The following is a 72089-nucleotide window of genomic DNA, read 5'->3' on the forward strand; positions in this document are numbered from 1 at the left end:
ACCACCATCACCACCACCACCACCGCTACTACTGCAGTTACTACTTCTGCTACTTTATTTGTAACACACTTCAAAAACAATGTTGACAAAAGTGCCCCTACTACTACTTCTGCTACTGCTTCTACTACTGCTTCCACTACTACTACCACCACTACTTCTACTATTGCTACTAATACTACTACAGCAGTTACTTCTGTCACTTTATTTGTAAGACACTTTAAAAACAAGGTTGACCGAAGTGCTACTATTACTTCTGCTGCTACTTCTACTTCTACTACTACTACTACTACCAGAACTACTACTGCTATTGCTACTGCTACTACTTTCTAATGAGAGCTGAAAAATATTACAACATAACAGCAGTACTATACTCAAATTCTATGTTTCCTTTTATTTTGCACAATGAAAGTGCAAATTTTCTTCCGTTAAACCCGTATAACTCAAACTAACGGACTTGCTAATGATTTTACGCTGACCTATAATAAACCTGAGCCCCGCCCTTCTGCCGTGGTCCTCTGTTGTGTAAACACAGAGCGCTTATGCTTCAAAGTGCCATGCCATAAAGACATGATACAGGATTACACGCCTAATGTGGGCAAACAAACCACACCTTCACCCGCATCTGTCGCTCACAAAACCGGGTTACAGGGCCCGTGTCAAGTTAGACTACTCATTTTACTACTTACTTAAAACACAGCTAAGATCTTTATATTTAAGATTTTTGTAAATACTGTGGAGCTGGAGGAAGTGTCCGGGGTGAATAAAGTCTGGGAGTCCCTGCTTACACTGTTGCCCCCGCGACCCGGCAGTGGATGCGCAGAAGAAAATGGATGGATTTTTGCAAAAAACATTCACACTTGTTTTCCTAATTTGGCCATAAATTTTTACTTCCTGGTTTAAAATTGTACACGGAAATTATTATCGGACAAATACAAATACAAGAAAGCTTTCAGAAATATTTGTGTGCCTAGGATAGAAATCCGTGCATACTTGGGAAATCCATACATATTTGGCTGTAGTTGAGCATAAAATAAATAGTCGTAAAGTGTGGAATAAGTCCAGTCGTACATAAAATGTGTTGTGTGTATGTTATCCATCAGAATATGAACTGAAAAGTTACGACATCAAGAATTACAATCACCAAATGAAAATTTATGATTAGACTTTCAGACTTCAGTACGAATACAAATTCACAGATGCAACACGACTGTCAAAAATACATCATCACTTCACAGGCAGAAAAAACATCGATTGAGATGATGGACTTTTGCTCCACATACGGACTGAACCAGGACTAAAGCAAGGACTGATCTCAGGATTGAACCAGGACTAAACCAGGACCAAACCAGGACTAAACCAGAACTGAACCAGGACTAAACCAGGACTAAACCAGGACTAAACTAGAACTAAACCAGGACTGAACCAGGGCTAAACCAGGTCTCAACCAAGTTTAAACCAGGACTAAACCGGGTCTAAACCAGGTCTAAACCAGAGCTAAACCAGGACTAAACCAGGACTAAACTTAACATAACCAGGACAAATCTTGGTCTACATGGGTGCATCTCCTAACTCGTCCTGATACTCAGTGTTGGTTTAGGTCTGGTTTAGTTCTAGTTTAGTCCTGGTTCAGTTGATGTTTTTCTGCCTGTAAAGTGAAGATGTATTTTTGACAGTCGAGTCGTGTCTGTGAATTTGTATTCGAATGAGACATTTTATGTACAACTGGACTTATTCCAGAGATGACGACTATTTATTTTATACTCACTACAGCCAAATATGTACGGATTTCCTAAATATGCACGCATTTCTATCCTATGCACATGAATATTTCTGAAAGCTTTCCTACTCCATAAAAACAGCTTTATTTTACTGAAATCATGTTTAAAGTATCAGAAAAAAAATGTGTTTCTTACTTGTAAAATTTTCTAAACGGGATAAAATTCTCCCTACCGTGATGTCATCAGTGTGTTTGGAACCCTCTCTTTCTCTACTTTCTGTTATTTTCAACATATTTTTCAACTTTTCTTTCTAAATTGCTTCTTAATTTAAAACTATAATGTATATTTACAATATTTATAATCCCACCAAGTTAAGTCAAAATCAGAAAATCACAAAAATCTACCATATTTGTATGACAGTACATTCAGCTCTTGAGATCAAAGTATGTCCTGTGTTAGAATACTAGCTGCTGTTAGCTTTACAGTCGCAGCAAAACTCTGAAAGTTGTGAGAAGCGCTTATAAACTCATCGTGGTGATTTATTATCATATAACTAACATCTAAACCAATGCGGTGTCCGTGGGTTCGATTTCCTGTTTACTACAACTTCTCAGATCTCCAAATAGTTTTCATAGATACACTGTACGAGCCCACGAGCAGATATCTCAAACTGTTGGCAAACGTGTGTGTCATGTCAGCGGCCGGAGAGCATTAGCGTGTGGGTTTGTGTGTAGATGTTATTTTTGTGGTAAAATTAGCGCTCTCCTGTTTGTGCGTTTGGGGTTGCTAGATCTGAACCACATCCTCAAAGGAAACAGGATGCAACTTCATATATTGATTTTATGCGCTCATTGCCAATGTAAAAAAAGTCAAATCTACTAACAACTTTGTTGGTTGAGTCAAAGTGTATCATTATGTAAAGATCTTGTACCCATTTTCCCCTATGTATTTAAACAATATACACAAATATATTGTGCGATAATCAGGATGTGTGTGTTAGCATGCTAGTTCTTGTTAGCTTCACCCCCACTGCAAAAACACTGCAAAAAAGTTGTGAAAAGTGCTAATAAACTTTGGGCCACTGCAAACTGTTTGAAAGGAACTACTTCTGTTTTTCACGTTTTTTCATCCATCCATTTTCTTCCGCTTATCCGGGGCCGGGTCACAGGGGCAGCAGTCTCAGCAGGGACTCCCAGACTTCCTTCACCCTGGACATTTCCTCCAGCTCCTCCAGAGGGACCCCAAAGCATTCCCAGGCCAGTCGAGAGACATAGTATCCTGGGTCTTCCTCGGGACCTCTTCCCGGTGGGACATGCCCTCCCAAGGGAGGTGCCCAAGAGGCATCTGGTACAGATGCCACTTCAGCTGGCTCCTCTCGATGTGGAGGAACAACGGCTCTACTCCGAGCTCCTCCTGTGTGACTGAGCTCCTCAGGGAGCACCCAGCCACCCTCCGGAGGAAACTAATTTCAACCGCTTGTGTCCGCGATCTTGTCCTCATGAGCATAGGTTTTTGTAGGTACACGTACGGTATGTAGGTACAACACCTTTAATAATACCGGGTTTCTCCAAAGTACATTCTTGGAAATGTGGTTCTTTTCTTCTTCTTCTTTTTTTTTTTTTTTTCTCTTTTCTGGCTTCAGAATGGTATATTCCTACCCTATAAAAGTAATAAGAACTGATTGCATTTCTGTATTGCGTTTCACAATTCTCATAGGGTCATACATCAGTGGGTGAAGTGTTTTGCCCAAAGACACAACAGTACACACTGGGCCAGAGTGGGATCGAACCTCTGACCTACAGGTTGGCTGACCGCTAACACAGAAAAGTAGGGCTGTATTGCACTGAAAGTCACAGCAGTAGTATGTTATCCATAGTAGTATTATTAATAGTACAGTAGTATATCATATTGTAGGCTATTATACATGTTAGATTAGCAGAAGACTAGTATTTGGACTAGTACTACTATTAGAAGTACTAGTCCAAAATGTCACTTCTCCCATGTAAAAATATGGAACAGTGATTCTCTTCATAAGATACAGAAATGTCAAGGCTGTTTTCAATCAAGCTTCACTGTTTCAACTCTTCTTCTCTTGTATAAGGCCTAAAACAAACCAGACGTTTATCCCAAGGAACAAAGCTACAAAACAACGATCCCAAAAGTGTGGTTTCAATTTACGACCATGATTTCACAACACTGAACACATCTTCTGTCGTCTGCTCCTGCCCCTGAGGTGTTTTCTGTTGCCTCATTATAAACCATGACTCATGTAATGTAAGGCAAATCGGAGACAGTCTGCATTATGGAAAACACGACAAGAAGCAATAAAATTATACCGGCTTATGAGTTGTTATTGAATTCATTAAGTCCTTATTTTTGACCTGGTTTAATCCTGTTTTGAGAGCTGTACAGTAGTTTTAGGGTGTGTTTAGGGCCTGGTTCAGGTATTATATAGTCTTGTTTTGATCATTAAACGTCCTATATTATGCAAAACTGACTCTTGTGAGTTTTTAGCCATGTTAAAATGCTGTTCCTTCAAAAAAAACAAAAAACAAACAAAACAAAAAAACAGACCTGGAGTTGTGTTTTGTTTCATTCACACATGTTTGAATGTTGTGTTCAACTTTGTGATGTCATGTAGTGGTAGATTTCGGAGGTGTTAACTGCTCCTTTTACCTGTAGTTCAAGAGAGATGTGCAATTCCAGGGCTGAAATTATCCAAATGATTCTAGTGAAGGTGTGTGAATCCGTGTATCAGTCTTTTTTCAAAATAAAACCAAAAATAAGAAAACGAAAAAACTACTATTTTCTTCTTTATTTGTCTCCAAAACCAAAATGAAAAAACAGATAATGATTCGTTTTTTCAGTTTTCGATTTTGTGTTTAAATGAAAAGTGGAATAAAATGGATGAAGGCCCGTTTCCTGTGTACGTGCCTAAACTGCAGTGCCGGACTGAACCAAGACTGAACCAGGACTGAGCCAGGATTTAAACCAGGTCTAAACCAGGACTGAGACTGGGACCAGACCAGGACTAAGACCAGGACTGAGACTAAGATCAGACCAGGACTGAGACCAGGAACAGGACCAGGACTGAGACAGGGACCGAGACCAGGTCTGAGTCCAGTTTAGTCCAGGTTTAGTCCTGGTTCAGTCTTGGTTTAGTCTAGCATCACAGTTTAAGTCACAAAAACGGGAAATGGCCGTTATAAATTTTTTCCATTATTCATTTAAACACAAAATCAAAAACTGAAAAAAACTATCAATATCCATTTTGTCATTTTGATTTTGGAGACAAATAATGAAGAAAATAATTGTTTTTTCATTTTCTTATTTTTGATTTTATATTGAAAAATTAATGATTTGTGTGGAGTTTAAAAACACAGTGGAGCACTTCTTGTATTACGACATAACATCACAAGGTGGAACAGTACGCTTTCAGTTTGAGAGAAGAACTCCGCCTAAATATGCAGAGTTTGTGTGTTAAACATGTGTGAATGAAACAAAACACAACTCCAGGTCTGTTTGTGATGAGCAAACAAGATTATAACATAGATCAAAAATAGTGTCATAAAGGACCTTTAACTGTAGCCTACTTTAAAAATCAGCTTAAAAATATATTTTATACTTATACTTTGATAATTGGGACACACCCTTTAGTCTTTATTCTACTTTTTTGTCATGTAAACAGCACATTATTGGAGCATATAAAGAGGCAGCACTGGGGAATACAGTCATAAAATTCTACTTGTGATCTAATTCGAGGGACTCCCGGTTTCATAGATCTGGCTTAGTCCTGGTCCAGTCCTGGTTCCTATTTGAGTCAACCCTGATCGTGTTTTCTCCTTTTATGACTTTAAACCTTAGACGCCTCTTGTTTATTCCTAATGTGAAGAAATTGCCTTGTGACTTAGTCCTGTTGGTGCTTGGTTTGCTCTAGTTCAGTTCAAGGACGACATGAATCTAGAGAAAAACGTGTTTTGTTTTTGTTAAATATCTGAAGATCTGAGTCTTTCCAGGCCCTGGCTTAGTCCCGTTTTGGTCCTGTTCTTTGTTTAGTAAGGATTTAGGGTGCGCTCACACTTACACACACAGCACAACAAAACTGAGGACTAAACCGGGACTAAATCTGATGTTACACCAGAAGTAGACCAAGACTAAACCTGGACTAAAACAGGACCTAATGAATCTGATCAGACAATACAGGACCAAAACAAGTCTACATTAGGACTAAACATGGGTTATAATGTTGTAATGTTGTTTCCTCATCAAAGAGTTCCTCTCTCAAATGGAAAACGTTCTGTTCCACCTTGTGATGTCATGTGGTAATACTCCATTGTGATTTTAAACTCCACACAGCCTTGATTTCAGTCCTGATTACAGCCCTGGAACTGCCAATCTCAACTGAACTAGGTAAAGGTAAAAGGAGCTGTTAACTTGAAAACTATCACTTCATGACATCGCAAGGTGAAGCAGAGCATTTGACGGACTCATAATAAAGGGTTAGTCAGGCTTACAAGAGTTGCGTAATATAGGACCTTTAAACCAGGAGTGAGAATACACCCTTATCCATACGATTAAAAGCCAAATATTTTCAGCTGTCTCACAATAACTGCTCTTTATTCGATTCTTTGTTAAAACCTGCCCTTTTTATCGCTGGTATTTTCTGGTTCCTCTCCCCGGTCCCACCCTTTGCTCTGCACTCAGCTCACGGCTCCTCTGGGCTGCAGTAAAGTTTGTAGATACTGGGGTCTTTTGGTTTTCGACGGGGGGCAGAGCAGATGTGGTGAGAGGAAGTTTCTAACATGCTCCAGATGTGAGAGGCCGAACCCAACCCCCGCCTCCACCGGGGCTCCTGCAGCACGTGGACTCAGAGCATGGAGCCCTCTGCACAGAAACAATTACATGGAGAAGAGAGATATGTTTTAGAACAGTGTTTTAGGTTTGACAGGTTTATTGTGTCTTATGTAATAGACAACAGTTTTTAGTTTTAGTCAATAAACTGATAGTGCTTTTAAGGGTCCTTTAGTACAAGTATAAAACTGACTCTTTTGAGCTTTAAACCGAGTTGGAACGTGGTTGCCTCATCAAAAACCTACCCAGAATTGTATTTGTTTCATTCACACATGATTGAGTATTTGTTTATTATTAGTTTGTCTACGTCTCCAAAGCTCAAAATGCTCTGTTCCACCATGTGATGTCATGTACACAGCAAAAAGCGGAGTGTTAAAACTGACGCTCACAGAATCATTTTTAAAATTTTCTCAGGGTTTATATCAATCAAATCTGTTCTAGAGTTAATTTAACATTTTTAAAAATGTTGGACCAAAGTTCCTGTTTAACCCCAAAATTAAGAGTTATATGTGTATGTTTTGAGAGTAAATGGATAACACTTTGCAGGGTTATCCTAATTTAGCTAAACCACAGACAGAGGAGTTTTATTTTTACACTTTATTTTAGTTAATTTAAGATTAAATGATGTACAAAACTGGCTCAAACTGGTCTTCTCTCGCGGGAGTTTGAAGGGGTGGGAGGAGTCAAATTAACACTAGGGAAGTTGAATTAACACTAGAGGAAGTTGAATTAACTTCAACCATATCAACTCTGGTAAATAACCCAAACTCGAACCCCTGTTTAAATTTCAAAGAGTTAAAATAAGACTTTTTTCTGTTAAAAACAAGTTGTAATAACTACATTCTGCCTTTTTAGGTCAGACGTTAGGTTTTGTTGTGTTGTAATTTAATCAATAACATCCCTGGACCTTAGTTTACTATGACTGTTTATGCCAGAAATCAAACTGATCACTTTTTCCACAGTTCTTTATATTTAGCTGCTCTAAAACAGCTCAAAATACTTGCTCGCTCTGGTATATCAGTAAGCTATATTCCATGAAGTTCCTCTGTGTAAGTGTAGAAGCTTGTAGGGAAAATAGGATTAAAAAGAAAAAACAAAACAAAAAAGCTAAAACTAAATAAACATCCACTAGGATCTGACTTTTGATAGTTAAATTACAAAAAAATACTGCTTTCTTACCAACCACTAAGACAACTCGGAATAATATTTTAGTTCCTCTTTGTAGTAGAAATACGCTGTTAACTTCAAGGCAGTTCTTCTTTTGAGCAAACGCGAATGAAGCTTTAGTTCACTTGAGCAGCCTCTAGTGGTTAAAAAGATGAACTACAACACAAATCACAATGAAGTGCATTTATTTAGAGTAAGAAACATTTTTACAGTGAAATTCAAAAACATGACAAATATAAAGACTGTGATTATTTAAAAAAAAAATAGAAAAACTAATCATAAAGAAGAGCGGTTTTGTTTTATTGTCTTTTTAAACTAACTTCACAATAAAACATTTATTTATTAACTCACAATTAAAAGTACTGAGGAGATTGTGGCAGGATCACATTGTTTTAAATAAATGTTGAAAAATTTTAGGGTGAATACAAATTTCAAACCACAGCGACAGAGACAATGGAATAAGGCAAGGTACAGAATGTAAGTTTTAGGGTGGTGGGTCCTTAATGTTTTTATGTCCTTTTGTATTTACAATGTTAAATTAAATTGGGGGTATTACACGTGTTAATTACCAACACATAACATGTTACCTTTTATTATTTTGAATATGCTATATTCCCCAAAAACATGCATTAACATGTTTAATATGTAAAATTTTCAGCACTCCGAGTCCCCCCTCCCTTTGCTCCTCATGCCAAGTCACTCACTCTTCAGAGCGCTATCACAACACAGTCAGCGTGCATCCCACTAATGAAACTACAGCACATCACATCAAGTAACCACTCGATTTAACCATACTTCAATGCAACTAGGGTCAGGGGTCAAGAGCAGGGACTCGAGTTTGGTTTGGTCAGGGTTTCCTAGATGGATTTTTAGCCTATTATTGCGTATTTTTGTTCAGATCAGTCTATACACACAAGTGGCAGTTTGTTGTGAAGGTCCACTTGTCTTCACTGTACCTTCTTAGCGACTATTGTTCAGTTTGTAGTTTGCCCACTGTTGCCTGCAGCTGTTTCCAGAACCTGATCCACAAACGTTTCCTTTTAAAAGAGGCTCTATTCATCATCGTCGTCATCATCAATCACCAGCTTCCTCCTGCGTTTGAGTGGAGCAGACAGGTCCTCTCCATCCGAGTCCACGTCTCCGTTGGTTTCCATAGTCATGGGGGCAGAGCTGTCATCCTCTGTGGAAAATCATACAATGTGAAGTACACCATGAGTTTGTGTGCCGTCTAAACTGGTCATTGTGAATTTCAGAATGTATCACAACATTTATAGAGCAGTAATATTTAATAGAGACGTAAGGCAGATAAAATGAATACTGTTAAAATGCAGATTTTTGTTGCAGTACAGTGAGTTATAGAAGTCTAGTCACCAGTCATCCTAAAAATGATTTGGTTCAGCATTTGCCAATTTTCCTTTTAGAGATTTCATGGCAAAGTACCAGGTATTTAAAAGGAAAAAATGCCTCTTGTCTCTCATCTGAGAGTATGACATCATCACATCCTAGAATCTGGAAACCACATAATGCAGGGGTCTTCAACGTTTTTCAGGCCAGGACTCTCAAACTGATGGAGAGCCGGAGCAGGGACCCCCTAGTATATATATGGTATACAATTGTGTTTTATATTAAATTGAGCCTAGTGTCGTGTATAAACAGCTACTCTGTTATTGTAATAATGTAATATTGGCTGTACAATATTACATCGAAATCGCTTAACAAGTCCATGCTTATCTTGAATTTCTGTGCTGAAACTAGCCCCAGTTTAAGCCTTAACTTGTTCCATGACAAAAATAAGCCTGAGTCTAACCAAAGCTAATTCAGGCCTGAAGTTTTGTGGCTCTGGGAAGGCCAGATCAATGGAGCAATGACATCACGGAGAATGGGCTCAAAGTGTGACTTTCTTTAAACCATCTGATTAAACGAGCAAGGAGCCACAGCGCGCACAGACAAGAGTTTGATATGTGACACTGAATGTTTCATTCTGATGTGAGGAGTGAGAAGAAAAACACGACTCCCCCTCCTCTCCTGTTTGCTCCGTCTCCTCTCCCAGTCTCTCTGCAGGTAGAGAGGAGAGGTCTGCATGGGACAGAATTTTCAGTCCCGCTCCCGCGCACCCGCACCTGTATTGTACAGTCCCGTTCCCGCCTGCAAAGAATTGTAATTTTCATTCCCGCTCCCTCCTGCATCTGCGATATTTTGTCCCGGTCCCATCCGCAAGTCCTGCAAAATGGGGACGTTCGCTTTTAAGTTCTATCAAACAAGGAGAAGCGGAAAGGAATTGTCTAAAATGTACGCAAGATTAGACCAAGTCCGTAAGTTTAGGCTGCTTAAAATGTTTTTATTAATGCCAAATAAAATATCCAACACAAATGATGTATGATAGGCAAACATGAATCATTTGTATATTTTACGTTGCACTTATATTTAGTTTGTGGGACTGCAGTTTATCATCCCACCCTCCCACTCCCGCACTGTGCAGTCCCGTTCCCGCAATGAGGTTTCAAAATGTGTCCCACACAGCACTGTTTTGCGTCAGGTTCTGGTACAGGGCTCTAGTAGAGAGGAGACTAGCTGTGTAGCGCTGAGCCTGGTTAATACGGGCCAGGGAATGAAGTTGCCTGACCCCTTCCCGATGCACGGTTGGTTGTGTGTAAAAATTAAGCTGTAATGGAACTCTTCACATGTAGCCTAGAAGAAACAATCAAATCCACACCGACGTGTTTCCAGTTTGACAGAGCAAGAGACGAGGCAACAGAAAGAGACAGACGTGATGAAGGAGTGCACTTGCCTGAACCCGCTGAAAACAGTTCATCCTCATCCTTCAGAAATAAAAAAAATATATTCAAAAAAAAATCTGCCAAAGATTTTGTGACCCCCCTGCAATACCTCCGTGACCCCTGTTGAAGACCTCTGACATAATGGATTTGGATGAAAAATACTCCCTTTGAAAATATATTCTCTTTGTACTAAGTATTTGGCTTCTCACCTAATTAAAAACAAAACTAGGCAAAAATTTGAATAGTCATTTGTTTTTACAATAATAAATGCAGCTACTTTACCAATTCAACATAACCTTTTAGACTGAGGTGAAACTTTTAAAATCCAGATCACTTCCAATGAATTATTTACAAATTCAACTCCCATGATGCCATTGTGAGCAGACAAAAGAATTAAGTTATATCCTAATTAAACATTTGTTAAACCGGGTGTCGACTGCATATTTTTGGCTGTCTGTGATGAAATGTTTCTGGTCATGGGAAAAATCTTGAGTCATGGCTCAGAATCGTGGGTTGTGGGTCAGACTGAGCCCTCCTCTCACTGTGTCTGTGATCTTTGTGTCCCACAGTAAACACAAGCATCAAAGTAACAGCAAAAGAGCTCCAGCGTGAATGGGGTCGCCTTCCTGATTCCCTTTCATTTACCCACTTTTACAAACACAAAAACACTGCTAGCATGTAGTTCTAACCTGTACAATTATGGAGATATTACCGCATGGAACCTGGAACCTGATATTCACTCCGACAAACTTTGGGTGTAGCCATGATTGATCGTGTGCACCATCCCAGTGTGCACATGTGATATCATACTATTTAAACTCCCAACATTGTGTACCGTGACATACAACAATCTTATAAAACTAATAAAGAAATCGTGCAGTGGACACCAGGCTTTAAATATGCCCCATTGAATCTTTTTTTTTTTTTTTTTTACACAGTATATAGAATTTTATTTTTATACTATATTAGAAGATGGACCATAATGTTTCTTTAAAATTTTTTACCATTTTCTTTGTCCTCGTCATCATCATCATCATCACCATCATCGTCTAAAACTCTTCTCCTTTTGGTTGAAGTCTTTACTGGAGGCCTGGTGTAAGTAAAAAAAAAAAAGTATGAAAATAGTTCATATGAATTCCCACAACTTAACTATGATTAAAATAAATATAATAAATAATAATGCTTAAAATAAATGAACTTACTTTTCAGGCGTACCATTCTGCTCCAGAGGACTTGGGCTGGACATGGGAGCTAAACGGGAACAGACACACAGTATAGGATAAAACTGCAAAATTAATTGCAATTATTGATTTTGTGACATTGGATAACACAGGGGTCGGCAACCCGCGGCTCCGGAGCCGCATGCGGCTCTTTAGCACTCCCCTAGTGGCTCCCTGGAGCTTTTTCAAAAATGAGTGAAAATGAAAAAGGAATGATTTTTTTGTTGTTGTTTTAATATGGTTTCTTTAGGGGTAAAACCCTCGTTCATCTCTGGTCATGGATCTGATCCATCAGCTGTGTGTGCAAACGCAAACATAGGAAAAGTGTTTCAGCAGAACAAACAGATGAGCTGAAGCGGGGGGTGGTGTCCGGTGCCTCCACCTGAGAAACGTTTTCCCCGAAAAAAACAAAAACAAAAACAAAAAAAACACGTGCGCAGACGGACGCTCAGAACAACATATAATGAAACAAACTGGATTCATGATTCTGTCCAGATGCTTTGCACCACCTCGGAACCAGGCCGCGGTCGAGCGTGGAGGACCGGAGCAGCCCGCCCGGACCTGTAGTCCACAGCGCATTCTCGCTTTTCCCGCACAGAACCAGCGCACAGAGGACGACGCGGAACCGCTCGGACCCAGTCCTTTGCACGCTGGTCTTGCTCGCCCCCATCTGGAACCAGGACACGGAGGACGAAGCCTCCGGACAATCTGACCAACACTGGACCCCCAGCCCCGTCTTGAGGAGCTGCGCGCTGACTGCTCCCGTGTATTTTGCGCTGCTGCCCGAGCTCAGAGCTTCTGCTCTGGGCTGATGTTGCGTAGAAAGTTCTACATGCTGCTGTATTATGAGTGCTCCTATGCACGATCAGAAGAAATGCGACTGCTGCTCTGTATACTTCCATCATCGTCGTCAAAGCAACAGGTAAACGTAGGTCTACAGATGGCGCAGTATGTATGAGAGGGTCGCAAAAGGGGTTTGTGTAATCATGAATGCTCATTTTGTATTTGTAGCCTACTTAGTCATTTTAATAGTAGGCTTATATAGCTAATACACTGACAGCTTATATTGCCTTCATATTAGGCTTTTAATTTTTTGCGGCTCCAGGCAGGTATGTTTTTTGTTTTTTTAGGCCAATATGGCTCTTTGAACATTTTGGGTTGCCGACCCCTGGGATAACACAATAAGGTACTGTATGCAGGAATTTAAAATGATAATTCATAAACACTGCCCGTTACATTTACATTTCTGCATTGGTTAATGACAATAAAAACATGATGAGTTTATCGCGAACAAAGTCAAATGCAATAGAGTGGTTTGGAGGTTATTAATGAAAACAAAATGAATTTATAAAGACTTGAGTAAAAGGGCTTCTTGATTAGTTAGTGCTGCCTGGAGAGAGAGAGGATATGAACAGTAGGAAAAGAACAGTTTTTTCAGCTCATGACAAGACATCAGAATATAAAACGATTTAACAGTGCATTCTTCTGCTACAAGGTCTCTCTCCATGGAAATTTTATTCTTTGCTTAGAATGTTCCACAGTATGGCATTTAACTTATATATCTAGCTTTCATTTGATCATTGGTGTTTTATTACTCAAAAATCACTCAAGCACTCTTGCTTTAAGTGCAGTCGCTTCTCCACAGACCTGATCCATTTCTGTTTTGTTTGTCTCCATGGAGAAAGACAAGTTTAATGCCATCCTGTGGGACATTTAAGCAATGCAGTACAGTCTACATGAAGACAACAGTTAAACGGTGCACCTTTAAAGCAACACCACAACTTTTTGGTGGTGGCACTTCACCTGCATGACTTCAAGAAAATAGTCAAAACAGTCAATACTTCAAAACATGTTTTATGTCTTATGTTGGAACATGTTATGAAAAGCAAAAAAAGTCTCCAGGGTGACAAGCAAGTCCTCCTACCAGCCACGTCTAAGTCAGGTTCAACTCCACATATTCCCTCTCACCTATGTGGTCAGTGCTGTGCTGCTTCCTCTTCCTCTCCAGCAGCAGAGCTCGGAGGGCCTGGGTTCTCTGCTCACTAGACGTCCCTTGGTCTGAATCCCGGTTTGGATCCTGGTCCGGTTCCTGGTCTCTGGACTCTGTAGACCCACTCGGACCCTCTTCTCCTCCAGTGGGAGGGTCTTCTGATGGACTGAGGGACGCTGCTGCCACACGGAGCTGTGAGGGTGTGATCTTAGCTGGAATCCTCCAAAAGGACTCCTGTAAAACAAACAGTAGCATATTTAGTGCTACAGAAATCACCTTTCATATTCATTCACATTCATATTTTGTAATTTCTATTTTAAATCTTTTAACCCTTTATTTCGCAACGTTTTGTCATAAAGTCTGCATTTCACAGTTATCACAAAGTCGATTCTTTTCAGTTCAGTTTATGTAACCTGGATTTTCTTTGATGCTGGCTATTAAACTCTGGCGTATGTCAAAGATTAGTAGCATAAATATTTATTTGCACTGAGAGTTTTTTTGACAGTCATATATACACGTTATGGGAGCTATGTACAAAGGTGTGCCCGTTGTAAGCCATTCAGATCATTTTTGTTGAACTCACTGTAATAAGACATTCTATAACATGTATCTGCACTTTCTTTGTATCATCTGAACCCTCTGGCTTTAAATTAATGTTCTGAGTTTTTTTTTGCTGTTTACATAACTTCTTGGATATTTAGCACAATGTAAATGAAAGGCTACTTTACCCACTGAAGCCCATACAAAACCTGCTGTAAACATCATTTATAAAACTGTAGGGAGCTTTGTACATATATTTTTAAACCAACATCTTTTTTAAAAATAATCATTTAAAAATATGATTATCTGAACCTTTTAATAATGATAATAATCTTTAATTTATAGAGGACTTTTTGGCCACATTTGGGACATTTTGTATTTCTGATCATACATTTCATACTTCTGTTGTTGCCCCTGCATATGAATATTTCAATTACTTGTTTGTTACCGTCTTCCACACTTCCTAGACACTAATCCCAGAGAGCCTCATATACTTAAACTAGTAGTGTGTGTAAGTCTTTTTGACATAATAAAATAGTCTGATGTTTTTCTTATAGTAAAGTGTATGGAGGAGCAGCTTTACGATGTATGTATCGGATACTGTACTCCTGCTGTTCTTACAAATACATGGAGTAAAAGTCAAATACTGTCTGTCACTGTTATCTGAGACTCCTGTAGCTCCACAAACACTCACCCAGTCACATCAACCTGATCTCATGGAACTCTCAAATATCTAACACTTATATAATGCATGCTTTACACTTTGCACAATGGCAGGTTGCAAAATGGTGATTATAATGGAAGTGAATAGATATTTTTTGTGCTCAAGGGCCCACAAAGGCAGTATCTTTCCAAGCACGAATTAGAATAGGCTAAGATTGAAAAACTCATGGGAAAATGTTAAAAGACTCAAAGATGCATCACTCTGCCATAAATCAACCCATTTGCATCAAAAATGAAGAAGTTCTGCAAGAAACAAAAGTCAAAAAGCACAAAAATGTGAACTAAAGTGTGAGTGAGGGTTAAATACTAGTACTTTGAAGGATTACACTGATATAAGGCCACATGATAATATAAAACAGTCATCAAGTTTCATAGTGATTCATGGGTGTATACAAGTATATGCAGTCTTATAAAGCTATTCAGAAAAGGCAGGACTAAAATAATGGCAGTTAATCAAGAGCAGGTTCAGACGGATGTATTCAAATGCTCATAGTGAGGTCGGTGTGTTTATGGAATTCCCAGGAGTTATGATCTGTTATGTAACCTTCTGCAAACAATCACAGCTTAGTCTGTGCTGCGGCTTAGAAGGAAAGATTTCAGTCCATAGAATTTCTAAAATCTACTTAAATAAAGAGGTTTTCCAGGTATGTTCTTACTGAGAGTACACATTTACTGTATTAAAAGCTTGTTGACGTTAAAAGCCTTTATAATCAGATTGACTTTATTTTGATTATTTGACATGAATCATATTTCTGCAGTTTATTATTTGAATGACATGTAAACAGCAAAATCATCTCAATTCTTTCTGATTACTCACATCAGATGTAGCAGTTTACATGTCTTTTAGGTAATCTCAAAGGTTGAGAAATCAGATTATAATCAAATTTTGGTATGCATGTGAACAAGGCCACATACCACGTTAGATGTACATCAAAAATTCAATCATTATCAGATTTCAGATTGAAACGTCATGCAAACAGTTCAACTTGATGTGAATAATCGGAGCTCTTTCTGTTTGTTCAAGGGCCATTTGCCAAGGGAAATTTTGCAAATGTGGAAGACAAAACAGAGACAAAAATGAAAGTGAAAAGGTTACTCTAAAAACCCACCAATAAATTGACATGTTACCTGGTGTTTTATCGATGATCAGATTTCCATTGTGCATATAAACACACACCAAAAATCTGATCAAGTTATTGGGTTATCAGACTATTCCAGTGTGGGTTTGTTGAATATTAATCTCATATTAAAAGCTGTATTGTGTAACTTTTTCGATCCATAGAAACAAGCAGGTGACGGACCCTCAAACAAAAAGTTTCATATTTAAAGCTTGACATTTATACATATATCTTCATTACCTGTTCATCCGCTGGAGCCCTGAGGCCCAGCTTCTTCAACAGTTTCTGGAAGCTCCTGTTTTCCATGGCCTCTTCGTTCTCTTCAGTGAGAGGGACCAGAGGCACGGGCTGGGACATGCCTGAGAGTAAAACAGGGTTATAATGGACAGGTTTGGTTGATAGGAGGTTCATTACAGCTTATATGAAATGTAAAAGCTGTAGAGTGTCTTTACCGTCCTCTTCGCGATAGTTGGCTGTTTTATTGAGGCAGTTCTGAAGCCACAGTATCGGTCCTGACATGCCTGATGGCAAAAACAAGATTGAAATCAGAAACCACACTAATTATGGATTGTAAAAGAGTAACTGTCAGGAGGTTTAAATACAAACAAAAGCGTTTGAAAAGTGTCATTTGATAGTGTTATTAGTAGTATTTATTTATTAAACATAGATATTTTGTTGAGTTGTCAGTCAGTGCATGAGTACAATTTGCTCACTGAAAAATTATAGTTGAAAAAAATGAAAAAACACAAAACCTCAAAAACAACAGTGGTTCTCAAATTGTGGTACATGGGCTTTTGGTGATATGCAGGGATGCATATACTAGTAGTAACTGTTTTAGTCTTTCTTTGGGTTAATGCTTGTTTAGAAGTACTTTATAGTATAGTTAGAACTGAGTGGTAGGACAAAAAAATCATGTTGATCAATTACAATTTGATATCATCTTATTCTTATTAAAGAGCCCATATTTCACTGTTTTCTGATCTGGTTACAATGTTGTTTCCTCATCAAAAACATACCTGGAGTTCTGTTCCATTCACATGTTTCACACACAAACCCTGTCTGTGTATTTAGGCTGAGTTAATCTCTCAAACAGAAAACACCCTGTTCCACCTTGTGATGTCATGTGGTAATACAGGAAGCGCTTCACTGTGTGTTTAAACTCCACATAACTTTAATAGCCAGATTCATCAACCGGTTTCATTTTGTAGAAACTGTCTGACCTTACCTGTTCGCTTGACGGTAGGCGGGTACTTTTTTTCATTTAACCAATCGCTGATATTTGGTCGCGATGTATGTAACGCGCCGCTAACGGGGCTAACTGGTATATTAAGCTTTTCCCAAATCCCATAGGAAGAAGGGCAATAACGTCTTTCCCCTTGATAATATTCACCAATTCTCTTTGTTCTGGCTTTAAATCCTCGATCTTAGGAATCATTGCCAACACAGAATGTATGGCTCTTCACTGATTGTCTCGTGCCCAATCTTGCACTTCCGGGTTTTTTGTGAACCGTCTAGTGTATTCTGATTCCTGACCTAGTCGCTATAGAGAAATGAAATTGAGCGGAGGCTCTGGGTGGCGCCAGCCTGGCTACAACTTCACTAGAATCATTCGGATAATTTCAGTGCTGGAATTTCCTAGCTCTACTGAACTAAAGATAAAACGTAGCTGTTAATATGAAAACTATGGCTTCATGACATCACGAGGTGGAACAGAGCATTTTGACCTTTGGAGATGTAGACCGATAATAAAAAAATGTGTAAATGAAACAAAACACAGCTGCAGGTATGATAAAGGTAACAGCATTATAACATGGTTAAAAGCTCACAAGAATAATATTGAAGCCATGAACATACAATACAACAAACAATACATAAGCCGAAACAAACTTAATGAGGAGGTTTGGTTAAGTCCTGTTATACACCTAATTAAACTTGAAAAGACAATCATTTTCTCAGATGTGAGAACCACTGTAAATAGACAGTGTTCTGCTATTAATTTAATATCTTCTTCTGGGAAAAAAAACTGCTAACCCTGTAGTTTTGTCCAGTATAGCCTGCTCTGAAATACATAAGATTCTTTAATTTGTTTGCAAATCAAAGCTCAGTCTAACCCAATGTCAAATCACAAATCAATTACTAATTTTGATCTTAACACTAGATCCACTGTCCATCACCTCTGGTCAAATCTCACCTTCTTGTCTGAGAGCCCGGGCCACAGAGCTTACGTCAGCGCGTTTTGCTGATGTCGTGATGTTGATGCTGTTCATTAAGCCGCCATTTTGAGTCCCTTCCACATCTCCTCCCTCCTCTTCCTCACTCTCCTCCGACTCCTCCTCTTCATCTCGGTCCAGACCCTCCTCATCAGCATCAGGGAACTCTCCAGTGAGCTGGGAAAGGAACTCCTCTTCCGTCTAGAAAAACCAAGAAAAGTGAACAATTCATAATAATTTAAATATAATATTCCTATCATTACAACAGAAATCCCACAATTTTTTACCCAGTGCTTTAGAATAGGTTTACGATATATCTGTAAAATGGGAGAGTTCAATCTGTCTTTACTGAAAATACATTGTACTCTTGTGAGTGCAGTTTGAGCCAGACACAGAGATACATAATAGTTTTGAGCTTTGAGAGTTTTGAGCGCTAGATACTGCAGCCCTAGTTAAAGTGTATGACAGATTTTAATGATTCCTTACTTTTGATTAATTTGGTGGGAACATAACTATTGTAAATATAAATGATAGTTTTATATCAATTGAGAAGCAATTTACGAAGAAAAGTTGAAAAATTGAAAAACACAGGGAATAGAGATAAACACACAATATTAATTCAACAAAATAAAGGTGTTTTCTTATATTTGCCAGATAATTTCTGTGTACATTAGAGGAGTTTTTCTACTGTATAGGTAACAATTTTAAAACAAAAAAATTAAGTGCTGCTTTTACAATATACTAACTAATATTTATTAAACTCACCATTCCTCTGCCTGAGCTTTTGCCTCTAGTTTTGCCTCTGGACCCCTTGTCCCCTGCCCCTCCTCCTCCCCTCCGCTTCTTGTGCAGCTCTCGACGGTCTGATATCAGCCCCAGACTCAGCAGTTTGTCCACCACACGAGCTCGAGAACGCTTCGCTGTGATCTTCTTCAGAATATTACCCAAAATGTCTGCGATAAAAAAATGGAGTGGTTATAAAAAATGAATACAGAGCTGATGACAGGCCAAAATTGTTTGTTTTGACTGTTTATGGTTAATATCTCTACTGGGCTTACCCACATGAAACCAAAACTGACACACATTATTGGTGGCATCACTCAATCACGCAGTTGCTGACAATTAAAAGGACTTTTTACCAAGTGTTTAATACTAAGGATGTAACAATAACCGAAATATCGTGAATCATATCGTCAAAGTTCTCACAATAATATCGTGGACCATCACAATATATCGAATTACAAGTCTCTTTGCTTAAACGAAGCGTTATGGTGCAGCAATAACTAAAAAAACACAGAGGGAACTACATAGACCATGATCCTTAGCTCCATTTTAGTGCAGACTACAAGAAGAAATAACAGTTCTAAGCACTTTTAAGTCTTAGTTCTTTGGATTAAGTCTTATCAAGGCATTTTAAGAGGAAAAAGTAGCATACTAACAGTTTTAGCTGTTTAGCCTCCACAAAATATCACAATAAATATTGTACCGTGAGATGTATATCATGAAAATATCGTACTGATACAGTACTCGTACTGATAATCGTGAGCTTTCCCACGATATCGCAATAAATATTGTAACGTGAGGTTCATACCGTGACGATATCGCATCATGAGACTTGGATATCGTTACACCCCTATTTAATATAGTTATATAATTGTGGGCCCAGTTTCTAACAAATAAGGTTTAATATGTGTGGATTTGAGGTTTTGAGGTTTAGCATACAATTGTTTTATTTTCCTGAACCAGAAATTACTTTTAATTTTTTCAAATCAATAATTGTCATAAATGTAAAAATATCCTACTATAGTTTTATTTTTATTACCATCAGAGTCCTTAAACTCCTCAAACAGCATCTGCAGCTCCTCCTCCTGCTCCTCCGTCCACAGAACAATCCCCGTGCCCTTCCTTTGAAAAAAAAAAAACATTCACATTTATCATTACCAATCCAGAATCAATACCAGTAATACAATCATAAAAAGAAAAGTTAAAATTATGCATGAATCCTTACTTTGGTTTCTTGACATCTTTTGCGCTGCTCACCAAACCCATATGAACGAGCTGCACCACCACTTGTCTTCTGTTGCGATTACTGTTACTGAGAAGAGGCAGGATGTGCTCTATAATATCTGGCACTAAAATATAAAATAGCAAATATTAAATTACAGAATTACAGAAAGTTTATAATTTGAGTAAAAATCACCAACCCTCTGAATCTCGATGCTCCTCGTACAGTTTGCGAAGCTCCTCTTCCTCCTCTTCAGTCCAGGCTACTTTCTTTCCACCACTGGAACAAACAAGCAATGACAAATAATTATCTGAATTTACCTTTTACTGTGTTTCAGGTGATGTCACAACATTCTAGAGGCCAATAATATTTAATACAGATGAGGGCAGTTAAAATGAAGATTGTTAAAATGCAGGTTTTTGTTGTAATACAGCAAGTTCCAGGGTGATCAGATTGAATTTTACCTATTGAATGTTTTATTATCATGTACAATGTAATTTGATAAAGAAATTTGGCTCTTGCTCCCCATGTCACGTTTTAGAATCTGAAAAAAAAAAGAACTAAGAAATAAGTATGCATTGTTAAGGCTTTTGACTACTTTTGTATACCTAAACTTATTTTTATTATCTAAAGGTCCTATATTAGGCCAAATTGACTCTTGTGAGCTTTAAGACACATTATAATGTTGTTACCTCATCAAAAACATACCTGGAGTTGTGGGTTTTTTCATTGTTTCATCTCGCACATGTTTTAGTAACTCTTTAATATTGGTCTGTCAATATCTCCAAAGTTCAAAATGCTCTGTTCCACCTTTTGATGTCATGAAGTGTTAGTTTTCAAGTTAATCGCAACCATTTATCTTCTGTTTAGTAGAGACTGGCAATTCCAGGGTTGAAATTATCCAAACGATTCTAGTGATGGTGTATGGAGTGTTTTCTGTTTGAGAGAAAAACTCAGCCTAAATCTGCAGGGTTTGCGTGTTAAACATGTGTGAATGAAACAAAACAGGTATGTTTGTAATGAAGAAACAACATTAAAACATAGTATAGCTCAAAGAACATTGTAATATGGGAGATTTAAGGTAGATAGAGCCAACACCAAACACGGTTTAAGGGCTCCATCTACTGGTGCACTGAGGAGTAAAGTCACAATATCTGTTTGCCGTACACTTCCAAAAGTCAATGACTGCTGAAGTTTAAGTTGATTAGCTGCAAAGTAGGGGCAATTTGAGCTCAGAAATGATCAACAACAAAATCTGTTTAGATAATACAAACAAATTATAGTATACAATACAAAGACAGCGTAATAACATGGTTAAAATCTTACAATAGAATTCACCACACTATGGAGTGAAGCATTTTAACTTGAGTGGAAGGTACAAAAAAAATTCCATATTAAATCCAATAAAATGAACATGATTTAGACACTGACCCGTCTTTGGTGTAGCCCTCGGTCATCTCTCTCACTGCGCCCACATTCTTCCAGAAGAGCAGCTCCACATAGGCTTTGTCGTTCTGAGCAGCCAGTTTAAAGAAGCCCCTCAAAACGAATTTGGCAAAAGTCACCAACTCCTGTAGAAATTAGGGCTTAGGTTAGGGTTAAGGGTTACCAGTTATTATTACCTCCGCCAAGGAGGTTATGTTTTTGCCAGCGTTTGTCTGTTTGTTTGTTTGTTTGTCTTTAGCAACATAACTCAAAAAGTTATGGACCAATTTTGATGAAATTTTCAGGATTTGTTGGAAATGTGAAAAGGAAGAACTGATTTCATTTTGGGGGTGATCCGGAAGAAATCCTGGATTCTGGATCACTTTGAAATTTTAGTTAACATTGTGGTAAATGGGGCCAAAAATTTTGTTTCTCAATATCTCGATTAATTATTGACCAAACCCCATGAAATTTGACTCAGGGATGGACAATCGGATCCTCTTTCATATTCCAAATTGAAAGATACGAGACAAATATTTATGGAAAACACAATTAATATGAGGGGGACTGTAGTCCTTGGCGGAGGTCTGCGCTCTCTGAGTGCTTTTCTAGTTTTGTCTTTGTTATTATTTCAAATGCTACAGATGTCTATGCCCTGTCGCAATCCCACACCCCACACCAAACAACCTTAAAGGGCTTATACTACACTATTTTCTGATCTATGTTATAATGTTGTTTCCTGGAGTTGTGTTTTGTTTCATTCACATATGTTTAACACCCAAATCCTGCATATTTACTAAGAGTTTTTCTTTTCAGACAGAAAACACTCAGGAAGTTCTTGTGTATTTTTATACTCCATACCCCCCCTTCACTAGAATCATTTGGATAATTTCAGCCCCAGAATTTCCAATCTCTACAACCTGAACTTCCGTTGTATGACATCACAGGGTGGAACAGAGCATTCTGAGCTTTAGAGATATAGAGAGACTAACAATAAAGGCTTACTCAGGCTTGTGTGAATGAAACAAAACAACTTCAGGTATGTTTCTGAGGAGGCAACAAGATTCAAACATGATTTAAAGCTTCCAAGAGTGAGTTTTGTGTAATATAGTGACTTTAAATGACATTACACAGATAAAAAACATACTATTGCTAGTCCTGGTATAAACATGAATTGAAATAGAACTGTATTAGTCTGTGGCGTACAGTGAAAGCAGCTGCCGCGGGGTCACTCAGGAGTTTGTTGAAGACATGAAACACCGAGAGTTGGAAGAGGAGGGCATCCATTTTGAGGTCCACGGCGATGCGGTGCAGCATGCGGGCGATGCAGTGGTTTGTGTGGGGACTGTTTTTAGAGTAGGTTTTCAGCAAATGAAGGTAAGGACGCACTATAGTGGGCTGAGCGAACCTGAGGAGAAGAAAACAGATCAAATACAATCTTGGCCACAGAAGCTGAAATATGCAGTGTGTAATTATAGGAACTGTCTGTTATTACTTTTTCTACTTAAGATTTGTGTAATTTGTATTAATTAAGAATTAGGAATGATAAAGCAAACATAAATAATGAAACACTATAGCATAACTAAACTTAAATTTGTTAATTAATAAAACATGAACAAAGACTTAAGTTATAATGACCAAAAAGTTTTTATTACTTAAGTAGTTATTATAAAGTTGTGAAGTAAATAATATGAGAATGGTACTAAGAAAAATTACAAAACTAAACAACAGTAAAAATTACTTAATGTACCTTTTTATAAAATCAAGGAAGTTGAACTCTTGCTCTGACACTTGTATCGTCTCCAGTTCTTCCTCTTCAAACTCTGCTCCGTCATCTTCATCGTCTGGAGCAGGTTCAGGGGCAGACGACCCTGAAAAACGGAAAATTTAAATATTTTTACAGGTTTCTTACATACATGTGGCCCAAGCTCCTGTAAGCCCACTGAGATAGCGATTATTTTTTTTATATTTAAACGTAAAAATAAATATAATGTTTATTTGGACTATTTGGACTTGTAGGTTATTTAAAATTACTGACTTGGGAGGTCTGCATGAAGAATCTGTTTGAGAAGCTCCAGCTCCTCTTCCGGCTGCACATCTGAAGAGCCGAACACATCTCCTTCAGGCCACACCTCCCTGAACAAAACATGAAATAAGAATTCAGATTTGAAATTAACTACACACATTTTTTAAAGATCCACAGCACTTGATAGCCAATAAGTTCAGCTTGTATATACAGTAGTGTTTGTACCTGGCGGCTCTGAGCAGCCCCAGAGCCTCAGGTCCCAGGCGGTTGAGCAGAGCGTCCTGGACTCTGATCATGACCTCTGTCCTCTGCTCCTCCAGGGGGGTCTCTGAGGTGGCATCGAACGGGACTACACTTTCAGTAAGAGATAACGACAGCTGCAGAGATCAGTAGATTATTTAAAGCTTTTGTGGGCTATATAGTTATAATCCAATACAATTCTGAACAATTATTTTCTATTTCAGGCATTTAAAATCACAAACATGTTAAATCAGACAATTTCACAAATCAAAGTACTAAAGCACCAATTTACTAACATGTACTCTCCTATTTAAACACAACTAACGATGCAGATTTAATATGAAAAAATCCAGTATAAAGCAGTTCATGCATTATTAGATACAGAATTCAAACTAACCAAAACTATTATGTTAAGTAATTGATTTTTAATGAGGTGTTAGTGTTAGTTATAAAGTATTGATTGATTATTGGTAGAAAACTGACTGACCTTAAACTCGATGGCTCTGAGCTCTTCCTCCACGATCTTCCAAGTTTCACTCAGAGCCTCAGGACTCTGCTCTGACACAGACTTCTTTCCTCCTTTGGACTTTCTACGTTTCACTCGCTTTCTCTGCAGCAAGAAACACACTATAATAAGTTCCCTCTGTATTGTAGTAAGCTAAAGAAAAACAAAAGTTCAAAGCATTTAGACAATATTTATATAAAGGTAATAATTACTTTAGAAAGAGGTAGAACATAGCAAAATGTTCTGATATTAATCTGATTTTGAAAAATTTCAAACAAATTTTTAAAAATACAGAAAATCTTCAATACTCAATATGCATTTGAACACCACAATGAGAAATTCTCATTTTCAAAATCACTAAATAATAGTCCATTTGTTTATCACTAACGTGTGGTCTACACAGTCTTATACTAGTATACCACTTATATTGTTATAACAATACTAACCTGAACCATCAAGTTTTTGCGCCCTTTACAAAATCTCTCCAACATTCGTAAAAACAGATGTGTAGTTTCCACCAAGTCTTTCAGATACGACCTTGGCTGTTTGGTCTCATCAAATTTCCTCAACAAAGTCACAAAGATCTCCCTGTACTCCATCATGTAGAAGATATTACCTATAAAACATGAAATATAGAAAATTCCACATGCTTATTTAAAGGGCAATTAGTTATGAGGGGAGACATACTTTTGATGACATTGGAGCTCTGGCGGATGGTCTCGTCTTTCGATTGGTCCATTTCATTCACAGTCAGAAGAAGTTCTTGATAAGCTTTAAGTGCCAAATGCATCCTGCAAAAAAATGAAAATATTATTAGCTATTCCTGCAAAAACATGACAAACATAAACCTAACCCACGACAAATAAAGACAGTGGGCAGAGTGGCCCTTGCAAAAGCTCTCAAAATTATTAAGATCTTGAGCAAAATACTATGTATTTGGAGAAGTACGAATAAGCAGCATCTTTAGCAAAGAGGACATTCAATCATTGTCAAAGTTCTGAAGAACTAATGAAGCAGCTTGGATGAGCTGCAAAGTGTATTTGATCAAAAACTTTTGTCCAAATTCTGATTGTGTCATATGTAATTTTCAATATTTTTCTAACAATACAAACATGTCAGTAAAGATCTGCTGCTTGCTACAATGAAATCCCACTGTGAAGAAATTGTGCATCTCAGTCTTGAACGGGACCCGTTTCACACCGTTACTAAGTAATTTCAAATCAATAATATTGCCCTTACAAAATGTAGAATCATGATCTATACAGTCTAGTTATACATGACAAAATATCTGTAAAAAGCGTACCATTTATTCTTATGAGAAACATGACATATTAGTCTGACCTGCGTGACCAGGAGACTGCCTCTTTGCGGTCAGTCAGCATCATCTCATAGTAGTTGGTGATGTTTCGTTCAATGAAGTGAAATGCTCGGATGGACATTGTCTCAGACACAAACTCCGCCCTGAAGCCGTTGCCTCGGTTAAATGCCATAAAGAAGTTCAGAGCCCAAAGGTAATACGTCTCATCATGCTGCTGACTCTGCTCACGGATCAGGTTCTCCTACACAACAGAAAGCCAAAGGAATATTTAGAGGTGAGGGAGTATGGGTGATATATTGGTTAATTGATAATCTTGGTTGTTTAGACCACAATATAATCATAAGGTTTAAAAAAAAATTCTAATTCAAGATTTCTATGGACTAGTATTACCACCAGTGGATGACCAAGTTCTGGGCATAGTCCTTGGTTCTAGAGATCCTTGGATTTAGTCCTGGTTTAGCCCTGATGTATTAATGTAGTGTAAAAAAGGCAACTTGTTTTTTTCAAAACCAAATTTAAAAAGGTGCTATACCCAGTTTTTTACCATCATAAAAACAGAAGTAGTTCATTTAAAATTGTTTGCATTGGTCCAAAGTTATTCCTCACTTACCTTATGCATTCTGAGCATCCTAATTATTCACCACAATGAGTTTACAAGCACTTTTCACAACCCTCAGAGATCAGAGCAAAGTTTTGCCGTCATGTTAAACTATAAACTATTAGCATGCTTTCTTCCTTTAATAATACTTTTCAAATGAAGTGTAAACAATAAATAACCTCGATGTCGACAAACTTTTTACCTTATATACCATTTGAATAAAACGGCAACATATTAAGCAAAATAATTGACCAAAAGTATACCAAGTTTGTGCCTGACCTTAACGAGGTACATGAGGTGGTTATAGCAGTTTTCTAAAAAGTCCAAACAGAACTCCCTCAGAAACAGTCGCACGTTCAGGGCTGAGCGACGCTTGTCATTACACTCCTGAGCCTGACGATGGCGCTTTGGGACACGTCGTACTGCTTTACCGCAGTCATGGGTGTAATTTTTAAACTGCAAAGACAGAGAACTAAGCTTAACAGACTGAATTGGATCATGTTTATGATTCACACGAAACACATAAACCTACGTTGTTTATTTTCTGGTGGTAAATCACATCTTTGTCCCCGACCGACTTCAGGCCTTGAACAACGAAAGACCCTCCAAACCGCGAGTGCCTGAAAGAAAGTATTTTAATTTAATTTTAAACTTAATGATATTTAAAAGACTGCAGTTTAATAGTCACAGGGCAATATATTAAGCAAATTTCAAAAGAGACAATTATTATCATCATTTACTCTCTCTGAAGTTGTATTGAGAGTGATTGATGCATGATTGAGTAATTCTTATTTTCTTCTGTTCAAGACGTCATTGAGCCGATCTACTCCCATTTTCACCACTTCAGCATAAGCCCACTGTGACGTATTTACTTTGTTGTCAAATGTTCTTTATGAGTGATAGAAAATAGAGTTAGTGTGAAAGAATTTCTGTGTTATTTTAAATATTATGAATCATTTAAAATCATAATCATTTGTGTGTGTGATTAAAGTTATCAACAATTGCGTTTTTGGGTTTTTCCATATGTATATCATATGTCCTAGTACAAGAACTCCTGACTCATTAAACTAATCTACTGAGTCACCCATGAGAAGACAGCTAAGGGTTTTTTCCCTCATGTGGTTAGCATAAGTTTTTGGGAGAAAACTGACCAAATTGTTTATCACCTGGAGCCTGTAATCAAGTGTGAAATGGGAGGGTGGTTTAGCCTAAAGATTGTTAGTATGTGATCATTGTAACCATTGTGTGATATAACATAATGTACTGTACTGTTATCTGTGAAAAGACTGCAATAAAACCTGCTGTTGGGAGGAGAGCTGGTAGAGTAGAGTAGGCTCAGCCAGTGGTATTGACAGGCTCTGAGAGCTCTCTCTCCTTGCGCAAGTATTACTTTTAACTGTCTCGTTTTGGTGTGTCTTATTTAATGTAATTTGATGTGTAAGGGTAGAATTCCCTGACAGTTAGTTTGAAACTGCTCTGTACCTAGTCCCTCTCTGTAGGTTCCTGGAGCGTTTGGCGGCCTGCTCTCTCTGCCTGAGCGCCTCCAGCTCCTGAGAGTCTCTCTGCTTCTCTTCAGCTGATCGAGCCTGACCCGCACTCACCAGGGCTTCAGGGGTCTGAGGGGTGCAGAACCATGAAATATACATTATTCAGTGGTTTTAGCAACTTACTCACACATTAGCACAGTTTTTTGTTTTTTTGTTTTTTTTTACATTTTGTAGCTCAAAATATTTTGGTGCAAGGACAAGGTTTTGGCAACAGCCAATGTGGCGCTACAACCTCTTCATCTGGTGGGGTTTAATACTTGATTTTCAAAGCATAACAACAAAAATCTTCAGCAAGTTAATCATATAACTATTGTAAATTCATATTTTGCTTCAAGGGCTTTAAAGTTTAATAGTTTTGTATTTGGCACCAGACATAACATAGTGGAGCTGGCCAAAGCTTTGCAAATATAGCAGCAGCAGCCAGACTGAGTTGTACCTGGTCCCTGAACATGAGGGAGATGATCTCCAGGACGTGCATGCTCCACTGCTGCTCGCTCTGAGCAGACGACAGAAACTTCACCAGGTCATCAAAGCCGCTCATGTGAAGAGCCCACAGCACACGGTCATGGATACTCGCGTCATCATCCACCTTCTGTGTGAAGACAGAGGACAGCACTGAGTTACATAGAGCTGTTACACACATGGGGTACTGGCATAGCATTATGTTTTACTGGTATATTGATTTAACTAATTAACTACAGCTATGAAACACTGCATCTTGTATCTTCAGTTCAAACAGATCAGGCCAGTTGTAACATATTTATATTGCTTATACATTGATGTGAAGACATGGGGTGAGAAGTAAGCTTGCCCTTTCAAAACAACTTGTTATTTCAAACACTGATAATGACTATTATTAGCTAAAGAATATTGGATATCTGATTAAAATTTGTTGGATTATATAAATTAGTAAAAAAGATGAGATCAAGGATTAAAACAGGGTTATGTTTGTAACACCATTTGATATGCATCTATTTCTCACTGATAGTAAAAATACGTATAAGTACTTTTTGTATTGTATTACTTCCCAACACTGGCTGCTGAGGAACAATCACAGCCTTTGGGGTTTGAAATTGAGCAGAGACATTAAGTGCTACAGTCTGACCTTCTCCTCATTGGGATCAGCTGGAATATGAAGCACGTTTCTGACCAAGATCAGAATCCTTTCAATGAGCAGATTGTCCTCCTCCTGCCTCTGCTCCCAGTCCTTAAAACAAGGACAAATAATAAAGTCAGTTATATAAAATTCTAAATAAGCACATTGTTTGTATATGTCTGCAATTGTCTAAATGTGCAAGACTATGATATATGTTCATTTACATTTTCTGTTTTTGTTGTTCTGTTTTGTTTATTGTTTAATACGTGTAAGAAAATATATTATTTCAATTAGGAAAAAAATTGAATTAAATAAATTATAGTATGTCAGAGAAAGATAAATACTCACCAGTTGTAACAGATTGTACAGTGTCTCACTTAACACACCAAACACCTTTTCACTGGCAAAGGCCTAAAGGCAGCATCAAACAAAATGTATTAGATATACATAAACTCACAAGGGAAGTTATTAAAACATTACCTCTTTATAAGCTTGTAAATGGGATGTAACTTCTAAAAAGTGGTGTCTGAACACAGGGTCATCGGGCACTTTCCCAAAACAAAGCATGGCGGGCTGCGTGAGGTTCACCATGAGCCTAAGCAGACAAAAGCAATAGAATATTACAACCCTTAGGAGGATGAAAACATACAAGAAAATATTGCAAATGTAACATTTTACCTTCCTATAATACAATCAGAAGTGGGAGATATATTAAAAGCTTATGATCGTAACTGTTTTAGACTGGCAAAATTTGAATACTGAGTATACCGTTTACAAGAAATACTTTATTGATCCCTTGTGAGGAAAAAAAGCAGGTCAAAAATAAAAAATAAACAATAAAAATGTAAATTTTATCTTTCAAAACAACATCACTGTATTATCTAAATATTGTTGGGGATAACTGAGATATTCGGGAGAATACAAAACAATACTGAGATATACACTTTTGTCAATGATCCCACCTTGACTTTTTGATTCAGTGGCATTTAATAGTCCTAGTCTGACAAGAACAATCAATATGAAGAAGAAAAATAAGTCCTCTACAGTGACCTCACCTGATACATGCGTCAAACAGAAGCTTGTCCTGCCCGTGTTGGACAATAATTGGGAGGAGGTCATTTTGGACGATCTGACTCGCTCCAAGCTGCTGCCGCACGTCCCGAGTGTCATCCTCGTGACGCAGGTACCGGATCAGGTCTTTAACACTCTCTGCAACAAGCAACAAGGAACAAGACTTTATCAGAGCACCAGTAAAGGGCATTTTCTTCATACTCATTTAGGGACAATGAGTGGAAAAATATCTAATTGTGATTTTTCTGGCCAGCACTGCAGTTGATGTATTGATAATAGGATTTGACAAACTACTACAAGAATAAAATTTTAGGTAATGTTTCTAAAGATCTAAACTACAAGGTTAGCAGGGTTTTTTTGCAGAATAAGGGAAGATATTTGGCTGTGGGGAAAACTGTAGTGCTTCATAAATTGCAGCCTTTGCAATTTGCTAATTGAGTCCAATCAAACTGCAATTTCATTTTGATAATGATGAATTGTGCAACTCTACCCCTGACAAATCTATTTAAGACATCAAATCATTTAAAATGTAAAATCTGCAAAATCTGAGCTGAAGGCTTGTCGATTAAAAAATTCCCAAGAAGACCTCAGATTTTGTCATGACTGGACTTTAAAACAACACAGTCTAATATTACAGCTGTACTACTGAATTGAAGTATTAAAAGCCCATTTCAACATCCCTTGGCTAGTTGAACAATACAAAACTGAGGGGATCTCAAGACAAAAAGGCTTCTAACACACTGCTGTAGCCCACAATAATACTGTACAACACAACAAAAATTTACCTTACCTTAATAAACAAACATGACATAAAACATTAAAACATACACTCACCTAAACAGTCGAACTCTTTATGGTAGACATCTCCCTCCAGATACCCCAGAGCGCTGCATGTGGCCAGTAACTCACAGTCCATTTTCTGTTGATTCTCTGCACCATGTGCAAAGGTCCAGGTGGAGGGTCAGTCTGAAGAATTAAACAAAGGCAAAATAAAGGGGTGTTGTTTGAAAAAAATGCACATGAAACTATAAAAATCTGACCTGATATATGTTAATAATAAAAAAAGGTAAATGTGGCAACTGAAACAAAATAATTAAAGTATCCAAGAATAAGGTGTTTAAATATATAGAAAGTCGATAGACGTATATAACTGAAATCAATTGCTAAATAATTGTTCTAATTTATTATGACAAGTGAACATTTTACTTTTGACCGTATTAAGCATCATTTTATATGCATAATTTACTAATACAACACTTGTCTTTATTCTTTATTCTCAAAAATGCAGTATCAATATGAAACATTTGATATTTTTACAGACAATTTTAATCTTTCCATTTCTTTATTCCTTGTTATGCTAGCAACTTATTCTTGAGATGGCAGATCATATCCTATAATATTTTACTTTTTTTTATTTATTAAGGTAAATGAAACGTTGTTTAGTGAGTGTACATTTCTAACGTCAAATTTAGCTTCCAACGTTAGTGTGAGTGAACTGTCAAAGTTTCAAGCGGTTAGCCACAATTTTAATCCACATTTTCTTCTACTAACCTGTTCAACCCAAGTCTGCAATTTGCTCCGATTCCGAACGAGATCTAGACAGATTTTGAGGCACCTTTTTTTTTAAACTTTTCTCTGATAACTCAGCAGCACATCAGAAAAAGAAAACATGACACTACTCCCGCGCCAAGACCAAGCAAGCGCCGCCCAAACCAGAAGTGACGTCAGATTAGACACTGTTTTCTCCGCGTTTTGTCTCTCAGGCGTCGATTTTCAGATTTCTTCAGCCCATTTTTTATCCTTCAAGTCAACAAGAAACAAGGCACGTGTAAAATTTTGCTAATTCTTTCAAATAATCAGTTAAACATAAAACACGACACATTTATTTATGTCTTTAATTAACTTATGTTGTGTGTTTGCTTTGAAAATGAGATAATGGAAATGTCTGGTTTTGTAGAAATTAACTTTTTTTAAAACTGTTTTATATTTCAGGTCATTAGCATGTCTTTGAAGAGGAAAATCTGGGTGAGAAATATAAGCACTCACTGTCATTTTTCTATTGAGGGTGACCAGACGTCCCTATTAACCTGGAACAGTCCCAATTTTGAGCCTTGTGTTACACCATGACGACTGCATTAAAAAAAAAGGTGAGAAATATAAGCACTCACTGTCATTTTTCTATTGAGGGTGACCAGACGTCCCTATTAACCTGGAACAGTCCCAATTTTGAGCCTTGTGTTACACCATGACGACTGCATTAAAAAAAAAGGTGAGAAATATAAGCACTCACTGTCATTTTTCTATTGAGGGTGACCAGACGTCCCTATTAACCTGGAACAGTCCCAATTTTGAGCCTTGTGTTACACCATGACGACTGCATAAAAAAAAAAAAAAAAAAAAAAAACATTTTTAAGGTAAGAAAAAAATATCAGAGTGTGGAGGGTCGTTTGATACAAAATGGAAATGCCGCCACTTGCCTTCCCCTCTCAAAACCATTGATTTGTTTTATATAAGAAATGTGCCAGGTGTCCTTATTTTTGACCAATACCTGCCAACAGCAAAGAGAGGCATAAATTGTCACTTGTTGTGGTAAAATACAGAAAAGCTGCTTAAAAATGACCAAAACACAAAGAAAACGTGATTATACTGACTCACGTTAGTGCCTATAACATTTTTTCCTTAATTACACACATTTCACAATTTTATTATTACCAACAACCCAAACCAGGGATGCCCTAGTATTTTACTTTGAAAATCTGGTCACCGTACTTCTGATGCTTGTCTCCATGGAGATATTGCTTTGCCTGTAATATGAAATGTAGGTGTCCTGCATTAATTCCATCAAGTTTTTTTTACAATAATTCTTACTCTGAGTGAGATCGCCTCTCCACAAATCTAACCTGTAACACACATCTTTGTCACACATCTTGACTTCATGAAGACAGACAGTTTAAAGTCATACTGTGGAATATTCTAAACAAAGATTGATTCATTCATTCATTCATTTTTATTTCGAGTTTGTGCCAAGAGAGAAACAATAATCATATATACTACATATACATTGTAAACAACAGAAAAGCACATTTCTCGAAAAGGAGTGGGAAGAAGAAAAACTTAGATGAACCCACCCCTGTTCATGACATAGTTTCAAAATGTATGTGGTTGCTTCTGTACATTGATCACAGAAGAAATATTATTGTTTGTATGAATCAAATTATTATTACCACTTTTAAATACTATTAATACTAACTGACTACTTTTTAAGTATTCTGTCACAGCATATACTAATTGAGGTAGAGCGATGCATATTAAATTCTATAATCAATATTTCATTTTAGATACAGAGCCAAGTGTGTTTTTAGAAAGTACACATTTTGCATCATGTCTAGACACACTGATGCATCACTCTTTATTTCATTGTAAAACTCTCCATCTTGATTTATAACCCTCTTTGAAGCCTGTAAAACTTTGTGTACTTTTTTATAGTAGTTGGTCTAATTCAATAATGGACACAGACACTTTTACTCATTTGTTTGATTTTATTAGCACTACATTGTCATTCATCAAACCGTGCCAGTTACACACAGCGTCGCGAAAGCACGTTCAGCAAAAGCTTTTTCTCGTCATTTCTGTGTGTTACATCTACTCCTATTATACTAACATTACCCATGTCTTTGGTAATTCAATCAGAGGACTGCGAAGCTTCCAAAACAATACAAGCTAACATTAATCGTCTACATTGCATTAAGGAAAAGGGCAGTGTCTGGTGTTTTTGTTAGTACGCTGAGACAGATCATTGCAAATATGGCTATAAAGGTGGATTGCACTGTAAAACAAGGCCTCTAGTGGTAAGTTAGAACAGTTAGCATAGCTCCACAGATTAGCAGACAATATGTGGCAAAAAGTGGCGTGGTTAGCACCGAGGTGGACATCTTTTTCTAAAGATTCATTCAACAGCATCTATACTGCAGAGAGACAGTCAGCAGAGAGGAATCAGGAGTTAGTTTTCAATATTTTTTTAATGTTTTATTTTTTATTCTTGCATGGCACTGGCTTCCTGGTATTGGTTGGTCTAATCGTCGTTTTCATCCTTGCCACGGCGAGAGTCCTTCTCTGTCCTGGACTCCTTTACAACCTGCAGAAAAACATCATATAATGCACTTTATTTTGTATTCAATTATTCATTTGGACTCATGAACACTATATAACAATATAACAGTAGTGTCCAAACTTTTTTCACAAAGGGCCACATTTTGAAACAGTATATGGAGCTAAGGGCCACAGGTGCGGGGCAAGAATGTTAAATTTGAGGTTTGACAGAGCTACCACATCTTTGATAAGTCTAGGAATAGTTATATTCTGTCTGTACCACATCAAATTGATTGTTATTTCTTTCATAATAGCTGAAATTTCAAACATTTGCAGAAAAAAAGTCGGCCAACAATAGTTATTCTGAGTGCGGCATTTGGCAATAGTTTGGACACCTTTGCTCTGTGTACTTTAAAACACAAGTTACTGTCACTTTAATACACTGTTATTAACCTACTTGCTCTGATAGTTTGTCCTGCCCATATTGTATATTTTGTATTCATATATCAAAGTCTGTTTGACCTTATTTCAATGCATGGCCTTATGTTAACTTTATCATAGCTTATATTATTATTTGTATTTGTTTTATGTTGCACCAGAACACCAAAGCAAGTTCCTAGTTTTGTTCACTGACAATGGGAATAAAACTGATTCTGATTTACAGTTTTAAAGAACCAACTAAAACGTAATCAAAAAGAAATCTGTGCATTCAAAGAAAACCTTTGACCAAAATAAAATGTACCAAGAAAAAGCCAAATGCACAATGCTCCTGTATAAACATATATATAACACATAGGCATAGACTGAGATGTAATTTATTATATTTTTTGCTCCGATCTATGTTGAATAAAAACACCTGCGTAGAATGTTTCACAGTGTGGCATTAAGCATATATATCTTGCATTCATTCAAGTACAGGTATTTTTATTGCTGAAAAATTCCACAAAACATGCATGCTTACTGTGTATGGGGTTGCCTCTCCAAAGATCTCACCAGTACCTTGGTCTGGTGACGTCACCTGCTTGTCTCCGTGGAGGTAGATAAGCCTAATGCCATACTGTGGAGCATTCTAGGCAAAGCAATAACATCTCCATGGATACAAGCAGGTGGCTGACCCTCTAAATAATAATAATACATTTATATCTACCCTGGCATTTTCCAAAACAATCTTGTCCCTTTTCTTGCTTGTTTTAGTCTCTTTTCTAAACGTACCTCTCCATCACGGGTCTCCACAGTCTTGATGACCACCGGCTTCTTGCCCTGATCCCTGGGAGTCTGCTCATAGTCTGAAACACACAGGGGAATACATAAATATATATGAATGAAACGGATTAACTAACTATCATGAAGCATTGCTAGAGCCAGTGCTTTGTTTTAACACTTACCACGGTCTCCAAGATGGTTAGTCATGCCCATACCGATGGGAATAGTAATCCTGTAAACGAGATCATGAAAATGCATAATTCTGTTGACGTTACATTGAGAGCAAAATTTGGTGGTAGTGTTTTCTTTTTAGAATGCAGTTTGGATCTGGTTTATGGTTAATGTCTCTATAATTACTGGCCTTATCAACATGAAAAAAATTGTTCAAAGTTTATTTATTTTTTCTGTGATTTTTCTTGCTATAAAATGAAAAAGTGATGATAATATTCCACATACATGCTAAATTATTTACAGTTGAAATGACTTCATGCCGAAAGATTAATATGACAGTCTCACAGATGTAGATTATCAGTTAAGGTTCTGTAACCTTAATGTATTTGGGTATTTGTCCTTCCCCATTTCAGACATATTGTGTAAGCAGCTCTTGAGGTCAAAATATGTCCATGGGTACTCTCTGCTTCTAATTAAAAAGTGCTTTATTGTTCAGTTTTCAGGAGGTGATTATAAACTCATATGTGAATAATTAGGATGCACGAGGTAAGCAAGGAATAAATGGACCTCTGCAAGCCATTTTTAGTTCTGTTTTTACATTTTTAAGACAGTAAAAATCCCGCACAGTGCCTTTAAATTCTTTTTTTCAAAAACAGTGAACTTTGCATATACCGTAGTTATGCACGGTAGTCTCCTATAGGCCCTCCATCTGAAATCATATCATTCCATTATACTGTTGCTGACCTGCTCTCCTCTCCTTCCAGCAGCTTCCTGTAGGTGGCGATCTCGATGTCCAGGGCCATCTTGACATTGAGCAGGTCCTGGTACTCGCGCAGATGTCGGGCCATCTCCTCCTTCAGGTGTCGGATCTCCTCCTCCAGACGAGACACATTGTCCTGGTAGTTTGTGATCTCGTTGCCAAACTGGTCCTCCATCTCTCGCATCTGACGCAGCAGAGCCTCGTTCTGAAATCAACAGGAAACTTAAGTGAGTCTTGTAGTAATAATATAAGCTTAATTTATACAGCACCACGTATACAGTATGTGGTAAATGTTGTAGCAGTAACAGTCATAGTAGCAACAGTAGCAGTAACAGTTTAAACCAAACTTCACTAATTGCAATTAAAGTACAAGTTTGAGTGTTGTTGTTTTTTTTTTGCAGCAGCAGTCTGTTGAGGTAGAAGTAGTAGCACATGTACTAGTATAGCAGTTGTTGCAGCAGTAGTAGTATTAGTGTCTGTAATAGGTGTGACAGTAGTTGTATTGCTACTAAGAGTATTTGTAGCAGTAGTAGTAGAATCAGTAACAGTAGTAGTGGAACTAATGGCCGTAGTATAAGTACTGTAGTAGTATAATTGTTACCGTGTTCTTGAGAGCATCGATCTCACAGTTGAGGGACTGAATCTGCCTCCTGGACTCATTAGCCTCCTGTTTGGCCTGCCTCAGAGCGTCAGTGTTACGTTTGGCAGACTCAGTTAGATCTGCAAACTGCAAAAGGAAACACAAAATACATGGATGTAAATAATATAGTACATTAATTTAATTAATGGTCTACTGCTCTTCTTGTACTTTGATGTTTGTTCTTATTGTTGGACAAATAAATGTTTTTTTCTTAACTGTTGTGTGTTCTTGTGGTCTTTCTCATACCTTGGACTTGTACCACTCCTCAGACTCCTGCATGTTCTTCATGGCAATGTTCTCGTACTGAGCCCTGATGTCACGCAGAGCTCCGGTCAGGTCAGGACGGTTTGTGCTCTCCACCTCCATCTTCAGCTGATGGGTCTGCACGCTCACCTGCACGTCCTGGATCTCCTATGGCAACAGACAATGGACAGAAAGTTTAGTATTTATGGAGGTTTTTGTCACATGCTGAACAGTTTCTTTAAAGGAGGCATATGAGGTAAAGTTGACATTAATGCACTTTCAACTATGTTAAAATGGTGGTCCTTGGTGTTTATGTTTGACAACATGAGGAAGCACCTGTATGGTGCTGCATTTGAGACTTGAGTGCTCAGAAATTTTCAGTTTTTGTCCACTCTCTATCTCCACCCAGTGCTCTGTACTTACCTTCAAAGAATTTAGACCCAAATCATATATATTTAGTATATCATATATTTAGCTTTCTGTGATGACCATAAACCACCAACTGATAATAACATATTTGAAGTTTGCAGTTTTTTCCTGACCTCATCATGGAGTTTCTTGAGGAATTCAATCTCGTCCATCAAAGACTCGATCTTCCTCTCCAGCTCCAGACGAGATAAAGTGGCATCGTCCACATCCTGAAAGCATAAAGTATGTTTCACTTCATGTTTTATATATGATTTTATAATTTACATGTTATAGTATACTCAACAAAGTATATATTTATATACTAATATATATTCTATTATTTTACACATACATAAACCCATCAAATGCCCTTTATCTCTTTTATTTTAAACAATCCAAAATGAGCTATCTATGTGCTTAAAGACAATTTATTCACATACTGTTCCAGCCTGGATTGAACCAAAGTCACTAGTCATTCGACTATAGTTTAAGTTTAGTGTTTCTTATACTTTAAATCTTTTGAAATGTACTTTGAATACAAACCCAACCAGTCCAAACTTCATGTACCCCAGTAATTTTAATATTAGAATAAGAATACATTAGATTGCCTGATACTTTAGCTAGTTAGTCACAATACTACTTCAGACTTCAAAACTGTGTCATATTTGTCTTTTTTCAGTTTAAATGACCAGCTAGCTTTGATAATAGATTTAGAACTCAACTTACAGCTCAAATATTAACATGCAAGAAAATGATTGAAGTAAAACTGGTAGAATACAAATTCTCTCCACTTTCAATTGGTCTTAGACATTTTGGTCATTTTAATCTTTTAGGCTTCATTTATAATAGGCTCATCTACAATTTTCTGTCAGACGAAGCCTTAAAATACCCCAAAGACATAGAACTCATTTGGCGCTTTCATTTATTATTTACATGTCATTTGTCACCAAAATGTCACGCCCTTTTTCTCCCCTGCCCTCTGCCATACCTCTGTGTCACTTGAGCTGAGGGCGTATTGATCAATGTAAATGACTGTTCAATATTTACCTTACGGAATGCAACCAGGTTATTCTCTGCATCCGCCCTTTTCTGGGTCTCCTCATCCAGTCTAACAAGACAAAGCACAAACATATTTTTTAATGTTTAGGTCCTTTATTACACAAAATGGACTCTTATGAACTTTTAGCTATGTTTAAATGTTTTTACTTAATCAAAAACAGACCTGAAGTTGTGTTTTGTTTCATTCACACATGTTTAAGTAATGCTTTATTATTAGTCTGGCTACATCTTCCAAGCTTAAAATGTTCTATTCCACCTTGTAATGTCATGTAGTGGTAGTTTTCAAGTTAACAGCTCTTTTTACCTTTAGTTCAGTAGTGACTGGCAGTTCCAGGGCTGAAATGATCCAAATAATTCTAGTGAAGGTGTATGGAGTTTAAAAAGATAGTGGAGCATTTCCTGTATTACCACATGACATCATAAGGTGGAACAAAGTATTTTCTGTTTGAGAGGACTAAATATGCAGGATGTTTGTGTTAAACGTGTGAATGAAGCAATACACAATAGGTATTTCTGTTTTGAGGAAACAACGTTATAAAGTAATATGGGCCCATTAAAACCTGGAGGAGGGAAAAAAGATATTGTACCAGATTTGTTTTAATAACTAACAATAGCACTTTCTTTATGTTACCATGAGCTCAAATGTATACTAACACTGTTCAGGAAAACTGGAAAGCTGAAATTATGTCCAAATGAGTATCTAGTTTTGATATTATTTTTAAGAATCAGTTAGTATCTGATTTTCAATAGTTTTGTCAACCTTATCCTGAAATTTGCGTTATTAAAGACTAAACCATCTAAGGATGATTTTAGTCTTGGTTTAATTACTGTAAGTTAGTTTTTAGACTTGATTCAGTACACGACTAAATCATATTGACAATGTCACATCTCTTAAGCTAAGCAGGGCTGGTCTGGTTAGTACTTTGATGAGAGACTGCTGTTAATGTCAGTAACGACAACAACAACAACCACAGTGTTGTTGACACTTCACTCATATCGCTCAGTATAAATGTGTGTGTGCATTAGCCTTGGTGGTGGTTGAAGGGGCCAATGGAGCAGATTGGCAGCCTCACCTCTGTCAGTTTACCCCAGGGCAGCTGTGGCTACAAGAGTGTTTTGCCAGCACCAAGGAGTGAGTTAATAAGGTAATATAAATCGTCCAAAAAATGCTAAATAGATTGAATGCATTATTAGTAGTAATTGTAGTACTGTAAGTATTGTCCCATTTAGTCATTGTATAATACTATTTTTTTGTCCAGTAGTTGATTGGTTAAAGTTTAGTTTTGGTGAAATCAAGACCTTTGTTGTTCCTGGTTTCAAATCTGTTTAACTAGTTAAATAAGTCCTAGTTTAAGTCAGTGATCATCTTTTAAATGGAACATTCAGATTCATAATAAACCTTTTGACCAGGTTTAGTCCTTGTTAAAAAGGGGTTCAGTCTTAGGTTAATTTAGCTTTCAAATATAAAACCACACACCTCAAAAATTATGAATAAAATATAAAATTATATAGTCGTATTAATAGAATTAGACTCGGTTTCTGATTTCCCAGGATGCACTGGGGCACAGCTGGCTAAAAGCTTTCAGGATCAATCTTGTTAATTCGGGGGTTGGAGAGAGTCCAGGGGGAGCGGCAGATGCTACACTTGGCTAATGTCATTGTACTGTGGGTCAGTGGGGTCAAAACATGAGGTGCTTTCAATCAGGTCCTCGTCCCAAATCATTTAAAAGCTTTTAGAGAGAACACTGCACGTCAAGTCATTTTATCATTTCATACTGGAATAAAGGAGCGGCATCCATTTTGTTTCTATTTTTAATTTTGAAGAATCAGATAAGAATGTAATATGCAACAAAAGACAAGCTAATGCTATGATAAATGGCAAGTCATTTAGCTTTGGAACTATGCCCATATTCATACACTAGTTCTTTATTGGTAAAGGCAATCAGCTGAATGTTGCTTCACATTTCCAAGAACATAATGTAAGATGGACGATAAAATATATTGAATTGTGATGGGCTAATCTAGAAAAATTGCTATTGTAGTGTTGTTATGATACAAATTTTCAAACTCAATGCAGATACTAAGAAACTCTATACTCAGCTCTATGCACAAGCAACAAAGTTATCTGTACATAATCTGTATTTATTAATGAAAAAAATGAACATATTTGGTGGAATATTTATAGTTGTTATACATTGATGCTTTGGGAATCTAACAATCCTGGGCCCTACAGGCTAATAGAATTGTACGAAAGATTAATGATTCCTTATGTTTAGGCATTATTAATTGTCCCTCTCTGTTTCCAAGGCTAAATGCTTTGACCCTGTGCATCCATCCTTCTTTATAACCAGATTACACCAGTGCTCTCTAGTTACCTCATTCTTCATTTATTAATTTCTGCACTGAGATCACGAAATCGCTGTCTCATCCTGGTTTAGATCTGGTTTGATTGGATTGGTTTGGTCCTAGTTTGGTCCTGGTTTAGACCTAGTATTGAGTCCTGGTTTACTGTAAGTATTCCAGTCCTTGTTTAGTTCTGGTTTAGTTCAAGTATTTTAATTAATCCTGGATTAGTTATTTTATTACTGGTTTAGTCCAAGAATTTTAGTGCTGGTTTAGTTCTGGTTTAATCCTGGATTGGTCCTGGTTTAGTTATTTTAGTACTGGTTTAGTCCAAGAATTTTAGTGCTGGTTTAGTTCTGGTTTAGTTTGGGTTGATACCTGATTTAGACTTAGTATAGTCCTGATTTAGTCTCGGTTTTGTCCTGATTTTGTTCTGGTTTGGCCATGGATCAAATCTGGTTTAGTCCAGATTAAGATTAACCATGTCCATGCCAAATCAAACATTAAACTCAACTCAAGTTTTAGTTTAGTTCTGATTTAGCCACACATTTTAGTTGCAACCCTGGTTAAGTATAAAATTGTAGTTCAGGTTCTCTTGACTTGCTTAAGTCATAGTTTCATTCAGACATAGTTCCTGGAATAATCTAAAAATTGGGTTCCAGTTAAATCCTGGTTCAGATGGTTAAATCCTGTACTTTGTAACTTTCCTTGTGGATTGTCAACTGCTTGTCTCCATGGAGATGTTATTGGATTATCCCTAATGTTTCAGAGTACATTATTAAACGTATCTCCTTGGAAACAAGCAGATGACAGCATAGGACAGGTCAGAGTTGCGGAAATTACATATTTTTCATTTCAAACACCTGTAATTGAATAACCTGCAAATTAGATCAGTTAAATGACTGTGGAACATTCCAGGCAAAGCAATAACATCTCCATGGAGACAAGCAGGTGGCATAAATGTTACCCAGTGTACCTTTAATAACCTCATTCTTAATTCATGTTTTATGGCACCTCCCTGTAGTTTTTCTGTAATAGTCAGTCTGCCCTGGCCCCTAAAGCTCAGAGCTACAATGAAACCCACACCTAATGGAGTCACCAAAGACCATTGATTTTCCTCTGACCACACTGACACCCAACACCCCCAGAGCTCTGGACACACACTAAACCAGGACTAAACCAAGACTGAACCAGGACTAAACCAGGACTAAGCAAGGTCTAAACCAAGGCTGAATCAGGACAAAACCAGGACCTAAACAGGACTAAATCAGAACTAAAACCAGAAGGACTGAATCAGAACAGAACCAAGACAGAACAAGGACTAAACCAGGACTGAATCAGGACTACAGAAGGACTAAGCTTGGTCTAAACCAGGGCTGAACTAGAGCTAAACCAGGACTGAACCAGGACTGACCCAGGACTAAACCAGAACCTAAACTGGACTAAACCAGAACTAAAACCAGACGGGTTGAATCAGAACTGAACCAGGATGGAACAAGGACTAAACCAGGACCTAAACAGGGCTAAAGCCAGAACTAAAACCAGAATTAAATCCAGGGCTGAATCAGAACTGAACCATGACAGAACAAGGACTAAACCAAGACTAAAACCGGCAAGGAATAAATCAGAATTAAACTAGGACTAAACCAGATCTGAACTAGGAGCTAGGAACTAAACAAGGTTTAAATCAGGATTAGAACTACACCAGGATTAATTAAATACAATTAAACCCAGACCTAAACTAGGACTAAACTTGGTCTAAACCAGGATTCAAACAGGACCAAGGACAGCGCCACAGTTCAAACCCTTTTTTTTGTTCAAATCTGATGATATAATACTGGGCTATATGAAAATAAATTGAATTGAAGCTAAAGAAAAGCCTGACACAAATCAAATCTGACCCAGGCCTAAAACCAGGTCTTAACCAGGTCTAAACTAGGACTAAAAGTGGGCGTGTGTTGGTGTAAATGTGATGAACCACCACCTCCTCCTCCTCTTTCCTCCCGTAAACTGCCCCACCCACATCTGCCCCACCCAGTCTGCTCTCTCTGTCTCTGTCTCTGTCTCTGTCCTGCCTCCATTAGATCAGAGTTAAACATCAATATCTGTGGTCCATCCAAATCTGTACCACTATAGGCAAACAGCTAGAGGGCTTAAACTGTTAGTATTTCAGTTTCCTTTTAGCGAGTTAATGCTTCTATAGTGCTACTATTCATTCTATAGAAAAAAAATAAAATAAAATGATATTGCAAATAATTGGATAAATCTTGATACTTTGAAAGCTCATATTGGTATTTGCTCTAAAAAGGTGTAGATAGATAATAATAGTGTGGTATAAAGATTACGAGAACTATGCATTGTAAAAAAAAAAAATTAAATTGAGTGTGATGAGTAAAAGTAAAGTTGAATTGTTGTTAACTTGTTATTTTAATTTATATTATGTAGTTAACTTAAAAAAGTAAGTAATAAAGTAATGACCTATTAAAGGATTGTAACAGAAGAAAGTGTACTAAGTCAACTATTAGTACTGTGCAAAAATATTTAAACTAATAATATATTGCAAACTATGGTCCTTTGAATTGTTCCACTGTATAACGTATATGCATGTGTAATAATTGTGTAGTAAATGTGTAGTTAACATTTACATTGTAAAAATGCATGGCCCATGTGTGATCCATGATGCAATGCAGTGTCCCATGACATGTCTGCAGAGGTGCCACGCCCAACAGCACGACTGCACCCACAATCTTTACAACTGCAACATCCACATGGAAACATGGAAATATAAAACTGAAACTAAAACCACAAAAATACATGAAAATCTGTACTTTCATGTTCTTTAAACTCCTAATGCTCTTGGGATACACTTGTTGGTCACTTGCATGTTCTCTTAAATTACTTTTTGTATCTATCATATCAAATCTACTATGTAACTTTTCATAGTAAAAAAAAAAACTTGTTAAAATATGTAATAACACTATAAAAAAAATTTAAAGTCACTTTGTGTTGTTTTTGCATTTCTGAGTCATTCCGTGAACTAGCATCTTTTAAGCAAGCAAATTCCCCCAAAACATTTTCAGTTTTTCTATTTCAGAAGCAATTGAACATGTAATTTGTACATTTGCATTAAATGAGTCAAAAATGTTACTTAGCTGAACTTAATACACACATTAAGATACATTTGTGTAATTTAATCCAGTTTTATATTTGGAAATATGTCAAAATAATATTGTATAGACTCACATTTTAAGATTATAACAATTGAAATTTAGTGTTTATGTAATAACCATTACACAATGTGATGCCACACTCCCAAATGGGGCAAGAGACAGTTTTTCCTATTGATAACATTGTATCTTGCTATAAAATATCCAAAATTAAATTCTAAAAATGTTACACCGTATAATTTCTATTAGTGACCAACCCTAGAACTCAATGTATTATCGCAAAAATCAGCTTTTTGACAATATTCATTTTAGCTGCCCCCTTGTGTATTAAATATCATGGGGCTATAGTATGTTATGATGTCATCTGAAACAACCTAGCATATGTGTAACTTTTTAATCTATTTTTGACAGTGAGTTACCCACCTTTGCTTGAGCAGGTTCAGGTCTTCCGCCAGGTTATCTCTCTCCATCTGATACTGGTCCCTCTCTTTCCCGATGGCTTCCATCTGCCTGCGCATCTCCCTCATCTCCTCCTGGAACAGATCAGTGGCACGGTTGGGCTGCCCCTGCTGCGCCTGCCCCTTAAACTGATTCAGCTCTTGGGTCAATGCTCCATTCTGCTGCTCCAGGTACCTCACTTTCTCGATAAAACTGGCGAAACGATCATTCAGCTCTTGCAGTTCGGCTTTCTCGTTGCTCCTGGTGGCTAGGAAATCCTGGTTGATGGCTTCGGCTAGCGTGAAGTCAACTTTGTCATAGGAGATTCGTGGGGGCTGCTGGGGTCTCGAGCTGCGTTGAGAGTGGTAGGATGTGGATGTAGTTGAACGCATAGGAGACATGGAGTGGCCATAGCGACCACCTGATGGCATTCGCGAGGATACGGAAGAATAGGAGGACATAGAGATGGGATGAGGGCTACCGAAAGTGCGGCGGTAAGAAGTAGAATGCAGGGCGGAGTGGCTCATGGTTGGTAGGTTTTGGTTGTAGTAGCAGAGGAGAGTTGTAGAAGAAGAAGAGGTGGTGATGCGGAGATGCGCTGAAGGCAACAGGGCATGTGCAGAACAGCGAGGGGGGTTTTATGGGCAGAGGGAGCGTAACACACCCACAATGCACCCCTCCCATCGCAGACACATGAGCTACTGGCCACTCCCTACTGTCCCATCCCACACGGAGGAACAGAGGAGCACAGCATGTATGTGAGGAGAGAGAGAGAAAGAGATGGATGATTTTGTATCTTTTTTAATAATAATACATTTGTTTATACAGCATCTTTTCTGTAAATATGCAGTTCAGTGCGCTTTTCACTAGTGTTGTCACGATACTGAAATTAGAAACTCAATTGAGAGAAAACTGAGTTTTTTCGGCAGGCAGAAAAGGACCGCATTGTTCTATTTGGATTATTTTTTACCTATGTTAGCGCTATGTTATATGTAGTTGTGTGTGATTGACCGTAGCACTTTGAGATTTGTTTTGTATGTAAATTGTAATATATATAGGAATGTATTGTTATTATTAGTAGTAGTAGGCTTACAATAACACCTGAACATTGCAGACATAGCTAAACGTGATACAAGGATGTATAATTAACACTCAAAGCAATTACTTAACATATTTATTTAAAGTCATCTTACATTTTTATTTAAAGTCGGCTTTCATTTTTTTATGTGTCACAATAGATACTTCTAAATACAAATCATTTGCATTAGGTTGACAGAAAACTATTTGATGGAAAATTCTGACTAAGGATCAGAGTATATATATATATATATATATATATATATTAGTTTATGTTATCTGTTTTATTAAATTAGTTTTATGGGTTGTAAGTTAGTACAGTAATCCACAACATTTTAACTTATAACACAATCTTTTCACTTATAATTCTATATGATGTGTCTGAGATCAGAGTGTACTCATCCTCCCCGTGTTACTGTCTCCTCCTCCACACCAGAGACATGCATGTGTTAGCAGAATATTGATTACGGCACAGTGAATGAATGAGAGTGGGGATGGTGGTCTGTCAGCATATGTCTTTAGCCCGGACTGCAACTGGAAACTGCTGATGCTGTACCTGACCCATTACTGACAGCTATATTTAAACTGCTTCACTCTTCAGTGAGACGCAGAGCGCCCTCTGCTGCTGTTTTTCATACACAAACTACATAGCATCCAGAAGTCCTTGAAGTATATTATCATGACACAATTCAAGTTTTATGACTTTATGGTATCAGTGCAGTGGATCAGTAGTTGAGGTATTCACCCACCAACCCAAAGGTCAGAGGTTTGATCCCAGATATGAAGAGTGCATGTGGTTGTTGTGTTCTTGAACAAGACACCCACACTGTTTGTGTCACAACTCAACAAGGTGAGGACCCAAAAGCAGATGAAAACCAGGGAAGTTTTAACAATGATTTATTTACAGGAACTGAGGAATATTGCAGGAATTGGAGACTGGTCCGGGAGCAGCAAGTAAGTGGAGAAGGCAGGGCAGAAATGGCTGGAACTGGAGCTGGAGGTGGAGCAGGAGCAAGCAGACTGATGGAGGAGCTGGAGCAGGTAAGTAAAAATAGCGAAATCCACTTGCCAAACAATCAGAAAAAGTCCGAAGCAAAAGTTCATCACATAGGATAACTGACGGTCTGGCAGAGCTGGTAAGCAGAGCTCTGGCTTTTATACTGATGATGATGATGATGATAGACTGTGTGGAAGCCCAAGAGCAGGAGGAGGAGCCATGGCCACGTCCAACAGTTCCAGGTAAGGCAGATAACAAGGCAGGTGTGGGGAGAGGGAGGACAGGGAGAAATGGAAAATCCAGGGTGTACTATGACATGACAGTTTGTGTGTGAATGTGTTATGTGTGTGAGTGTTGGTGGGGGTCAGAGCTACCAGTGGTCTAGACTGGTGTAGATTGGCCACAGCTGTCATGCTTATCTTGGCTGGCGAGTCACTCTACTTACTGTTTGAATGCATGAGAATCTGTGACCAGATCATACAGTGTCTCACAAACAGACCAAGCATCCCTGACTGGTTAATTCACCTATCAGTCATGCCCCAGTCACCCTGGAAATTGTAGAAACAGGATATGGTTCCAGGCTTATACGTCTTTAAGTACTGTAAAACCGTGTGGTCTTGGCTGGCCAGGCAAGTGCTCACCACCACCATGAGAGTGAATAATGATTAAAGCACTACTGTGTAGTGCTCTGAGAGGCTCTTCAGGCTTTCAAATCACAATACATTATTATCAAAGAACTTTTAATTGATGCAATACAAGAAAGTGTATATCATTTAGATGGTTCATAATAATTAACAGTGAGAATAAGTAAAACTGTGTGTTAGCCGTTATCCGTATAGCCATCTATCTCTTTATCTCTGGGCCTGTATTTGATGAATAAATATAATATGTTGCAGACAATGCATTTAAATGCCCAAAATGTAAATTAAAGCTGGAACAGAGTGTTTTCTGTTTGAGAGAAGAACTTTGCCTAAATATGCAGCATTTGTGTGTTAGACATGTGTGAATGAAACAAAGCCCAACTCCAAGTATGTTTTGGACAAGAAGCAGCATTAGAGCATAGATCAGAAAATTGTGTAATATGGGCCCTTTAAGAAAAAAGCAAACAACATTGTTTGATTGACAGAGGTGAACCTGCTCCCTCTCAGGTTACAGATCACTGGGGTCATATTGATTCAGCCCACAGACTTCACACAGGGCAAAGTGGAAAAGATTTAGAGATCAATTTGCATTAGCATAATCTTCATCATTAGCAATATCTGCTACAGTTAGCATTAGCATCAGAAAGACTACGGTAATAGTCCTCACACAGTGATTGATGTACGAGATGTCTGCCTGCCAGTCATTTGCATATTGATTTCATATAAAGATACTGTAAACCCTCTGTCTTATCCAGGTTTATCTTTATAGTGTAAACATCCATATAAAAACTGAAAATATGATATTTTGATTTGATTATTTTTAATTGCTTAGTATTTACAAACTTTTAAATGAGCCTGTAAACTTAAATCTTCATGTGTACATGATGACAGTAGTCACCAAAATCATTTTATTGTTGCCTAGTTATTAGGTCTGCAAGATGAATAACAATCAATTAAATCTAAATCACAATTTGAATGAATGCAATTAGAAAATCAAAAAGGCTGCAATTTTTGAAGTACCGTATCATAATTTCCTCCACATATCCTCTCTTCTGCATAAAAACTGGTAACCCTGTACAAATAAGTTATGAATTATGATTCTTGTTTTAGTTTGTCAGTTCCTATTTTTGTCCTTTAGTCAGTTCATCTGTGTTTAAAGGTCCTATATTGTGCAAAATTGACTCTTGTCACCTTTAAGCCAATGCTGTTACCTGATCAAAAACAAAAGTTGTGTCTTGTTTCATTCACTCACACATGTACATGAGTATTATTAGTCTGCTATTAGTCTGTTTATATCTCCAAAGCTCAAAATGCTCTGATCCACCCTATGATGTCATGTAGTGGTAGTTAACAACTTCATTTTATCTTTAGTTCAGTAAAGATTAGAAATTATAGTGTTTGAAATCATCCAAATGACTCTAGTGAAGGTGTATGGAATTTAAAAACACAGTGGAGCACTTTCTGTATTACTACATGACATCACAAGGTGGAACAGACTGTTTTCTGTTTTAGAGAAGTGTGAATGAAACAAAACTCCAGGTATGTTTTTGATGAGGAAACAACATTAAAATCTAGATCAGAAATAGATAATGGCTCTTTAATATGTAAACTTTGAACTGGATCTTATTATTATTGCAAATCTAATTGCAATCGCCATCCTTGTCAGAAAAGTCACAATTACTTTTTTTTCCTCAGATCGTTCAGCCCTACAGTTTACTTACTATTGCTGTCTACTTTGTCTCTTTCAGTATTGATCTGTATAATGCATGTTAACCTGCCCGGTAACACCAGACTCCAGCAGTCTCCGCCCCTATCTCAGATTTACGACTCCTGAAGATTTATGAACCAATGCACCAGGAATAAACCGCCATCTCTCCTCCCACTCAGCACATCACCATCACACCATTTTGATTGAACATTTTAACATTTTCTCATACCCTCGTAGAATCAGTCAGGTTCAGAAGTGGGTAAAGTAGCCATGTTAGCAACGTTGTACTCAAGTTAGATTACTGTTTCTTCAAAATAATACTGTATTACTCAAGTAGAAGTACAAACTAGTGGACCATGACATTACTTAAGTAAAAGTAGTGGGGAAACTACTACTCAAGTAAAAGTGACTGTCTGAACATAACCACTGATTTAGGGTTATATCCTCTTACCTGGCCACTCCCCCCTCATGTCATCTGTAATGATATTTTGAAATGTCAGAATTTTGAACCCACTGAGTACTTTCTCTGATTATTGCCCGTTATAACTTCAAGAAACACCATCCCTCCTCCTCATTTTACATGTATGTATTTTTATTTTTGAATAGTGACTGCAGAACATTTTTAACTCTACTCCAGTCTGAGCTTTTTTTTAAATTCCATGTACATACAGAGAAGTGGGTGGAGATAGAGGGTAGGTGAAAACATATTTTCTGAGCACTCGGGATTACTCAAAACCTTCAAACTTTTCATGAAACTCTACCCAGGGTCCTGTCTGATTTTGGGCTGATCTGAATGCATCGATTACCCGGGTGCAGTCCTCGTCGTCTCTCTCTCTCCTTTTACAGTAATGGAATCCTGTATCGACATTGGTCTGGGGCTGGTGCCATGACTGTGCACTTTTCCTCCATTTCAAACACGGAGCTTCCTGTAATGTGCGTTTAGAGCCCCATGATCCGGTGTCTCTGCGGTACACTTGTATGTTGGGGCTATATGTTACTACTGCAGCATGTACATCAATAGAGACATGGTTTCTATTTGAAATTATCTCATAAAATGATGACAAGGACACACTTGTCTTATAACGTGATAGGTTGTAGATATTCTAGATGAAAAATGACGGTATTTGGTGTACCATTTCCAAGCCTGGTGGTAGTCTTGACCGGGCATGGAAATGGGTCTTCGAGCACTGCACTGCTCCAGACATGTTTAGGTGTGGAAGGATGGGTCAAGGACAGGCAGAGGACAAATTTACCTGCAGGTAGCTTTGCCAGCAAGATGAATTTCACAACTCTTGCAAATCAGTCTAAAACAGCTCTGGCTGAATTGTTGCACGTGATTGGTCCAACTGGACGTAGACAGATTTTCCTCTGCCTATTTTATTTATTTATTAATTTATTAATTTATTTTTTTGTCACTTAATTTGTATTAAGTATTTTATACAATAACAATACAATAACAAAACAGGCACAGTCGGCAAGGAATTTAACATACATTTAGATGGAAAAATATACAGTCCCTGACAAAAGTCTAATCCATTTTGTAGATACAAAAGCTTATAACCTGACTTTAAATTAATCGATTGGTTTTAGAAATGTCTCATATGAAAGCTAAAACCCTCCCAAATTATGGTCAATATACTAAAATAAATTTGCTTCACTGAAGAAAGATTGATCATTTAATGAACACAGAAAGGTCAGATTTTGGCAAGACAAAAGTTTTGTCGCCTACAGAAAATTGAACAAATAATTTACTTCAAATACAAAAATATGTTGCATAACGTCAGTGAATGAAGTAGTGGTGCTGTGAGATCCACATTTAATATCTTGTATGACTTCCATGAGCTTGAAGGACTGCATCCATGCGGTTCGACAATGATTCATACAATTTGTTGATGAAGTCATCAGGAATAGCAAAGAAAGCAGTCTTACATGCCTCCCAGAGTTCATCAAGATTCTTTGGTTTTGACTTTCATGCTTCCTCTTTCATTCTACCCCAGACATGCTCAATGATGTTCATGTCTGGTGACTGGGCTGGCCAGTCCTGGAGCACCTTGATCTTCTTTGCCTTGAGAAACTTTGATGTAGAGATAGAAGTATGCGATGGAGCACCATCCTGCTGCAAAATCTGACCCCTTTTATGGTTGGGAATGTAAGAGGTAGCTAATACTACCAATCTACTACTGAAGGTCGGCCGTTCGAATCCCGCTCTCAACATAAACATCACAGGTTGAGCGGTCAGATCCACTGACCCACATTTTGGCTGGTGTGATTCCAGCTCCCACAGATGAATGCTGCCGTTGTGTCCTTGGGCAAGACACTTAACCCACCTTGCCCACAGTGTCTGCGTACACTGGTGCGTGAATGTGTGTGTGACTGGGTGAGTGGTTCCTTGTTGTAAAGTGCTTTGAGTGCCTTGAAGGTGGAAAAGCACTATAGAAAAATGTGACCATTTACCATTAATACTTCTTGATATTTTAGGCTATTGATATTGCCTTCCACCCTGCAAATGTATCGCACACCCCCATACTGGATATAACCCCAGACCATGATTTTTCCGCCACCAAACTTAACTGTTTTCTGGGTGAATCTTGGATCCATGCGGGCTCCAGTAGGTCTCTTGCAATATTTGTGGCGGCTGTGATGTAATTCAACCGAGGATTCATCTGAGAAATCCACCTTTTGCCACTTTTCCAGTGTCCATCCTTTTATCAGGCTGTGGGCCTTGGCCACACGGTTTTTTAATTGCCTTTTGTTTAGTGCTGGTTTCTGTGCACTGATTCGACCATGGAGGCCATTTCGAGACAGAATTCTACAAACTGTTCAGGTTGACACAGGGACTTGAGGTGACCAGGCCTGGTGGAGTCTGCTGCAGTGGAAAAGGGGCTGGCTTTGGATTTTCGAATCAACAAACGGTCCTCCCGAGCAGTTGTCTTGCGGGGTCTGCCGGTCAAAAAACATCTCTAGTCATTTCAGATCTTTTTCTTATTCTTTGTACTTGACGCTGAGACACATTGAAGGTGTCAGCCACCTCAGCAGTGGATCTGGTCTTCAGCCTCTTGATAATTAACGCTTTGTTCTCAGGGTGGATCTTAGGCATGTTGTCATAGGTCAAGTTGCAGTTGATGTGAAGGTCTGGTGTGCTGGGGTTCTTTTTATACACAAGCACTAATTGATTGATCAGTAACTGATCACAGGTGAGGCTGTAATCTAGGATTGGGTGCATCATATGACAAGGTGACAAGACTTTTGTCTTGCCAAAATCTGACCTTTCTGTGTTCATTAAATGATCAATCTTTCTTCAGTGAAGCAAATTTATTTTAGTATATTGAGCATAATTTGGGAGGGTTTTGGCTTTCATATGAGACATTTCTAAAACCAAACTATTAATTTAAAGTCAGGTTATATGCTTTTGTTTCTACAAAATGGATAAGCGACAAGACTTTTGTCAGGGACTGTACATATATAATATATACACATGTACATATACACCCATATATACATATGTACACACATCATTCATACGTTACCCTGGAATGTTATTGTTTTATAGGTACATAGCTGGAGCAGCGCTACCTTAACTAAACTTCACTGCGATATTTCTTCAATAATTTGTAACCAGTCTTCTAGCATATGTGGATCTGGTTGAAGCCATTTATGTGTAATTGCCTTTTTTGCACAGGCACAAAGGATTTTGAATAAATATCTAACATGTAGAGTGTCATCACATTTTGAGAAGCAGCCAAACCAGTTATTTGTCCAATTGTTGATCCAACATGTGTCCAAAATGTATTCAGTTTCACAGAAGACCAAAATATGTGGGTGTGGTGAACCTCATTATCTGCACAAGCCCTCCAACAGGCAAAGCTGTTTGGGTTCCAACTCATTTCATAAAAAACTAAATGATTTTCCAACTAAATTCTCGCCAATAAGCAGAACAAGAAGTTGAGTGAGCAGTTTCACATATAAAGTTCTGTTGATATATGTTTTCATTTCTTTCTCCCATTGTTTTTTAATATACTCAGTTGAATTTCCCCTACTACTTGTTAAGCTACGGTAAAGTTTAGAAATAACAGATGTACATCCCTTCCTCTCCTTCTCCTCCTCTGCCTATTTTAGTGGAATTACAGACTGTTTTGTTTTTGAACAAAGTGCAGATGGAAGTGCTTTATGCATTTGTGGACAAGTTTGTGGTCTTCTCTCACCTGGATTTATCTAAAGTCTTATTTTCCGGGATGTTTTGATGTTGTGAAGCTTTGACCAATCAATGTGATGTATTACTTGAATGCTCTGATCATTGTTGCAATCTATTTGAGCAAGAACCATCCCAGATTTATGTATAGAACTCTATTCTACTACTCATATCAGTCTGGTGAGAGCAGGTTAACCTACAGGAATACTTTACCCTTAGATCACAATGTTACCTTTTATTGTTTAATGTTATATTCACCCAAAACAATGTACTGTATTCAAAAGTTTCAGTTCCGTTTTTGATGCTCTGAGTCTCCCCTCCCTTTACTTTCACTCCCCCTTCAGAACACTGTGACATTACAATCACGGGGCATCCCACTAATGAAACTACTGCACTTCACATCAGGTTTGTAAAGTTGTAGTGTACTGTTTTGTATCCTGCTTTTGTATATGGTTTGGTATGAATTCGGCTTATGGACAGGATCATACTGTTATCTCCTTTACTTCACACAATGGTTTAAATGAGTCATCACATAATTTAATCTATTTTGCATTCAACACATGAACAAAGCCTATTCTTTATCTATAGTACGCCTCTCCCTCTCACACACACACACACATACACACACACACACACATGCAGTAGTTGTAGTCCCATGTAAAAGACTGAGTGCATTACATAAGCTGATCTAATTCACTTCACGGCACCTTGAAAACGCTGCAGTTCGATTTGAGGCTGACATCATCTGGGCATGCTCAGTGGGGTTTGGGTGTGGCTCTGCTCCTCTCCCTTTGTCCTCAGTGCACTTTTAATTTCATCTGTCTCCTGTCTCATGTACAAGACTGCATCTGCAATCAGGAAATGTATCAGGGTTTCCCATTATAAATTACCCTTCATGTGATATTAAACACTAGAGTGGCTGGGGGCTAAAATATTGCTTCTTCAAATTATACTCAAGGGCCACATTCAAACTTACACTACATTAAAACTAGGACTGAACTGGGAATAGATCTGGACTAGACTTGGACTAGACCTGGACTAGACCTGGACTAGACCTGGACTAGATCTGGACTAGACCTGGCCTAAACCTGGACAAGATCCAGCCAGACCAGAGACCGAACCAGAACAAGGATGACTGTAGCCTTGGCTTCTTCTTGTATTGGTGTATTGTCATTGTCATGTAAAAGTGATATTTTACTCACAATTTTCTGTCTGTAGAGATCTTATTGCTTGCCTGAAATGCTGCACAGTACGGCACTATCTCTCCTGTATTTATTCTACTACAGTTTATTTTTTGTTGCAAAAAATATCATGAAAAACACGCATTCATACCTCACCAACTTATTCCAGGGGCACCATCTGCTTGTATCTATTGAGGTAGATTAGTTTAATGCAATACTGTGGAACATTCCAGCCAAAGCAGTAGCATCTCCATGGAGACCAGCAGACCTTTTATCTAAAAAGTGACATGTGCATCTTTAAAGGAAATGATTGAAATGGACTGAAATGGATCGTGTCACAATAGTCTCAACAGAAATGTATCTGACAAAATCACTGTTAATGGCTCATGGAAACAATGCTAGAGAAAAAGTGACTCATAATCTGTTTAAATTATCTGTTTTTTGTTGTTGTTGTTGTTTTTATCTATTCATTTTTTCAAATCATACTAACAATTGGAGTGTTTTTGCCTCTACGTCATCTAAATAAGACATTTTTTGTGTTTCTGGTGTGTCCCCTCCTCAATCTGTCCTACTCTCCCTGTGGCCTCGGTGTGTTTGAGAGAAATCTAATCATCTCCTCTTCCTCCTCCTCTTCCTCTTCCTCCTCCTCCTCCCCCAGCCCAACCTCTGCCCACTGCACAACTCTGTCCACATGCTCAGCTCTTGTTTAGCATCTTTTATCAGAACTGTCAGAGAATATGTGCAGCTGAGTCATCTACATTCCCTGGAGGGTAAAAGATAACTAGAGCCACTGCGCTGTCTGAAACTATGTATCTCAGGCTGGACTTTAATCTGAGCTGTATTTAACACTATCCCACCATAAAGAACTGACTTAACAGATTTTTTCTGTTTGTCACACTCAGCTTTTTGTTGCATATCAAACTCCTAAACAGGACCATGAACACTTGTATAGATCACTGATCAATTAATCAATTTTCTGAAAAATTTATTTGACAGGGTTTGCTAAAGTGTGCATTGTGACACCATGGTAAATGCTGATCAGTTCACCATAGACATACATAAAGAATTCCCAGAGTGATGTCACTACGAAGTATAAATATTTGCTGCAGCTATCTCCAGATTTAGTAGCCTGATTCACAAGCCAGTTTCAGAGAAAACCGTCTGATCTCGCAGTGTTAGAATTTGTTCACTTGACGGTAGGCAGGTACTTTTTTCATTTAACCAAGCGTTGCTGTTTGGTCATAACGTATGTAATGTTCTGCTAACGGGGCTAACTGGTATATTAAGTTTTTCCTACATCCTCTACTAAGAAGGGCAATAACATCTTTCCCCTTGATAAAATTCACCAAACCTTCTCTTTTTTCCAGCTTTAAATCCTCAATCTCAGGAATCATTGCCAACACAGAATGTATGGCTCTCGAATCGAGCAGAGGCACTAGGTGGCACCAGCCTGGGTACACATTTATACCAACAGAATCAAAACTAAACATTGGTCTAAACCAGGGGTGTCCAAACTTTTTGCAAAGAGGGCCAGATTAGGTGAGGTGAAGATGTGTGGGGGCCGATCATTCGGCTTGATCATTCTTTGAACCATATAATATTATATTACATGATATAATATTAAATGCAAATTAACTATTTAATTCATTTTTACTTTTTATTGCAAATGGCTTTCACCTTTCAGAAACAAAATGAATGATACACAGGTTATAAATATGAAAAAGTGAACATTTAAACTGTGGTTTTGATAATCATAATAAAATAAATCACTGAGATTTTACAATTTATTCACCTCAGAAAGGCTAACAAATAACTTGCCTGCACTAATGTGAAGGGTGAAACTGAGATCTGGACTGTAGTAAATAGGCCAGATCTGGCTCAAAGACAGTGGTTTTGATGCGCAAAACGTCACGCAGTGAGAGTCATTAAGTCTTGTCCTCGTACGGTTCTTGTTAAAGTTCATAACCGAGAATGTCTTCTCACATAAATATGTCGAACCAAACAAACTCAGCATTTTCTTAGCAAATGTTCGAATTTCTTTAAATCTGTCTTTATCCAGTTGGCGATAAAAGTCAGCGAGAGGGAGCTGCTGGTGCCGACTGCGACACTCGTCATCACACTGCAGCTCAATAAGCTCCAGTTGCAGGTGTTCTGTAGCGTTATCGGGGTCCACGGAGAAGGGAGAGGAAAAAAGCGTGATTTCCTTTTCAATTGCCGCAAAATCCCGAAAGCGCTCTCTGAATTCCTCAGCCAGAGATGAGATGTCTGCTGCATACCTCCTCATTTGCGCACTGATGTTGTTACGTGGAATATTGGTCAATATTTCCTGCAGCGCTGGGAAATGTGGTATTGGGTGGGGTTTGTAACAGGTGCCTTTCGAAAAGTTGCAGTTTGGTCCCAAAGGCTTTGATGTGCGAATAGAGTTGGCTTACCATTGCATTTTGCCCTTGAAGATTTGTGTTAAGCGTGTTCAAGTGTCGTATTATATCAACTAAAAATCCAAAATCAGCCTGCCAAACGGGATCGGATAATTCTGCCATTGGTTGTCCCTTTTCTGTCAAGAATTGTCCGATTTCCTCCTTAAGAGAGTAGAAGCGCTGCAGCGCAGACCCCCGACTGAGCCATCTTACGTCGCTGTGATACAAAACATCTCCGTATTCGGCCTGGATGTCAATCATAAACTGCTGAAACTGGCGGTGGCACAGGGCTTTGGAGCGAATGTAATTAATAGTTTTTACCACTGGTTTCATAACGTGATCATATTTGAGATGTTTGGCACAGAGAACCTGTTGGTGAATAATGCAGTGGAGTTTTATAGCTTTTCCTCCTTCTTCGCTGACTTTGTTACAGACGAGGGTTGCGAATCCACTTCGCTCGCCAGCCATGGCAGGTGCACCGTCCGTAATAATCCCAGTTACTTTATTCCACGATAGTTTCATGTCATCTACGGCAGAACAAAGTGAAACAAATAAATCTGTTCCCCTTGTTTGGCTCTTTAGGCTGCAAAGATCAAGTAGCTCTTCCCTCACATTCATTTCACTGTCCACTCCTCTCAAAAAAATCAGTAACTGGGCAGTATCAGATGCGTCCGTGCTTTCGTCGCAGGCTAGCGAAAAAAAAGTCAAACTCCACTACTTTTGCCTCAAATTGTCTCTTAATATCCGATGAAATGTCTTCAATTCGCCGTACCACAGTGCTACGAGCCAGGCAAACATTGGTAAACTCTTGCTTCTTTTCAGGACAAATGTTCTGCACGATTTTCATCATGCAGTCTTTCACAAATTCACCCTCAGTAAAAGGTTTGCAGTGCTTCGCGATCAGCGTTGCCACCTCATAGCTCGCCTTTGTCGCGTTTTCATTCGACTCATGGGCTCTTGTAAAGAAACGCTGTTGTGCTGCTAACACAGCCTCAAGTTGCTTTAATTTTTCACGGCGTTCGCACCCAGTTAGCTTGTCGTAGTTAGCATGTTTCGTCTGGTAGTGCCGCTTGATATTGAATTCTTTAAAAACAGCGACAGTCTCCTGACAAATTAGGCAGACACAGTTGTTTCGGATTTCTGTGAAAAAATATGCCAAATTCCACTTTTCCTGAAAGAGACGGCCCTCATTGTCGACTTTCCTTTTTTTCATGTGAGTGTCCATTTTGGAAGTGGTCAGGAAAGGGTGGGGCAAGGCCAAAGGTATAGCGAGAGCGCGGTCTCAGAGCACAGCTCGAATCTACTGCCATCTGCTGGTGAAATATAATATTGCATATATATGTGTATTTTACACTGGTCTTTAGCGCTGACGGGCCACACATAATTATTTTTATTCCAGAGGCTGCGTGCCAGTGGAAATTTGTACACGGGCCGCAACTGGCCCCCGGGCCGGACTTTGGGTATGCCTGGTCTAAACCAAAACTGAACTATGTTATTAGGTTCTTTTTTTCAGACCAAGAATTTGTTTTCATACCTGACAGTTTTCGACTGCTCACTAGCGCTCTATCTCAGAAGGAACATAGGACAACATACGAGAAGGAAACAGTGAAAGCATGCACACGAGCAACAAAACACAAAGCAAACAACAAACAGGAACAACTCAAATTGGCCATTTGTGACACTGTAAAAGAGAGAAGCACATTATGGACTGGGACAGAGCAAACATCATTGGAACAGAGGACAACAAACATTGTCGCTTATACTATCAACTGGGATGAGGGGGCTTTTTTACTCTCACACACCTGGGATACTGTCCTGAGGAAGTGGGACTGCAGATGGCGCTGTGATCCTGCCTCCTCTGGTAGGAAGACAGCACCAAAACATGTTTAAATCAGCTGACCGAACACATCACAACAACATGACTCATCAGTGTCCCACTCTGAGGACGAACACTAGCAAACAGTCGAAAATATCAGGTATGAAAACAAATTCTTGGTCTGAAAAAAGAACCTACCGTAATAACATAAATTATCAGAAGACCAAATGAGCCTCATTGGACTTTTACAGTCACAATTGAACTAAACCAAGATTAATGAAGATCTCAAAAGTTGGTGAGATTGGTGTGTTTTGCCCAAATACACAAGAACAAGATAAACTGCTAGAATGGGCTTTGCACTACCCTCCCTCTGGATAGTGTGCAATCGCTCTATACCATCTATGCCGCTTAATCTAACCCTACACCCTTAACACGTGTAATTATCGATCTCCAAGCAGCAGAATAGATAACAACATTGTGCTTACACTTACACTCAGACTGGGTGAAGTGTCTTGCCCGAGGACACAACAAAAATATAAATTGCCTATAGGAACACATTTGATTTACCTACTTCCTCTTCAGGTGCCGCTTTAATTAACCACCATCCAAAGAGCAGTATTTAAACAGCTCTTTGTGTGAGTAGCAGCAGTGTGGCAGATGTACACTTCTTATTGATTGATGGATTGATGGATTGATTCATTGATCGGTTTATTGGTGGAGAATCCCATTGGGACTGTGAGCTGCTCCAGTTGCACACGCCCAGATCTGAAGAAGTGTCCAGTTTCACATATAGAGGAGTTCAGTGACAGATGCAGTGAAATGACTAAGGGAGAAAATAATTTTTAAAAACTACAAGGACAGCACTCGATAACAACAAGGCAAAAGAGATGTTACAAATGTGCCCGTGTACAGTATTTGATAGGGATGTAACAATAACCAAAATATCGTGATATTGTATCATCAAAATTCTCGCAATAATATCGTGGACCGTCATAATATATGAAATCACAAGTCTCTTTGCTTAAATGAAGAGTTATGGTGCAGCAGTAGCTAAAAAAAGACAGAGAGAACTACATAGACCATGATCCTTTGCTCCATTTCAGTGTAAACTACAAGAAGAAATAACAGTTCTAAACACTTTTAAGTCTTAGTTCTTTGGATTAAGACTTGTCAAGGCATTTTAAGAGGAAAAAATAGCATATTAACAGTTTTATTTATTTCCACAAAATATCGCAATAAATATCGTACTGTGAGATGTATATCGTGAAAATATCATGCCGAGAGATTTGGATATTGTTACATCTCTAATCGTGAGCCTTCCCACAATATCATGAGCTTTCCCACAATATCACAATAAATATCATTCTGTGCCTTGCTTCAGCACTAGGGAAGTAGCAACCAAAAAGCATGCAGCAATAGAGGGAACTACATAGACCATGATCCTCTGCTTTGTTTCAGTGCATGAAGAAATATCTGTTATTAAGCACTTTTAAATGTTAGTTCTTTGGCTTAAGTCTTGTGAAGCTATGTTAAGAGGAAAAACAGCACAATCACAGTTTTGTTTGCCTCCACAAAATATCAAAATAAATATCGAACCATGAGATGCATATTGTGAAAATATCGTACTGAGAGACTTGGCAGTGACATCATGGTGGGGGTGTTCAGCATGCATCACTAGGGTGAAATATTCAGCTTTTAGCATGATGAGACAAGGTACACAAACACTGCCAAAAACAGATTTAAGATTAAAGATAACAAAATTGGAGCACTACACTGGATCAAAAAACGTATGCATACAGGTGCTCATCAAACCGGAGGGCTTAGATTCTCGTAAAATAGAAAAAAGGATGGCAGAGGCACTCTGATTTGCGGTGAATTTATTAATAGTCACGCCAACGCGTTTCGACTACTTGGTTCTCATCAGGGCACAGATTTAAAATTGTTTGGAAAAAATGCAAAATAAATTTAAACACCACATTTTCAGGAGCCTGTGATCAATACGAGCATCCATGGTTCTGTTTAGGAGTTTGATTTTCAACAAAAAGGTGATGTTATTTGAGAGAGACTTGTTTAACAGCACAAATCAGCTCGCCTGTTGTCGTTCCAACTAAGTTTGTTCTTTATAGTCAGATTGTGTTAAAACAAAACTGAGACAAAGTAGTGCTTTCAGTTAGCATCACACACACACAAAGTTAGAATTGTAAAGTGCTTTATTGTCTGTTGTTCACCGTGGCATGGTGGTATGTACTAATCATGATAAATAATTAGGATTTTCAGAATGCATAAGATAAGTGACGAATAACTTTGGACCACATTCTCGCAGTTGTATTTCCAGGTATCCTTTTAACCTATGGAAACTGCCTTAGAGAATTACTGATTTTCCCACTGCTCTGTTTAATAATTTACTGCAGCTTTGAGGTCAATATAAACAAGCAGAGAATCAGAACCATCCTTTAAATCACTTCTTAAAACTCACTTTTGTCGATTGGCCTTACTTTAACTGGTTTATTCTTTATTTATTTTTTCTTTCTTTATGTTTTTAATTTATTCATTATGATTAAAGGTCCTACTCAAAATGAGGATGAGGATTAATGACGATACAACATTATAACATAGATTAAAAACAAAAGCCACTCTTTACAGGATGGTGCTTCCTGTTTTGCATTAGGGAACCAGCCAAGGTCTTTAAAAACTTTGTCATGATTTATGTTTAAAATGAGGTGGTGGTCAGTGGTGCAAATGAACCATTAAAAGTAAAAGCATTCTCCCAGATTTTTTTAAAAACATATATTATTATTTTTCAGTTTCCACTTTAGCAATTAATAAAAATCAAGTGAGTGCAGCTGTGGCTGGCATGTGAATTTGTGCAGTTTGAATTTGTGAAGAATGTGAAGTTTTGACATGTAAAGGGTAAAGGGACATGTTTGAAGGGGCTTTAGTTCTGGTAGTAGTGTTGGTGGTAGTGTTGGTGGTAGCGCTGGAGCACCCTCCTCTGCTCCTTCAATACAGGCATTCCTTTTGGGCAGCTGGATGGCTGTGCTCTTTTACTTTCACAGCAAAACTTCAGGAGTCATATCTCCTCTTGTGCTGAGAAGAGTTCAGTAGACAGCTCCTGCAACCTCCTGGACAGTTTCTCATTGTCTTTGTGGATTACATCTCCACCAACTCCAATACCAGAGGTTTGAGAGCCTGTACAGACCTCTGGATCCAACCTGTTTGTGTTTTTCATCTCAGTGATTATATTGTCCTGTGCTTTAAGATGTTCCTTCATCTTTTCAAGGACTTTACTGGTTGTGGATAGCTCTTGTTTGAGCTGGACACTTTCTCTCACTGAACTGTTACAGTTATCAGATCTCCTTGTATGTATTCATTTGGGTCTCCAGTTCATAGTCTTTTTTCTGGAGAGAAACTTTGAGTTCTTGCATTTATTTCCAAATTGTCAGTCTTTAATCCTGACTTTTTTGGAGTTTGCAAGCTCTTGCTTCAGCTGCATATTTTCCTGTACTGTAGAGTTGTACAGGTACTGGATCTCCTTATGCGCATTCATCTGGTCTTGCAGTTGCTTGTTTTTCTTCTGGAGAGAATCATTGAGTTTTTTCATCTCCTCCAGTCTTTTTCATGGTTGATTTTCATCTGAGACCTAAGCTTGTGGTCCAAAGAATTGCTTCTTTCAATCAATTGAATTGGATCAATTGAATTGGTTTTTTTATCTGACTTTTTACTGTCTTATAAACATGAAAAACAGAGCTATGTAATTTTAAACTGATTGCAGTGGTCCAATGTTATTCCTCACTTGATGTGCACTTCGTCATTATTGGACAATAAAAGACTTGTCTGGTATTTTCAAAGTATAGACACAAAAATGACAGAAACTAAATGATAGGTGAAGGAGCACTGCAGGAAACACACATGTTCAAATCATTTCATATTGTCCACATAAAGTTTTTGTCACTTGTGGGAAGAGTAACCACATTTTTTCTCAAGTAAGAGTACTGTTACTTCAAAATATTACTCAAGTATCAGTCAAAGTATGCGGCTAGAAGTACTCTGAAAGTACAATTTCTTTAATAAATTGCTCAAGTAAAGGTAACTGAGTAAAAGTAACTGAAAATGACCAGTACCGATATTGGAATTAATATATTGCCCCTGATTCCTGTTTAGATTTTCTTAAAGTCAAATGATGTGAATATTTAGAGGGAGTGAGACAGGACATAGTTTAAAGAGTGTTGCATGTGCAGTAGTCCACGTGAGCCTGTGTACTATATGTCTCTGCAGTGCGGCGGACCAATGAAGCCAATAAAACCTGAGGCGTGGTCTAATATCAGAGCTCCACTAATCAAGATTCTCTGCATCTGAGAGAGCTACCATGTGGACTAAAACAGGACTAAAACAGGACTGAACCAGGACTGAAACAGGACTGAACCAGGACTAAAACAGGACTAAACCAGGACTATATCAGGACTAAAACAAGACTGAACCAGGACTTAACCAGGACTAAAACAGGACTGAACCAGGACTAAAACAAGACTGAACCAGGACTTAACCAGGACTAAAACAGGACTGAACCAGGACTAAAACAAGATTAAAACAGGACTGAACCAGGACTGAACCAGGAACATAACAGGACTGAACCAAGACTAAAACAGGACTGAACCAGGAACATAACAGGACTGAACCAGGACTGAACCAAGACTAAAACAGGACTGAACCAGAACTATAACAGGACTGAACCAGGACTATAACAGGACTGAACCAGGACTGAACCAAGACTTAAAAAGGACTGAACCAGGACTATAATAGGACTAAACCAGAACTATAACAGGACTAAACCAGGACTATATCAGGACTAAAACAAGACTGAACCAGGACTAAAACAGGACTGAACCAGAATTGAACCAGGACTAACACAGGACTAACCCAGGACTGAACCAGGGCTAAAACAGGATGAACCCAGGACTGATCCAGGTCTGAGCTAGGACTCAAACAGGGCTAAACCAAGAGTAAACCAAGACTGAATCAGAATTGAACTGGGACTAAGCCAAGACTAAACCAGGACTCAGCCAGGACTGAACAACAAAAATGGGACTCTTGCCATACAACTGACATTTGAAAACAAAATATTACATCTTTTGAATAACCAAAAGTCTTCAAAATGGCATACATAACAGGAAAACATCATATGAACCCATAAATGCTCAAAACCAAGAGTTTATACAACAAGAGCATCATAAATTCAAACAAGACTAAAGGTCTAAACCAGGACTAAACAATGTCTGAACCAGGTCTAAACCAGGTCTAATCCAGGTCTGAACCAGTTATAAATCATGTCTAAACACCAGACCTAAATCCATTCTTAACCGGACCAAGGCTAGGTCTGAACCAGGTCTGAACCAGGTCTGAACCAGGTCTGAACCAGGTGACCTTGCTGGTTTTACAGGGGCAGAGTGATGGGTGGACTGGTCAGGATGCAGTGTCCAATTACATCTGCAGATCCGGAGACAGAGCTGCAGATAATGGAGGAGAGACGTTTCTTTTTTTTTTTTTTTCTGAGGCCAGAGGAGAAAGAGAAGCAGAGAGAGGGATAGAGGGAGGGAGGACAGGGAGAAGAGAAGGGGAGAGAGAGAGACAGAGGAGTAGTAGTGGTGGTGTGGAGAGAGAAGGGGAGGGAAGAGAAGTAGCGACAGGGGAGACGAGAGAGAGAGGAGGAGGAAAGAAGGCGGGGTGAGTGAGAGGAGAGAAAAGGATAGGAGATGAATGAGGAAGAGAGGGAGAGAAAGGGAGATGAATAGAGAGGAGAGAGTGATGGTGAATGAGGAGAGGAGGAAAAATGGCTCTTAACTTGCGGTAAAAGGGAAGACATAAAGGGCAAATACAAAGCTGATTCTTACAATGTCACCCATCACACAGACTGGTTTAAAAGCAATGACATCAGTCTCCTGCACTTGACCAAATGAAGATTAACTCACCACAAGGACAAGACGACTTTGACTTTTTGACTCTTTTAGAAAACAATATTTGGCTTCTCGTCCCAGGAAATGATTCTGTAATAACTGATTAAGTATTCACCATTCAAGTTTATGGTTTTAAACTCTCCAAAATTCTTCTTCCATGCAACAGGACAGAAGAATAACTCTACTTGGATTCTGATTTCTCCATAACTGTATCCAGGGTGAGAGAAAAATAGAATCCTCTGCTTGTTAGTTTAGGTTGTAGGATCTGGCAACCAAAAGTGAGGTGCCCATTCTGCTTTCTGATTGGATAATCTGAGAACCAAAACATAAAATAAAACATAAACCACTTTAGCATGTACAGTTGTGTGTGAGATTGAATTAAGACTGAACCAGGACTGAACCAAGACTGAACCAAGATTGAATTAGAACTAAACCAGGACTAAACCAGAACTAAAGTAGGACTGAACTAGGACTGAACCAGGACTGGACCGAGACTGAACCAAGATTGAATTAGGACTAAACCAGAACTAAAGTAGGAATGAACTAGGACTGACCCAGGACTGAACCAAGACTGAACCAAGATTGAATTAGGACTAAACCAGGACTAAACCAGAACTAAAGTAGGACTGAACTAGGACTGAACCAAGACTGAACCAAGACTGAACCCAGATTGAATTAGGACTAAACCAGGACTGCACCAGAACTGTGGGATTAATTCCACAAATTAAAAAAAAAATCAATTAAAAGCCTTAAACTTATCCATCTTACATTTTTAGTGTTTTTGTTTATTTACATATTTTCATTTGCCCATTATATGTCATCTCTACACAGATCTGACCCGTGGCTTGGTGTAACTTGGTGTGGTCGTCTTCTTGTCTCCACAGCGACAGATAAGTTTAATGCCATACAGTGGACCATTCCAGGCAAAGGCAATGATGTGAGGGGGACAGTTGAATCCTCCACCAGAAAAGTTAAACAGTGCACCTTTAAAGCTACCATTCGTAAATTGATTACATTTTTTTCACCAGTAGATGTCATATTATAAAACCTGTTCCCCCCTGTCCCCTCCCCTCATCTGGCCCCTCCCCTCACCTTTTAAAATATTTAAAATGTGAAATCAGGACTGAACCAAGACTGAACCAGAACTAAAGCAGGACTGAAGCAGTACTGAACTAAAATTGAATTAGGATTAAACCAGGACTGAACCAGAAATAAAGACTGAACCAGGACTGAACCAAGACTGGACCAAGATTGAACCAAGATTGAATTAGGACTAAACCAGGACTAAACCAGAACTAAAGTAGGACTGAACCAGGACTGGACCAGGACTGAACCAAGATTGAACCAAGATTGAAATAGAACTGAACCAGGACTAAACCAAGACTAAACCAGGACTAAACCAGGACTAAACCAAATTTAAAGCAGGACTGAACCAGGACTGAACCAGAACTAAAGCAGGTGGATTGAACCAGGACTGAACCAAGACTGGACAAAGATCGAATTAGGACTAAACCAGGACTGAGCCAGAACTGAACCAAGACTGAACCAAGACTAAACCAGAACTAAACCAGGACTGAACCAAGACTGAACCAGGACTGAACCAGGACTGAACCAAGACTGAACCAGGACTGAACCAGGACTGAACCAGGACTGAACCAGAACTAAACCAGGACTGAACCAAGACTAAACCAGGACTAAACCAAATTTAAAGCAGGACTGAACCAGGAATGAACCAAGACTGAACTGGTGAACTGATGTGTAAAGGACACGGACCATCCTCTTCATCAGTTTTGATGAAGCAGCTCTCTTGAGGGTTGGCGCACATGTGTCTGGTTGCCAGGTTTGGTCCATCTCAGATTTACTGCAGTGACGTCAGCTCCTCCTCCACTGCAGTGTCATAGGACGTGCATGCTATTAACACCGCTCCCTCTGTCAGCAGGAGAGAGGGAGAAGAGAGACAGAGAGAGAGGAGAGATGGAGAGAAGATGAGAGAAAGAGGTAAAGAGGGGAGATAAGGGTGAGAAAGAAGGATTAGAGGACATAGGGAAAGAGAAGGGGAAGAGAGAATGAGAGAGGTGGGGGGCAGAAGGGAGGGAAGAGGAGAAAAACGGGTAGAGATGAGAGGGAGAGGAAGAGAGAAAGAGTGGGGATGAGGCAGGAGAGGGGTGAGGGAAAGAGTGAGAGAAGAGAGAAAGGTTGGAGAAAGAGAAATGAGGAGGAGATGAGAGAAAGAGGTAAAGAGGGGAGATGAGGGTGAGAAAGAAAGAGGGAGGGAGAGAGGAGAAAAAGAAGGATTAGAGGACATAGGGAAAGAGAAAGGGAAGAGAGAATGAGAGGTGGGGGACAGAAGGGAGGGAAGAGGAGAAAATCAGGTAGAGATGAGGGGGGTAAAAAGAGGGAGAGAGAGAAAGAGTGGGGATGAGTGATGGGGAGAGGATAAAAAGAGGCAGGAGAGGGGTGAGGGAAGGAGAGGGAGAAGAAAGTTTGGAGAAAGAGAAATGGAGAGAGAGAGAGGAAATGAGAGAAAGGGGGAGAGAGGGGAGCTAAGGGTGAGAAAGAACGAGGGAGGGAAAGAGGAGAAAAAGAAGGATCAGAGAACATACGGAAAGAGAAGCGGAGGAGGAGGGGTGGGGGGCAGAAGGGAGGGAAGAGGAGAAAAACAGGTAGAGATGAGAGGGGTAAAGAAGAGGTGAGAGGAAGAGAGAGAAAGAGTGGGGATGTAGCAGGACTCAGGAAAGGGGTGAGGGAAAGAGAGGGAGAAGAGAGAAAGGTTGGAGAAAGAGAGATGGGGAGGAGATGAGAGAAACAGGGCGAGAGGGGAGTTAGGGGTGAGAAAGAACGAGGGAGGGAGAGAGGAGAAAAAAGGATTAGAGGACATAGGGAAAGAGAAGGGTAGGAGAGAGAGGGATGGGGGCAGAATGGAGGGAAGAGGAGAAAAGAGGGGTAAAGAAGAGGTGAGAGGAAGAGAGGGAGAAGAGAAAGTTTGGAGAAAGAGATATATATATATAGAGAGAGAGGAGATGAGAGAAAGAAGGAGAAAGGGGAGACAAGTGTGAAAAAGAAAGAGAGAGGTAAGAAGAGGATAAAGGGAGGAGATGATAGGGGAGAGGAGGAAGAGAAGGAGAAAGAGGGGAAGGAAGAGGGAGGGAATTGGTGAGAGGAAGAGTGGGGATGAGTGAGGGGGAGAGGAGAGGATAAAAAGAGGGAGGAGAGGACAGGCAGGGGGTGAGGGAAAGAGAGGGAGGGGAGGAGGTGAGATAGGAGGAGATAGAGGGAACTAGAAAAGCACTCAGAGAGCGCAGACCTCCGCCAAGGACTACCCCCATTTTTTATATAAATTGCGATAAAATCAGTCTTCTGGATCAGATCCGGATCAGCCTTTGGAATATGAAAGAGGATCCCATTGTCCATCCCTGAGTCAAATTTCATGGGGTTTGGTCAATAATTAACCGAGATATTGAGAAACAAAATTTTTGGCCCCATTTACCACAATGTTAACTAAAATTTCAAAGTGATCCAGAATCCAGCATTTCTTCCGGATCACCCCCAAAATGAAATCAGTTCTTCCTTTTCATATTTCCAACAAATTCTGAAAATTTCATCAAAATCGGTCCATAACTTTTTGAGTTATGTTGCTAACAGACAAACAAACAAACAAACAGACAAACGCCGGCAAAAACATAACCTCCTTGGCGGAGGTAAATATAGACAAGTGGGGGAGAGAATGTAGAAAGAGAAGGAGACAATCTTAATCGATATTAAACGTGTATGAGAGAGGACACTGTGATACTTCTGCTGATGGAGCATCTTCAACATGTTCCAGTCACATTAGATACAGCTATATGCCTGAATCAGCTCCAAACAGAACTCAACCACACTCGAACATCTAACACGAGGGTTCACTTGCATTCAAATCCTTTACTTTACTCACAGCTACGAATTTGTAGATTTTAATGATTGTGTTCAAGTTACTTTCAGGGTGAAAATGTCGTTATTACTTGTCAATTAGACAAAGGTCGTCTTGAATGAGTTGAGTAACTTCAACAGTGACATGTTATTGCCAAGAGTCCAGCTCCATTTCTCAGTCTGTTCCGCTCCTCCTTTTGCTGTCTCCCTGTTTTTCCTACAGCCGCCACTCATTCCCTGATCCTCCCAGAACCGTCTCTACATCCTCCCTCTGTTCATTCAGTCTGTGCTGGATTACACCTGTTCTCCTGTTTTGTTTCTTCCAGGATGAGGCGGTAGGGGGCGTTGGTTGCGTTACGTTTTGGGTTTTTTTAGTTTTTTTTTTAAGATGAATAAATATTCAAATCCTTGTACCTGATGCAAATCTAAATGGCATTATTGTAGAATGAAAAAAAAAACAGGTTCTGTTTTTACTCTTAATTGTGTATAGAAGTAACATTTATTTGCTCAGTTCAAGGAAATGTGTTTCCATGGTTTTACGAAGTTCCTCTTAAAGTAAAGGTTACTACATATTTCAGATTTGAGGATCTGCTTGATTCGTTGGCACTGCTTCACAACATGAGTTGTATGAATGAAAAATAAATTTCACTTCACTTGCTGTGTCTAGTTAGGTGAAAGAGGAATTTACTGTACAGTACTCTGAGGAATTACTTGTAAACTTAGATTCACAGTCCACTTAGTCAGATTTTTCAAGGCAGTTGGTTTCCTAGATAAGACTACTTATTTGATTTTACAGAGCACAGAGGAGAGGAAAGGATATCCTTCAGAAATGCCCAAAATGTGTCTGGAATAAACTTCTCAAGAATTTTGAATTCTTCCAGTCCAGTTTGAGCTGAAGTGTACTTGCTCTGCTTGTCTTCAGCAGGTCCATGAGAGCTTCATCATTACTGCCTGAGCTGTTCAGAGGCTGGTCCATTTGGTTATCCCCAGCAGTGGCCGAGACTGTTTGCCATATGAAATCATGCATTACAGTAATTTGTAAGTGCACTGATAGGAAATTAAGTGCCCATCAGTGTCCAAGGACTTTCACCAAACTCATAAGACACAACAACAGTAGGAACCACTGACACTGAGTCAGTGTATCTGGGTCCACACTCTAATGACTGAGCCACTGGTTCACTTGAATAAAAAATTAGATTTTTACCCATTTTGTATCATGTATTATCATCATACTTTCTGTATTTAAAAACATGAAATGAAAATACAAAAAAAGTATACAATAGTAGATAAGTTTTTATTTCTTTAATTGTACCAAAGTGACAACATCTGGTAAAGTCAAATTACATGTATAACAGACAGGACACAATTACATACACTTAAAGGTGGATTGTGTAACTTTTGTATTGGAGGGTCCATCAAATACTTTTCTCCATGGAGATGTTATTGCTTTGTCTGGAATGTTTCACAGTATGCCCAAACCAGATTGAGGTCAGATCTGTGGAGAGGTGACCCACCTCACCATTTTCTAGTTATAAAGCCACATGCAACTGAATAAATGTAAAGCAGAGCGGTTTAATGTCATACTGTGGAACATTCCAGGCAGAGCAATGACATATCCATAAAAACAAGCAGGTGACAAACCCCCAGCCAGAAAATTACATAGCGCACCCTTAAATGTCATCACTTCTCATCATAATAAATATTAAGGTCCACTGCTTTAAAATCCCCAAAGTAGCCCCCCCATGTTGTGTAAATATACTTATAATGTCCAAAGATTGTTATTACTGTTGTTTTTATTAAATATTGTAAAATACCACAACAAACCTCGTACTAATGTATGTTATAATTCTGGAAAAATAATAAATTGGTCAGGGATAAAGTATAAATTGAAAAAAACAGTTAAGGACTTTTGATATACACAATTGGCTGTCAGACTGAAAGGGCTCATATTAAGCAAAAATAACCCTTTCTTAACTCTTAACCTGCTATTATGATGTCAAGACCTCAAAAAACATACCTGGAGTTGTATTTTGTTTCACTTTCACATATCTCTATTATTATCTGCAGTCCTCTTTCATTCATTTTCACCAAATTTGCATCTACTTTTTAACTCCATGTTTTCAAAATCTGTGCTATTTCAACTTTATACATTCCCCACTGTTACCTGCAGAGGGCGCCAGACAGACACTTGATCTAAGCGTTCTCAAGGTTATTATAAATGTGAATGAGCGATGTAAAGGCGTGTAGAAAGCCCAAATAAATCATAATATGGGAGATTTAACTTGGCTCAGTGTTTTGATGCAAGAGTTTAGAGTTGGGCAATAAGACTATATAAAATTCAATTACAGAATGTCAAATTTTGGTTGGTACATAATGTTTCAGTGTGCTTCTATTTAGTCCATTCCTATGCTCAAAAACACACACATTTCTCCACACTCTCCTCCTATTGGTCACCTTATGTCATGCTCTGAGTGAGTGACAAGTGGATTTAACCTATTACAGAGTAGTATAGCAGATAGCAGATCGCATTTATTACCTCTTAAAGGCAATATAAAGCTGCAGTGAACATGAATTGTGACAAAACTGAAGTTGTGATCCAAGCATAAAGAAAACTGTGCTATACTTTTTTGCATTTTGCCTGCCCCAACGTACAGAGTAAGTAGTTTTGATACAGATTTGCGTACAGTGTTGGTGTAGTTTAAACGATGCGTCCATGGAGCAGTGGCCGGCTCTCTCCTGGACTCTGGCGACTCAGGAGGTTCCACAGTAGCAGAGGCACTGAGGTCCGGACTGAACCAGAGCCAGATTCCTCCACCAGGGGCTGATACTGCTTCAGACGCCTGGGGACAGAGCAATAATGTCAACCATAGTTACAGAATAATATGACTTTTGATGTACATCTCTTATGTATTTTCCAGACAAGGCCTCTTAAGTGGTAATATTAGAGTTAGGGATGCATTGATATTGGTATTGGATAATGGCTTTGGTCCAAAAAAAGAATAATAATTGATTCTATGATATCGACTTATCCAGACTAGTCCATATCCTGGTTGGGCTTTTAAATGGATGTAATGACACTATTTACTGTCTGATGTTGGCTCCGAAGTCTCATAATATTTTTATTCATACAGAGCTGTTCTTGCAGGTTGAATTGGACCCATTTTGTAAGGCTGCATTAGGTGCATTGCTAATTGTAGTTGCTCTTTGTGTTGTTTTTAGACCTTATATCCCACAGTATCACCATATAGCAGAAAAGTGTTACCTGTACATGAGCCCAACACAGCAGACCACACAAGCCAGGACCATCACCCCCAGGACTGTGGCTGCAGTACCGGCCGGAGACCCTGTGCTCGCTGCAGGACAATGGACAGATGAGTTCAAATAATGACACATGGAGAGACGGTGTTCACAATCATGAATGTTACTGCTGAAATGTAATCATGTTATTACATACTTAAAGACTTTTGCCCATTTGGCACAATTCAATTTTGTTTTGAGGCATAATGCAAATTAAACAATGTATGTATGAATATATTTTAC

At 38.5% G+C, this 72089-nt stretch overlaps 3 protein-coding genes across 6 annotated transcripts in view; all 3 read right to left on the bottom strand.

The window, feature by feature from the left end:
• Positions 1–7923: 7923 nt before the first annotated feature.
• On the bottom strand, positions 7924–31831 carry timeless (timeless circadian clock). 3 transcript variants are annotated; one of them, XM_055160878.1, is made up of 31 exons: positions 31697–31831; positions 30980–31111; positions 30130–30283; positions 29555–29669; positions 29423–29485; positions 29084–29185; positions 28415–28570; positions 27914–28047; positions 26964–27051; positions 26711–26887; positions 25857–26074; positions 25203–25306; positions 24962–25131; positions 24498–24620; positions 23996–24147; positions 23783–23880; positions 23495–23615; positions 22951–23152; positions 21751–21890; positions 20519–20598; positions 20323–20446; positions 20137–20219; positions 19080–19267; positions 18296–18515; positions 16557–16625; positions 16345–16463; positions 13702–13957; positions 11716–11764; positions 11518–11603; positions 10525–10555; positions 8823–8916 (listed from the first exon to the last, which is right to left on the bottom strand). In XM_055160878.1, the coding sequence occupies exons 2-30, from the start codon at positions 31059–31061 to the stop codon at positions 10551–10553; spliced, it is 3678 nt and encodes a 1225-aa protein (XP_055016853.1). In that variant the 5' UTR covers positions 31062–31111; positions 31697–31831; the 3' UTR covers positions 8823–8916; positions 10525–10550. The 3 variants fall into 3 exon arrangements, with proteins under 3 accessions (XP_055016851.1, XP_055016852.1, XP_055016853.1); XM_055160876.1 differs by lacking the exon at positions 10525–10555 and having other exon boundaries at positions 7924–8916; XM_055160877.1 differs by lacking the exon at positions 10525–10555 and having other exon boundaries at positions 7924–8916; positions 30980–31075; positions 31697–31824.
• A 2356-nt stretch (positions 31832–34187) lies between these two features.
• prph (peripherin) lies at positions 34188–45238 on the bottom strand. Of its 2 annotated transcripts, none has more exons than XM_055160521.1 (9): positions 44652–45238; positions 38707–38767; positions 37794–37889; positions 37255–37419; positions 36970–37095; positions 36353–36573; positions 35620–35669; positions 35447–35520; positions 34188–34280 (listed from the first exon to the last, which is right to left on the bottom strand). In XM_055160521.1, the coding sequence occupies exons 1-9, from the start codon at positions 45191–45193 to the stop codon at positions 34218–34220; spliced, it is 1398 nt and encodes a 465-aa protein (XP_055016496.1). In that variant the 5' UTR covers positions 45194–45238; the 3' UTR covers positions 34188–34217. The 2 variants fall into 2 exon arrangements, with proteins under 2 accessions (XP_055016496.1, XP_020792617.2); XM_020936958.2 differs by having other exon boundaries at positions 35614–35669.
• Positions 45239–71172: 25934 nt separating this feature from the next.
• Positions 71173–72089, bottom strand: part of pmela (premelanosome protein a) — a 12089-nt gene continuing 11172 nt past the window's right edge. The window contains exons 14-15 of the mRNA XM_020936969.2: positions 71812–71902; positions 71173–71389 (exon numbers count right to left, since the gene is read on the bottom strand). Of these exons, the coding sequence (XP_020792628.2) occupies positions 71248–71389; positions 71812–71902 (233 nt within the window). The 3' untranslated portion in view covers positions 71173–71247. The remainder of the gene's footprint in view (positions 71390–71811; positions 71903–72089) is intronic.

This window comes from Boleophthalmus pectinirostris, unplaced genomic scaffold (assembly GCF_026225935.1).
Source record: "Boleophthalmus pectinirostris isolate CB_2022bp ecotype Guang Dong unplaced genomic scaffold, ASM2622593v1 HiC_scaffold_3, whole genome shotgun sequence".
NCBI classification, from domain to species: Eukaryota; Metazoa; Chordata; class Actinopteri; order Gobiiformes; family Gobiidae; genus Boleophthalmus; species Boleophthalmus pectinirostris.

Coding starts and splice junctions, on each gene's coding strand:
- timeless (XM_055160876.1), bottom strand. CDS start 31,061: ATGGACTGTGAGTTACTGGCCACATGCAGCGCTCTGGGGTATCTGGAG. Junction 19,268..20,136: donor GGAGTTTAAGGACTCTGATG/GTAATAAAAATA, acceptor TTTTTATCGCAG/ACATTTTGGGTAATATTCTG. Junction 8,917..11,517: donor TGACGAGGACAAAGAAAATG/GTAAAAAATTTT, acceptor GATTTTCCACAG/AGGATGACAGCTCTGCCCCC.
- prph (XM_020936958.2), bottom strand. CDS start 45,193: ATGAGCCACTCCGCCCTGCATTCTACTTCTTACCGCCGCACTTTCGGT. Junction 37,420..37,793: donor TCAAGAAACTCCATGATGAG/GTCAGGAAAAAA, acceptor CTGTTGCCATAG/GAGATCCAGGACGTGCAGGT. Junction 35,670..36,352: donor CTGGAAGGAGAGGAGAGCAG/GTCAGCAACAGT, acceptor TCTCGTTTACAG/GATTACTATTCCCATCGGTA.